Source organism: Conger conger, chromosome 9 (genome assembly GCF_963514075.1).
Source record: "Conger conger chromosome 9, fConCon1.1, whole genome shotgun sequence".
In the NCBI taxonomy this organism is placed as follows: domain Eukaryota; kingdom Metazoa; phylum Chordata; class Actinopteri; order Anguilliformes; family Congridae; genus Conger; species Conger conger.
Genome location: NC_083768.1, coordinates 15,517,786 through 15,589,860, shown reverse-complemented (window position 1 = coordinate 15,589,860; position 72,075 = coordinate 15,517,786). Strand labels below are relative to the sequence as shown.

The 72,075-nt window shown below is 42.6% G+C and overlaps 1 protein-coding gene across 1 annotated transcript; it reads left to right on the top strand.

The window, feature by feature from the left end:
* Window positions 1-15,597: 15,597 nt before the first annotated feature.
* Window positions 15,598-71,133, top strand: LOC133136134 (POU domain, class 2, transcription factor 2-like). The gene is made up of 16 exons (XM_061253379.1): window positions 15,598-15,697; window positions 51,553-51,615; window positions 52,729-52,763; window positions 54,022-54,078; window positions 55,022-55,129; window positions 58,261-58,497; window positions 58,805-58,910; window positions 59,200-59,291; window positions 59,439-59,576; window positions 61,366-61,507; window positions 61,867-62,015; window positions 62,505-62,696; window positions 63,224-63,290; window positions 64,496-64,640; window positions 66,074-66,147; window positions 68,504-71,133. The coding sequence occupies exons 1-16, from the start codon at window positions 15,598-15,600 to the stop codon at window positions 68,836-68,838; spliced, it is 2,040 nt and encodes a 679-aa protein (XP_061109363.1). The 3' UTR covers window positions 68,839-71,133.
* The last annotated feature ends 942 nt before the right edge of the window (window positions 71,134-72,075 follow it).

Below are 72,075 nucleotides of genomic sequence, written 5' to 3'. Positions count from 1 at the left end.
TTAAAAAATTAGGAGCCAAGGTCAATATGATGCATAATATTTAAAAGTGGTCCTTTTCAATTATACTGAAAATCTGAAAATTATCTGGAAATTGTAGCCAACATCTTACTTTAAATTCATTCTGAAATATGGTACACGACTAAGAAATATTCTAACCCAAACATTAAAATATTGATCCCAAATGTAAAAATAAAAACCAATAGACAAATAAAGAATCTGAGGTTAAACCAACCCAGATGTGGCATGTTCCATTGATACACACCGTAAATACAGGCTACTGTAACTAAAATAGCCTATTGTCCATAAAGCTAGTGTTGCAATAACATGTCCCCTCAACTTTCAACATAAACCTCCAGAATACACTCCCCAAAAAGGCAATGTAGTCTATTAAACATACCCTGGAGATAGGTCTATAGGTAATATAGCCCTGTATAGGTGGCCAAACACTTCCCACTGACTTCCCTCACAACCAAAATCTAATGCAAGGAAACTTAAATCTGGCCCTCAATGCCAGTAGTAGCCTACTGCTGGCTTCCATTCCTCCCCTTCCATTCCTCCCCCTAGGGCACCAGGTGTGTTCAATCTCTGGCCAGTTGCCATTAATCGATCAATTAACTATCGGGCAAGAAAACCAGCAGTACTACTGGCCTGGAGGGCCCGATTTGAGTATCCCTGATCTAAGGTATATTCCCAATGGACTATATGTGAACACACACCTGTGCAAAAAAAGTAAATTGCAATCACGTCAGTTCTGTTGGATTGCTGTCATACTAGCTCATAGGTCAAATTAGGGGTCATATTATACACATAGTGAGCAGGATGTCAAACACACGTGACCCTCTTTCCACATAACTGCACTCAAGTCCTTTATTAAATGTGCACATTCGATTAGATTATTTTGCAGTCATATGTTTAAAGTTTAGACCTGCGGTAAAAGTAGCAATGTTTTAGGCTATGTTGGAATGGCAAGATATCAATACGAAGCTCAGTAGCTACTGTTCAGAGTGGACCATTTTACTTTTGTGAGGAAGGTCCGGCCGTTGATGCTTATATAGACGCCATAGGTCCTTGAGCCAGTATGAAATTGATACTGCTTCTGCAGCAGACTCAGACTGCCCTTTATCCTCTCATGTGCACGCGCATTTTAGCGACTGCTCGTCTACACGTCGTCATGGAAACAACCGAGACACATGGATACGGAGAGATGGAGGGCCAAGGTGATGGGTAAGGGGATTTAAGAGCATTGGAAGATTTAAAAAGTGCGAACGTTACTAAATTGCACGCCGTCTCCTGGCTGTAACCAAACTTCTTTACTGCTCCCCTTCCGTGTATAATTCAACACATTTGATATGGATGGTCGTTTGAAGTCAGCACGTCTTCACTATCGTGCTGGGCACACGCTGACGACTGACACTTAGCCACCTGTGATATCCGACTAATATTTGAAGATTATTATTTTTTTTAGTTCACACGCATTTCTTCCAAAATTGAATCATTACATAGGCTATAATATTACCTGTATGTCTGGCTCTTGTTTAACATTGCTCACTGATGGTATCATCAAGGCTACGTTTGGATAGCCTACATGAAAAAAATGTTGTGGGCCTAATTGATTAGGTTACCTTTTCGGTTAAATGTAAGACAAAATTACGCAAATATTGTTTTTATATATGTTTTCGCTATATGCCTATAGGTACTATTGCATTTTTATGATCAGAGAAAATGCTGTCTATAAAATAGGCCTACTGCCAAACCAATACGTGGCAATCAATTAGTCTAAAATATCGAACATGCGGTCTACCTTATGTCTTAGTAGGGGGAAACATTTATGAAGTATAGCGCTGTGATTGTCGAATGTGGTCAATATTTGTTTGGCAGCAGCCCGAACAACCGCAGTTAATCCTATAATAATACGGCTTTACGCGGGCGGAACGGATGTTAGATGCATTCAAGGCTGATACGCCGCCGAAGGGAAATCGATGGACAGGCTGAGTTAATTATGAGAAAATCAATTAAAAGGAGGGAGAAGGTTTAAAAGACCGGTTGTCCTGTTAAAACGGGCAGAGGAAGAGCGCGGACGTGGGGGATATGTCTGCGGGTGCACACTCAGGCCTCTACTATATTTTTACTTTATTTGCAATAGGCAAGAACAGTGCGTGAGCACTAAACCGCGAGTGAAAGCAATAGGCTAAACGTTGCGTTCCTTATTCTATGTAGCTTGTTTATTATGTTACTATAATGTCTATCTTCCTTGCTTATATAGTAGCCCATACTGTGATTTACACAGAGCATGCCATAATTCTACATTTTGATTTCCGGATTTACATGCATTTACATGCATGTAATCGAACAGAAATAGGTGTATATATTACCTATATTACGGCCAGCATCTTTGTTTTATCGCAGTAAATTAGGAGAAAAGAATAGCTGGTTTTTATGCAATAACCTGGTTTCGATGCCGATCGTGGCGTGTGTGCGGGTGTATGTGAGTGTGTTTACGCGTGTGCGTGCCAATAGCTATGATTTGTTTCATTAATGCAGTCCTCGGAAAAAAAAGGGAAAAAAATCTAATTTTTCCCCAATCCAAATGAATGAAATACACTATGATCTGTCAAACTGAAGGCGTATTAATTACAGCTCTTAGTGATAAATACTTCAGCCATAGGACTGTTTAGTAGGCCAGATGTGTTGCATCCACATCTTGCGCCATGCCACTCCGTGACCGACACCTAGCGTAAATTATGTATAATATACTGATTAGAATGTATTTATTTGTGTATCCTGTTCACATAATTTTGTATTGTATGAATATATTGAATTCACTCAGTCCGTAATTGCGTAACATGCCTTTATTTGCTTGTTGTAGACTTGTTTCTTGAGAGACCAAGGTCTTGATCAAACAGTTTAGAATTTAGTCAGTGTCTCAGGCTCAATATTCTAACATAAGAAACATTTGTTCAGTTAAAAGTTAAAAGTTCTTCTCTTTTTCAGCGAACCATGGTTATCATGAATACTGATAATGTTTATTTGTTAAAAAAATAAACATTAACTTCATACTTTCAAGCACCCTGATTTCATAAGCTGAACTCGACAAAATATTTCTACACATTTCCTTGGCATTAATGTGTCTAATGGCAAAACGAGATATTTCTTTTTCATTAGGCATATCCATTTTTATCTACGCCTATCTAAATGAATTGTGATTGTAAGGCACAATCAACTATTCAATTAGTATTACTGCGACTAATAGTAGTAGTAGTAGTAGTAGAAATAATAATAATATTAATAATAATAATAATAATAATAATAATAATAATAATATATGTATGTATGTATGTATGTATGTATGTATGTATGCATGTAATTTCAAAGGGTAAAGATGATTATTAGTATCTGTTTTAGCCTTAACATTTTTTTTCTCGCAGCTTACATATAATTAAAGATATGCCCTCCACCCAAAGAAGGTTTAATTTGGCTTAAAATCTTTAAACCTTTAAATCTTTTTTAAAAATCCCAATGTAATGTGACCCAACTTATAGCCTATTCCTTCCAGTTACCTACTTATTATTATTATTATTATTATTATTATTATTATTATTATTATTATTATTATTATTATATTTGTTTGCGATGTTGGGGTAAAAATATCAAACATTTAGCCTACATGTATAGGCAGCCTATGTTTAGGCATTCAAGTGTACGATTACATTTAGCCTAATTACTGATGGGCATCTTTGCATAGTGAAATTATTTCAAACATGAGTTTATGGAATACCGGTTTTCCCATTCACATTCCACGTGGAAATATGAATAGTCTTTCTGTCTATTTAATTTGCATATATGCATTACATTGGAATTTTTTGCAATGCATCCGTCAAGTCTGTATCAGCAAGCATTTGGGCAAAGACACAGACGAGAAACACCGTATTGAGGCAAGTGTGACAACGCTGACACATGACTTAGTTTATAGGTTTAAGAAAGAACGGTTTATTTATTCATTTTTTTATATTAAAATCACCTGTTGTTTGCTTAGATTTAAGATTTGTTCATTATTTTTCTCCGTTAGCGTAATTGCGTTCGCGACAAGTGTAATATGAAGAGTGCCTCCATTTTACAGGTATATTGGCATATGTAGTAAAATATGCATATGCGCGCATAAACTATACAATGTATGTGCAAAAGGTGGTAGGCTACAGCTGACCCCTGAACCTGCATTTCCTGATAAAATTACAAACCGAAAATGTACGCGCTTATCAACTTATTTAAGTGAGAATTTTTTTTAGGAAGATAATATCTTAAACTGGATGAGACAGAAGCCTCATACTCTTTAACAACATTTTTATTTTTATATTTTGTGAAAGTACGATTTTCCCACTTCTCTCTCGTGCTGATATAAGACCACTGGGCATTATAAATAACTGAATAATTAAATATAAATGAAAGGAGTATAGAATGAACGAATTCAACTAGAGTGATATAAAATGTGTGCGTATGGTAATATTTGCAGAACATATTTTATGATTATTATAAGCTATTATAAATAATATTTCAGGAATTTAACTTGCATCGTTCAATAGTCTGTAGGCTCTTTTGGATTATTGTTATTACAGCTAGCAGTCCACTCTACTAGTGTCACGCAGCCGTTATAAGTTTTGGAGGCCTAACAACCATTTTATCACACATTTGTTCGTAAAACCCGAATATACTTTCCGTGAAAGCACTACGACGCCACAACAATACATGAAAAAGTAAAAGTAATGTTTTTTGTTATTATTATTATTATTATTATTATTATTATTATTATTATTATTAATCCTGTTCAGTAGACAAGCGTCATTCTTGCCCTGATAATGTCAAGATATTAGGCTACATTTATGTGCCAATCCAGACAAGAACTGAGCCCAGATAATAAGCATGCTGTTTTAAGTTCTGTGTGACCAGGTGTGGTTCAGGCTCCTGGGAATAGTGAGCTATATCAGTTAAAATGTTTCCAACCGAATTTATTTTCGTTCATTTATATATCTTTTCAGATATATCAAAATATATATTTTGCTTTATTTTGGAAAAAGTATTATGCTTAAAGCCGATGGATGAATGTGCAAGTAATGCAAGGCATAAAATGTTTCATCACAACTATCGAAACTATCCATCGTATATTTTTTTGTCCCGCAAGTATCGATTCACTAATTTAAGAAAATGCTTAACGTCCACCTACGGCGCGCGGCAGAGCACTCATTAAAACGATTCTGTGTCAGTGTATGGGTGGCCACTACCGCAATTAGAGCAGCGTTCGGCTGATTTGCTGCTGCCTGTCATAGCCCCTTGCTTGTTAACGTGCTGCTACGCCGTCATTTCATTTTCCTGGTAGACTGTCCCTTTTTTTCATAAAACTTCTGAATTGAAGCTGCTATTTACATGCTCTTATTTTATCTTCACGTATTACGAGATTGTTATATTATGCCATTGCATATTATTGTGCTCACATACAGATGGATTAATTTACAAAGGTTACAGTACCGCACAAAGTAAAAGCAATAACCATAGTGACACCTGGATCAACAGCTTCTTTGTGGTAACTTCAACAATATATTCGCAGTTTTCTTAAAAACTGACTCAGAGAAAGAGAGATTGCGCAATATGGGTCGATTGTTCGTCCTTTCTCCGGATGTGGAGGTCAAGGTCGAACCTAGTCTGTCTGCTCATAATGGAAAATCGTACATGTAGGTGGATAGAATGTGTGTTCAATAAGGAAATACTACAATTGCAGACATACTGACTTGAGCTTTCCATCAATTCAACAGCTTGTGAATGATTTTCCTCTTGTGTTGTAGGCTATTAATGTCTTTAATGAAACTGTTACTGCCAACATTGACGTTGGATATTGATTAGTAGTCATCTTCAATACGATGGTTGACAAAGCAATAGTTCCTTAACTAGTTGGATCGATCCCTTCCTTCAAATTAGCATCTTCTTTTTTATGTAGCCGTAAATTCAGAATGGTTAAACACACAGGTACACAGATAAACGATAGGGTCCCATGTGACAAATGCATGAAATGGATTAACAATCAGCACAATGAAACACACAGATGCTCTCTCTCTCTCTCCTTCACTCACACACGCACACACACACACACACACACACACACACACACACACACACACACAGGACATTCTCTCTGCATGGGCTTTGCGATCCATGGATTTAGTGGGTGATCAAGCGGAGGGCTTTGAGTTCAAATTCATCCCAGACAGATGACCCCATTGGACTGATTGACCTTTGTGGTCAAACCACTGTGGGGGGAGGGGCTACACTGGAGAAAGCAAGGGACAGAAAGAGAGGGAGAGAGAGGGAGGAAAATGGAGAAAAGGAGCAAGAGAAAATAGAGTGAGAAAAGAGAGTAACAAGAGAGACAGGTAGGCGTCTGGTTTTTCCCTTCTCTAAGTATCAACCAGTCTTTTTTCTTTTTTCCCCCATGATGCCATCCCACTCTCTCTTTCTCCCCAGTCTCCTCTGATCTCTTTCCATCCATCCCTCCCCCCCCCCTCGCTGACCCTGACCTCTGACCCCTCCCCACCCCCCAGCAGCCACCAGATTAGCACCTCCCATCCAAAGGTTTGGAAATGGCATTCAGGTGCTTGTGAGAAGCAACGCATTACATCCTCTGTTAATATGCAGTGTCTTACTGTACCACTGCCAATGTGTGGCGGAAGGGAGCAGTCGTCTGGCTAAGTCTCGTATAATATCACGTCGAAACATGGATGAACGGATCAAGAGGAAACTTGGTCTTTCCCCGCCCCCCCACAAAAGCATCTCTGTCTTCTGCACTCACCCTTATTCCCTAATCCCTCTCTCCTCCCTGCATATGTTCTTTAATCCCAAATATCTCTCCCTCCCCATCCCTCCTTTGTCCACATAATTCTCACCCCCTCTCCTCTCTCGTCTTCCTCTGCCTCTCCTCTTATCACTCACGAACAGTCCTTCCATCTTGCCCCGGTTTCGTTCACTCCACCCTTCTTTTTCTCTTTCTCACTCTCTCGTTTTTTCCTTCTCTCTCACACACACGTCCACACACACGCACGAACGCGTGTGCGCGCGCACACACACATCATCATCACTCTCTCTACTTCCATTTTGATCCCTTTTTGTCTTTAGATTTTTGCCTTTGACCTGGCTTTCTTTTCATTTTGCCCATGGAGTTTTCAATGGTTCTTCCATATTCACTCATGCAAATACAACCATGAAAAACTGGCCACAGGATAATCATTTATAAATCTTAACAAAAGAAGAAAAGTTATATTTGTTATATTATATTTTGTTATCTTATTTTTCCAGTCTCCAAAATACATTTTGCTGCCACTGGTCCACCTCCGAAAATGTGTGTAATTCTCTCAACATATATGTCTGTGATATTGCACAAACATTACCACACAATAAAATAATTGAACAATGTGTTTAAAAACAGTGTTCCCTGGGATTTCAGATAGAAGTACCTTTTATATAGTAATATATCAGCTTTAAAATATTTCTGTTGATCATGCATGAAATTGAATGACCTATTCACTACCTATATTTCACAGAGGGATCCAGAATATATCAAAATAAGTTATTTGATTTCAGGGATAAAATGTGTCTTACTGCATTGCCAAAATATTACATAATTCAGACATGTACAGCACTGTTTACAATTTGTTTACCAGTGTTCACAATGTATAAGCAATCTGATTTGAAGAAGGAAACAGGTTGATTTACCATAGAAGTAGAGGATTGCTGCAGGAATGGTTTGGAATATCTGGCTAGCAGTCCGAGGAAGTGGTTGCACCTGGCCATTAATTCCAAGGTTGCTGACCCTGCTGTGAATGTTACAGAGCAGACAACTGAGGAGCAGAGACAAGAGGAGCGGAGAGGAGTGGAGCAGAGAGGAGCGGAGAGGAGAGAAGCAGAGAGGAAAGGAGCAGAGAGGAGAGGAGAGGAGCAGAGAGGAGCGGAGCAGAGAGGAGCAGAGAGGAGCAGAGAGGAGAGGAGCCGAGAGGAGCAGAGAGGAGCGGAGAGGAGCAGAGAGGAGAGGAGCAGAGAGGAGCAGAGAGAAGAGGAGCGGAGAGGAGCAGAGAGAAGAGGAGCGGAGAGGAGCAGAGAGGAGAGGAGCAGAGAGGAGCAGAGAGGAGCAGAGAGAAGAGGAGCGGAGAGGAGCAGAGAGGAGAGGAGCAGAGAGGAGATGGAGTGGAAAAGTGATGCTGCAAACAGCAAGAAGCAGAATATGGAGGCATGGCGGAAAAACTGCTCTTGCTGCTTTAGGTGATGGCATGGCTTCCCCTAGAAACTCCTCTCCTGAGTCTGTGTACAGTTCAAATATCCATTATCCGTTAGTCACATTTAGACAGGCAGTCAGGCTTGAAGTTAAAGCAAATGTACAAATGTTCTCATAAAATTCACTCCAGCACCAAATCAGAAGCATTCATCATTTATTATTGCAGAGCCTCAGTTCTGAATCCCATGTCATTTAAACAAATGCTCATTCTAATGTGAAATAAACATAAAAATTACCTGTAATATTGTTGAAACACTCAATAACTCTGAAGACACCACATAACTATTCTGTTGGCACAAATCAATCTGCTTTGGTTGATCTATTTCTAGAATTCCTAGAATGTGCTGTAAGTGTACTGTATGTGTACGAGGGTGCATGAGTGTGTGTGTGTGTGTGTGTGTGTGTGTGTGTGTGTATGTGTGTGTATGCCCGCATTTCTTATATCAATAGGTTAATAGGTGCAGTGTCATTTTCAGTGACTGTCTGATTAGTTGTCAGTTCACTAATCCACACACGACTGGGGATCTATTGCCTTTGCCATTGATTTTAGCTCCACAAGCAAGGGGGGTTTTGGGTGGGGGGGGCAGATATCGATCGACCCCAAATTAACCCCCTCACCAGTTTCTTCTCACTCAGTGCCTGTCTTTCCATTGGACGTTTCAGCAGAAAGCTCATCATCTGATTGGATGCCCCCCTGCATGAGTACGAAAAGCGGCTAAACTGACTGATGGACAGACAGACTGGCAAAGTAAAATGCAGGTTGACTGACACCGAATAACTGGCTAATACACTGACTAACAGGCACACCAGCACAGACTAATTAACTGACACACTGCAGGACATCTGGTGCACTCTAAAATAGTGAATAAAAAAACTGCCAACTGAACCTCCGATATTCCCCTGCTTCTCTCTTTCATCAGTCCACCTCTTCTTCTTCACATATTTCCCCCTCCAATCTTAATACCTGTCCCCCAGAATCAAACAGTCCTTGCTGACTCCATCAGTCTCCACGTAGCCTGCACCAACCACTTCCCTCTCCTGTAGCGCTTTCATATTTCCTCTGCCTCTCTTTCTCTCTCGTTCTCTAGTTCTCTCTCTCTCTCTCTCTCTCTCTCTCTCTCTCTTGCTCCCTCCCCTATGTAAGCAGAGCGAGAAGGTTGTTAAACATTTTTCTTCCCTCTTAATTGTTTTGACTTGTGCGATTGGCATCCCGATTAGACCCTATTGATTTCCTGGCGCTAAGTTCATTGATTTTTAAATTTCTTATTGATCCCGGCTTTAAATCTCCCCACACACAGTCTCGCTGTATAGACACACTGGGAAAGAGAGAGAGAGGGAGTAAGGAAAGGAAAGGGGTTAGGTAAATACACTAGCTGGTAAATACTGTACTATACCTTAATACTGTACTGGTAGAGACAAGGAAGTGTGGTTAATATACACTGCCAGAGAGAGGGAGAGAGAGGGGTTAGGTAAATACAGTGATGAGGTGAATAGCAGAATACAGTCGGTTGACACAGCTCTGCCTTACATGTGACGTATGGACAGCACACTGCAGTGTTAACGTTGAGAAAATAGTGTAGACCTCTGTCTCAATGCACTCTCTATCCGAGTTAAGGTCAGCCCTGTTTCGTGTGTACTCCGGCAGCTTGCTTTAAGCGTCTGCGTTGGGGTGCACGTGTGTCTGAGTGCGCTTTTGTGTAGTTAACGTGTGTGCGCAAACACAGTGCCCAATTGCAAATGGCAAAATCATACACAAAGGCGAAATTCCAGGAAGGGGGGGGGGGGCTCCCCAGAGCCCTGGCTGATGTTTACACTGTGGTGGGGGAAAGGAAGAAGACCATACACGGTGTGGCTTGCCTGGTCTGAGGTCAACATGGAGAGAGCCTGGAAGACCCAGACATGCAAATATGTACTCGTGTATGTGTTCTCCCTCAGACTATATATACTGTAATACGGTACGAATATTTACCACATTCACCTCTATAAAATGGACTCCAGGCATGGTTACCTGTCTGTGTGAAGCATTCCCAGGCAGACCTCAGGTGAAGTTTGGGCCTCCTCGTTTCCCTGCTCACCCCTGTAATGAAACTACCCGAGCTCTTTGGAGCCATTTGTCCACGCGTCGAAACTTAATGACCGCAGTTTCAGAAATGCTGAATTACTCTGATCAACATTGGCTGTCATTGCAGATAGTACAACACCTCACACAGCCTGCTAATCCTCCTTGATGTGTAATGATGGCTAAGAAGCTAGGCTATTCACCCGAAGGTTGCAGGTAAAATTCTCTGCTTGGGCTATAATAGAGTATCCCTGGGGAATTTGATCGATACATGTACACTATATACCCAGCTGTGCTTTTTGAGACTCGGATGGAATTTAAAAAATACCAGTCTTGTAAATTACCGTAGAGTATGGTGTCTCCTAGTCAAAACAATGCCACATGAATGCAACAGTATAGATTATCTGTACTGTTGCATTCACGTGACATTTTTTTTGGGGCTTACATGCCTAACTAGAAGGTTGGACCTTTACAATTAACCAGTGTGCTGTTCTATCTGGCCTGGATACCTTGAAATTAGGCTCCATCCAGGAACTTGTAAATTGGTCAGAACCTGACTTTTCAGTGCGCCTTGAAGTCAATGGAATACATTGAATTAATAACACGAATAAGAAGTTGGTTTTATTATTGCAGTTCAGCAGCTGCCAATACTTGTGGGGACCTTCAAATGCAAAAGTCTGGTGTGTCCAAAGTAGATTACAGATAGTGCAAGGTGGGGGATGACCTTTCTGTGACAACACAGATAAATATCTATAATAAATACCATTGCTATTGGCTCCCTCTGCTACCATAAAGAGTACCTCTGTGAGAGGTGTCACAGAGGGGCAAGACTGGATATTACCAGTATATCAGTATTGATTATTTAGACCAGTGGCAGAGAGAGAGAGGGAGAAAGAGAGAGAGAGAGAGTGAGCGAGAGACACAGAGAGAGAGAGGTCAAGTTAATAAAAAGTTGTTTTCTTAAGTGGAGTGGGGAAAGGCTACGGGTGTTGGATGGAGAGGCTGCAGATACAGAACTGAAGAAACAGAGGAATTGGAGAATGATAGAAAGTGAAAAAAGTCAATGAAAAGATATAGCGGCCTCCATGTTTGGCTGTCTGTCTTCCCCCATCCCTCTCTCTCCCCCTCACACACACACACACACACACGCACACACACGCACACACACGCACACACAGCTCCAGTACTGCATATTTTAGATTTTGCTCTGTGCTTTTGGCTGTTAAAAAATAGATGTATCTCAACCTAATCCTTGAGTAAACACATACAGAGCTTTTCTAACTTATGTTTCTGTGTATATAGTGTTTAGTTTGTGTGTGTATGCATGTGTATGTGTATGTGTATGTGTGTGTGTGTGTGTGTGTGTGTGTGTGTGTGTGTGTGTGTGTGTGAGAGAGAGAGAAAGAGAGAGAGTGAGAGCATATGTGTCTAAGTACAAATGCTTGTGCAATGAGTGAGTTTGTGAATCAGTGGGAGAGTTCTCCGCAGTAATAGGTGCTTGTTACAGCAGTGAGGGAGGCAGTAATATAATTGTTAGCTGGTATTGATTGGGGCACAGTGTTATTGATGAGAGAGAATTTAATTCAACCAGCTCGTTTGTCAAGATGACATTGCTGTTTAACAATAACCATAGGGATGCACACATGCACACACACACACAGAGACACACACACTGAAGCGCAGACATTTTAGGATCGGAGAATAACTGTGTGAACTCAGGGCACCACGGCTGTTTTCAGTATGCTCATTAAGTCTGTAATAATACAGTAATAATATGGTAATAATAAAGTAAATGTATTAATTCATAATTGTATAAATACAGTGCTTCCATACTCCCAACAGAAGCACTGCATTATTATAATAATTATTTTATCTAATAATACAACTTAATATAGGCTACTGATAATTTACAGTGTTTGCATATTAATATCTTCTGAGCTCCTTGTTGTTGGTCTCATGGTCATGAAATGCATGTTTCTATTTCACAAATAGTAAATGCAGAAAGCTGAGCTCATGGTGTTGGAATAGTGCTGTAATAAAAATGATCTTGTACAGTGGGTCGCCGTAAACCCTAAATAATTGAAAAGGAGCAAGCGATCTACCGTATTCTCTTGTAGATTCTGTTTAACAACACCGAGGAATAACTTCAGATATCCCTACCGAAAGGCAGTAGGCCTATCCGGTCTTTCTGACAGATTGCTGCGCGAATACGGATCTGAGAACTTTGGACAGCACGTGCCAACGAGAGGAAGTGTTCAGGGATGGGCAGGTGTACATAACCGTACATGTGGAAGTATTGGTCGAATATGTCAACAACACTCGGTTGTGTGCAGTCGCCTATCGTTGGCTTTTGTAAGCCTATAGGCCAGGCCTACTTGACTTAATTCTGCATCTCACAGAAGTGTAGTTTTCTTTACGTATGATTACATAAATGGTGTGCTTGTCCATGTATAGCACACGAACACAAATTAATATTGCGCACGTGTTATTCGGTCTGGATATGAGCGGTTTTATCTTCTTTTGTATCCTGCTTCCATGGATAAAATAGTGCACATGGTTTCCACCTGTGTACTACCGGTGCGTGAAACCTGTATGATATAAAATGTCCTAAGAAGAAAGGGTAGTGGTGAGGCGCGAAATCCACCCTGCCTTCCAACACTATTTCATTTTCCTCTCCCTCAATCTCACACACCCTCCCTCTATCCCCCTCTCCCACAGACGCACACAACCACACTATATTCTACAAGAAATAATTGCTTTTGTCTGGAAGGAATATCGGGGGGTGCTGAGCACCCTCTCCCGGCGAGGGGGGTTCGTGAAGGACAACTAGTCGCTTCTTTTTTTTTTTTTCTTCCTCGTTCGACTTGCAGATGTCATCTGTCAAACGGTAGAAGGAGGAAAAGCGACAATAAACCTCGTGCTACAATTGTGTTGTCTTTTAGGGGAAATGTGAAGGCTAATATAATTCCCTGATCTTAGGCAAAGCTACGATGACAATGCTAATTATTATTGATTATTATATGCTGTTATAGTCATGTTATATATGCAATAATAACAATAAAGATAATAACAATACTACTACTACTACTACTACTACTACTAAATAATAATAATAATACCAATAACAAAAATGTGGCATCATTGCTGGCAGTATTTTCTTACATATATTTAATTGACATTCTTATTTCTGCATGTGTCCGTGTTGCTATTATGCGTAGGTTTACAGTTGATCAGTAACTTAAACCACAGTACCAAGAGAGGTGCAGAGGGAGAGAGAAATCTAGCGCGGCGATTTCGATTTTTCCCGTATTCACTGCGATGCTTAGCGTATAGATTTTTCTATTTAAAAAATCTATACTGGCAATAATCTTGTGTGTAAGAGCTCAGCACAGATTGTGGCTTTATAATTGACAGCATGTAACGTATCGGTGGAAGAAGGAGGAAATACTGAGGGACCGGAGAGAAGGCCAGCGCACACTGTACCCTGGAATGCATATAATCTACGCTGAATTGATTAATATCTCCTGCCGTTTAAAGACCTATACCACATTAATCTAAAGATCAAATCCTGTAAAATGAACGAATCACCCTACGAACAACACACATATCATATGTGATAAGCTAATTGCATTAGGCCATTTCTCATTCAAGTAGACCTAATTTAGGGAATAATTATACCATTATAATGTTAAAGTACAAATATACGACTGCATGGTGTTTGAAATTATATGCAAATACATGAAACACATTCCCATTCTACAGTCTTGGTGAAAGGGCTATTACTGTGAATACTCTGGTCATTAAATAGAAGAAAATCATGTAATCAATAGAGAGGTCTTTCGTACGATTAGAAACGAAGAGAGAGAGAGAGAGAGAGAGAGAGAGAGGGGGGGGGGGGAGGGGGGGGGGGGAGGAGAGAGGCGGATGGGGATGGGGGTGGGGGTGGGGGGCGGGGGGCGAGTGTGTGAGTAGTAGCGGGTCCTCTCCTGCTTCAATGTTGCGGACAACATAGTGCCAGAGCGATTTAATACGGGAGGGAGTCGAGTCGAATGAGCTATTGAGGTTCCCAAATAACGGGAACAAACAGACAGACACACAGACGGATGGACGGACAGATAGGCAAGTGATCCTAAAAACGATACAACGTAGCAGGTTCAGGTTTTTTCTGTTTTATTTTCATTTTTGTGTACGCTTCTTTTATTTATTTATTTATCGATTGATTGCGTTTTAATTACTAGCCTACCCCGTGACAGAAAGAGAGAGAGAGCGAGAGACGGAGAGAGAGGAGAGGGTAGAGCGAAGGCCAACCGAGCACGTGTAGTATTACTTATTATTTATTTATTTAAATTACTGTAATTATTCAATTGATTTTTAAAAGACGTGCGCTTTCTACGTAGGCTACGTTATGTGGTGAACTGCAAAAAGCTAGAAACCAAATAAACCAACCAAAAAAAACCAAAAAAAAACCGATGCAAACACTTACGGATGCCAGTACTAAGAAATCTCTGTTGTGTCGAAATAATTAATCCTAATAGTTCTATTTACAAGCTAAAACCAAAGCAAATCCAAGAGAAGGACACGAGGCCATCGACTATTAAGCCGAATGTTCTCATATTCATCTCTGCAGGGAATACAGAGTCAGAGGAAAGAATGAACACGAAAGAAAATGAGCATATGTATGAAAACATATCGAACGGGTCTTCTCTGGACTGTTACAGCTACAGCAACCCATGAGAAACGACGACAGAAACGCCAAATAGGAAAAACGAGCACTATTAGGCCATACTACTACTAATAATAATAGCCTGATAATAATAATAATAATAATAATAATAATAATAATAATAATAATAATAATAATAATAATAACAAAGACAATAAGCCTAAGAAATGTATCATCGTATTATATAGCAAAGAAAAATAAAAACAGTCCTATCCGTCTGTTGTGTTAGTTTGGGCTAACAACTGTTCTTTTTTATTGCAACACGACCACGGAATTATTGAAAAGACAGTCTGTACCTATACATAGATAATTACTCAAGACAAGGCACAAAATGTAATTTGAATTTAAGATAACTACATTTATAGGCTTTTTCAGCTTACGCGTAAAGTACCAAATACATTTTTAAGTGTCTACCTGGAAAAGAGGCGAAGATAAAGAGAAGAAAAGACCACGATTAGTGCCGTTACAACTGTAGCATAACTATTTAAATTAAGAAGACGGAGGATCATGTTTGTTCCCTTGCCGGTGCCGTTCGTCTTTCAGAGAACTGCTCCCGACCTCAACGCCTGGTGTCTCAAGTCCCCGCTGGCTCTGCGATCCAACTCCGGTAAGACATTTTAACTTTTAGTGTTATCTCTGTAATTCTGTCACCATACCTGTGTTTTCAGCGAATTTCATTGAAACTAAACGGTGCCTACCCGCCCCCGCAATCCATGTAGGCTACAACGTGGCTCGCTAAAATCCACAACGGAAGGAAACATTTTACGCGTTTTCCGATTTATTATCTTGTATTCTCCTCGCATGTCTTGAAACTATTAGGCTAAACGAATGACAACCTGCATTAAAAGCGAAAAATAATAGAGCGTTTTAGAAATACGAGGTTCCATCTTAGAGTTTATTTTCGTCTCTTTATAGCCTAAATATACTCTGTCTCTTTATATGCCTTTTCTCCCATCTCCGTCTCCATCTGTCTCCTCTCTTCCTCTCCCTCACCCTCTGCCTCTGCTTCCGTCTCTCCCGCGCTAGTCTCACCGCCGGCAGGGAATATTCATGGCAATTTATCGATCTTGTAGAGATCGATTCTAGGACCGTCGGATGGAGGGAGAGAGGGGGAGAGAAACTGACAGAGGACGAAGGAGAGGAAAGGATGCAGGGAAGAGGGGAATACGATGCGCTTTCTTTCAAACAGATTCTCTCGTGACCCGCGCGGTTTTAAAGTAGCCTACCAATACGTAATATTCGTTAATTCATTTTTTTCAGTTGACTATATGTGGGATTCTGCTGGTTCGGATAATATACGTTTGGAATACGGTTCAATAGCCTCCAAAACGGCAGAATTTCTGCCGTCAGAGATAGTGACCAACTCCCTCCATCCCAACGATGGTAGTTTTGCCGGTTGATTAAAGAGAGCAGGAGAGAGAGAGAGCGAAACCAGGAGGATATGCCGTCCACTGAAGCGGATTTCATAGAAGACGAATTTGACAAGATAAACTGTTTGTCAGATTGGGATGATATTCTTTTGCAACACGTTGAACTGAGGAAACGATTAATAGTCCAGTTCCCATGCAACCTTGGTTTCACTGAGTGTGTGCTCCATTGCTCTTGGAATGTAAGTGACTTAATTTGCCTGCCAATGAAGAAAGTGAATGAACGAAATAGGAATTGAATGAAAAGAGAGTAACTGTAGTAGCTACTGTGGATTCTTACGGAATATATAGAGAGCGAGGGAATGGGGGGGGGGGGAGTTTAGAAAAGAAGAGACTGTTGTTCTCATCTCTCATGTTCCCTGGTTCTGTTGGAGACAGGATGAGGAACCGGATTGTATCTCCCATATGAAAATGTCTCAGAGGACTCCATTGTAAGGACTGTTTTTTCAATGCTATACCCTGGAGAATAAAAGTGGGAAGGGGCGCATCATGGGTTTTCTCCCAGATGTTAAAATGGAAATTCTTAGTCAGGATCTGTTGAATAAGTAAATATGTTGGTGTTGAGGAAATTGAAGCACTCTTGTGAATCTGTGCACAAAGTGTATGTGCAATAAACTGTTTGTCCATCAATGTTCAATGACTACTTTTAATTGTGTGCATGAATATTTTCATTTGTGCGCATGCACACACTACTTCCATACATTCAGCATTGGTATATACTGCATGGTATATGGGGTGCTCCATATGTGGTATGTGGGGTTGGTTCACTATTGTAGTCCCCCTGGTGTAGTAGTGGTGTTTCCAGAATGGGGGTAGGGCTCTGGTAATGGCTTGTGTGATTGCGGTGGCCAGGTTGCTTTAGCACAAAAGGTTTCTGATAATAATGGACCTTTCCTTCAGCTTGCAGAACCTGGGCATAGAAAGATCAGCCTGGAGGTGGCAGGGTGGAGAAAGTGTGGCATTGGGAGAGAGGAGGGTTTGTCGGTAGATTATAGTGGTGCAAAGGGGTAGCAAACTGCTCCAGTGAGAGTTACAGCGAGTACAGTCGCAGACTTGATGCCTGTGGAGAGAGGTGACTTGCTGGACCAGTGGGGCGAGGTTGTTGGAGTTCTGCATCTGTTTGGGAGGGGTTAATGGTAATCAGATGGGATAATGCTACAGACTGCTATGACTTGAGCCAGTGAGGAAGAATAGCATTTTCACATTGTTAAAGACATAGATGATAGACACTGTTGTACCAGGTTAAACAATGGGGGGTGTTGTCATGTGGCTCTTCGCTGGTCTGCGGTGTGATGCTTGGTGCAGTTTGGTGGATTCCAAAGAAATGCTGAACCTTTCTCGTGAAGCACAGTGTGGTTTTTTTCTTAGAGGTTCAGCTATGAAAATGGCAAGAACTGAATATCTGTCTGGGTAAAAGATAACCCAGTATTTACCCGTCAGTTATGAATGTGCAATATATAAAAATAATGCAACCAGGGAGCCAAGAACAGAGCCATGGTGTACACCTGTCCAAAGAATGGGGAACATGCCATGGATGATCCTTTTCAGGAATGTGGTCAGTCTGTGTAAGGGGAAGTTATCTGTGCCTGAGATCTCCAGCTTGGTGAAGGAGGTCATATGAACCACAGTGTCCAATGTTAGAGCTCCGAAAGGATCTCCACTTGGGAGGTTGCAGGTGCACAAAATGGAAGACAGCCGTCTTTAAGTCTGGTGCAGAAATGAGGCTGGTTTTTACTTGAATAAAATAAAAGTAATATCATCTTGAGCAGGTTATTTGGGTGCTACATTTGCAGTGCATTTCTTAGTCATTTCTGAGACAGATTTACTGTGGGCATGTGCCGCTCCGGCCACAAAACAGGCTTCTCAGTTGACGCTTACCACCCATTACAACCAAGAATTGCACTGCTGTCATGTGGTGCAATTTGTAGGGCAGTGGACCGTATGTTATACCCGGCTTGGGCAGGGGTTTGATTCCTGTCGTAGCTCTTCCTCAGCTTTGATCCTTTCTCTATATCTGTTACCCTCTTTACTTTCTACCTGTCCGAATGAAGTAACAATATGAAAGGATGGACCGTCCTGCTCTGCTTTGGGGGGGGGCTGGGGGATGCAGTGCTTTAGTTGTCACCCCCGTGTGTTCGGTACAATGGCAGCTAAGGTAGTTAAGGGTAAGGCATATCAGGAAATGCCATACACGTGACACGGCCGGGACGTAGCAAGTTAACATGGTGCACTTTCCGTGCGGCTTGCTCCAAGGCACTGCGTTATGGATTGCATTTTTCATAACGTTGTGTCTGCAGGCTTGCCAAGGCTGCCTGTCCCAAGTGGCTTTCAGAGGGGTCGCCATTAACAGATCGATTAAACGTTATGTGTATTTTTAATGACTGCCAGGTTCAACAGACAAACAGAGCAGGGGTTGTATTGACAGACAGACAGTGCCGATTTTAGGTCAGCGGTGTTGTGTACTGCTGGTCAGGGACTTGTTGACAGACAGCTGCAGGTGCTAATCTACTGTAGTTTACTAGAGTGAGGTATTTTGAATGATACATTTTGCATCCAGCTGTACAGTATGTTAATGATTATGCATAGCAATGAGTTGAAATCATTCTGTGTTATCTGCCATGAAAATGATGATGTGTGATAAAACATACACCCACAATCCTTTCATGAAAATAACAGAATTATCCTGAGTGCACTATGACAATATAACATATGAAATGTTTATACTGGGAATTTTTTACTTAGTGTACCTTAATTTCACTAGATTTTTTGTTGCTTGATGTTTATTGCCTTTTTACACCTTAATTAAATGTTGCAGTGATTTCTGTTGTGTGTGTTACTTCGCCACTGGCATCTCAGTGGGAATGAGTGCATGTAAGTTAGTGGATGTGTGTGAATATAGCTCTTGTGTGCATGTGTGTGTGTAGATCGGTGTCAGAGGGACTGTGTGTAGGTCCCAGTGCTAACATGATTGCAAATGACAAAATGTCAACCAGGCTTTGTTAGTAGCATAATGGGGAATCAATAGACACAATAAAGATGTCAATACAAAATGGTTTATTGCATTAAGCAACCAAAGATGTCGTTACAGCATGTTTTATTGGATTTAGTGAGCTCTCCTCTCTTATTCCCTACCATCACCTATTCCTTCCCTACCGCTGACCCACTTGCACGCTCTCTTTTTTGGTCTTTCTCCCTCAGTTGCTTATCGATCATTTTATAGAAACCTTGAGAGTGAATGTATGCCAATTGGAAGAGGGACAGCTGGAGGGGAAGGCAGAGGGAATCGCTATAGAAATAACAAAACAACAACAATAGTAATTATACAATTATTATTATTGTTATTATTATTATTATTATTAATAATAATAATAATAATAATAATAATAATAATAATAATATAGTAGCTATTTAACAGATCCAAGCAGTAGGAAGCATGGATACAGCATATTGTCTGTCAAAATGAAATCTACTGAACAGGTAAAAAGATTACATACAGTACCTAATATAAGCCATTAATAACTGTACTGTCAAGTTTCATCCAAACTGAGCAAAATGGAACGGCGTGGGATTTGAAGCATTTCTGTTTTCATAATGAGAAGAAAAGAGAATCAGCAGTAGCAGAAAAAGAATGAATTTTATTGATTTTGTACCTTTCGTGGCACGTAAAGCATTTAACAATGAGAGACACACCTCAACCACCACTTCTGCAGCCTCCAGCTGGGTGATGCACAGCAGCCATTTTGTGCCAGAGTGCTTGCCTCATATCAGCTGAGGTTGAAAGAGAACATGTGATAATTAAGATTTATATGGCAAGCGTGTTCTAGTTCATCTGCTAAGACATAAATGTGGATGATCATGGTCTCAAAGCGTCGTGGGATTTAAACTGGCTTGTTCAAGCCATGATATTACAGGAACCTTGGCTAATGTAATACCACCTCACCCCCAGTGGGACAAAGCCAACCGGGTGCCATCACTATGGACTCAAGGTCATAGCCAATCGCACAGCCCCTCCTTGAACCAGTGAACCTGAGATTTCAACGGTAAAGGACCCAGCACCTTTACTGATTAAGCCACTCTGCTGTCAAACGCGAGGACATTTTTAAGGCACTTTGAGTGGTCATCTGAGCTAAAAGTACATATGGGCTGAACATCGAAGCAGGTAACACTTCCCAAAGCCATGTCATTGGCGATCGCTGCAATTGCTTCAAAAAGGCATGTTTCGAAGCCTGTATTTAGAGTCAGCCACAAAGTGCAGCAATGCCCTAATCACGGTTGGGCTTCCTGTGATGTACATAACAGTGCATATGTGTTGATGCAGTTGAATGGTGTATTCATGTAGATGGAGTCCCAATGGTTAATTAACAGCAGTACATGGTATTGAGCACACTGCAGACACGTGGACACGCACACATACACGCACACGCATACATTACATTACATTAATGCCATTTGGCAGACGCTCTTATCCAGAGCAACGTACAACAAAGTGCATACCCATAACCAGGGATAAGTGCACTGAAAGACCCTAGAGGGAAGTACAATTTCAACTGCATACATGCACACACACACACACACACACATGCACACACACCAGCACATACAAACACACGCACACACACATATACAAACACACACACACACACACACACGTACAAACACACGCACACACACACACACACACACACACACACACATGCACACACACCCGCACACACACACACGCACACACACACATACATACAAACACACATACAAACACACGCACACACATGCACACACACACGCACATACAAACACACACACACATGCACACACACACGCACATACAAACACACATACACACATGCACACACACGCACATACAAACACACACACACACACACACATACACACAGACACACACATACATGCACACACACCCGCACATACAAACACACGCACACACACACACGCACACACACACATACAAACACACACACGCAAATACAAACACACACACACACATGCACACGCACATACAAACACACACACACACACACACACACACACATGCACCCACATACAAACACACACACACACACACACTCACACACATACAAACAAACCCATTCGTACCACACTCGCTTTGTCACCTTTGTTGCAGCATTTTTCTTCATCCTTATAATTCCTCTCTTCCTTTTCCCTGTTATTGTCCGACTGCACCTTCTCTGCTGTATGTCAGTTTTATATCTTCTGTTCCTTGCACTTTCCATGTTTTATCATGGCACTGATTTGCATTAAATATACAGGAGGTATCATTTACACTTAAAATCTGAATTCAATTAAACCTATATGTTTATTTTCGGACTTTGGCAAAATCATCTTTTTTTTTTTCCCAAGATTGTCTTTCAGAACCAGCCAAACTGAAAATATGGTTTAAATAACATTTATGTGTATTACTGATTTATTCAACTGAAAGATTAAATGTATTGCATATGCCTTAATTTAAATCATGCAGGTCATTTGTTCATACCATAAAAACATATCGAAAATTTAGCGCACTTTTATCCATACACTATATGCATATATTTAGCAAACTATGAATAGGCTTTTTTACAAACAATCTATGAATGCAGCTGTATATTTTTTAAATTGCTGTAAAGCAGTGCCCTGGCTTGGAATAAAACTCACAACCTTGTTACCGGTTTAGTTATTTTACCGCAATAGCCTACTACACCACTACCCCTGTAATTTGTTTACATAATGTATTATGTATTTAACATAACCAGCCAATTCAATTTAGCAACTTCCCAACTAGCAACGTAATTAGCAATAAGTATTGCATAGTGTGTACATAAGATAGCTTAATAATATGAAACTATTCATTAGGGTTTTTCTTAAAATGAAAAATTTAGAAAACTCCCTGAATTCATGTAGAATTCTTATATTTTTGAGACTAGCCTTTAATTGAAACTCCCCTACCCATGAACAGCACTGTTTAAAAGATTAGCATTAAAGTGATGTAAGCTGAGGTCCTTGACTGTTTCCGAAACATGTGACCTTAGAAAATCATGTAATACTATAGACCAATCATTTTATTTTGCTGTGGAAAGTTATTAATTTTGATTGGTTCAAACAAGGCATTTATTATTAGCTCTCTGTGTTCCCACCTATTATAGGGTCCATGAAACATCATTCATTCATCACTGCTTTTGGGCCTCATTTAGTTAAGATGAACTTGTCCATTTCAGATGGTACTTTACCTTGAAATAAGCCATCGGTGAAACAAAGATATGTGGTGTTACTGTTAAAGTCAGTTCTGACATGAGCTTCTGTAATTACAATTATAATTATATAATTTATTTTCAGTTCATTCCTGGCAACAGAAATCATTCTAATGCGTTTCTACCAGTGCAAACATACCGCAGTGCTGTATTAATAGCCAGCGGGTGAATTGCTGATTAAACTCATATCAAGGTCAAGGTTTCTACCTGATTTTAATTAAGGAGAATAATGAGATTTCACTTTTCAAAATACCGCGGTTCAGGGGTCGGGGAGTGCTGGTGCATGAGCCACTTGGCTCCTGCCTCATGATTTATTGCGTCCGCTTGGAGTTTTTGTATGAATTTATTAAAAATGTAACTTTGCCTAATAAAAGCAGTGGTTTCACCACTGTTTTGATTCAATTTAATGTTAGGGAGCCAGTTATTGGCCTGTGCTCCCGGACAGATGTCCTGCCATTGGTGAATTTCTGATACGTATATAAAATAAAACATGACGCACGAGGCCTGAAATGTGGCATCATTTATACTATGACAACTATATAAAAAATTGTGGCAGCATAAAAAATAAATTCAACAAGTAAAGGTGTTGTATGAATATATTTTTATATAATGTACGTAATGTAAATATTGTGCAGGTGCACATAATTATTATTATTAGGAGGTAATTTGTATATTTTATGTCTGATGTACATGTCTATGGTGGGTAGCTCCTTGTTTAATTGTATTAGTTCCAGGCCTCTGCTATGGTTCAATATTCTTATGGGTCCTGGCTTTGTAAGCATATGTTAAGTGTGCATTTAAATAACAGTGTCAGGACTTAACCAGTGGCATTGGGTTCCTCCCTCCTTTGTGGAGGTGGTTTAGCAGGAGCCAAAATGTCTCCATTTCATTTAGTGGACAAAGGTTATGATAATGAAGCTGCCCTACTTACCCCTGGATGTTTTGTCCACGCTTCATCCGGTCTTCGGTAATGTATGGGTGATTGTGTATTTGAGTGCAGCTTTGGAAAAATGTAATATAATGCAGTGTACTTGCGCACACACACACACACACACACACAAACACACATGCACATGCACACATATACAGTCTAAAATAGATAGATTAATCGATAGATAGATAGACAGTTAGAATTTCAAATGTAAAAAAATCTGAAGTTTCTTCTTTAATAAATCTGATTGCTATGGCTTTATTAACCTCCTCCTCCATGAACACACACACACACATGCACGCACGCACACACATACACACACTCACGCACGCACACATGAATACACGCACGCACACACGCACACATACACGCACGCACACACACACACACACACACGCACACATAAACACACACACACACGCACGCGTACACACACACACACACACACACACACACACTCCCATTGAATTGAATGCGATTTTTTCTAGGTCTGTAACCTCCATCTCATTGCTTTCCCCTTGCACTAAAATCCCCCCTCCTCCCTTTCTTTCTAACCCCAGTTCGGTCTTCCTCTCTACATTACGTGTAAAATGGAAGTCAGACTTTAACCTCTGCACTGGAAATGACTCTGAATACCCATCCCCGCCACAAACATCAAAAATGCACAGACACTCTGAGTTCTGTCAGTGTCTCCCATATCTTCCACAGGATTTATAATTGAAATTGTAAAAGTAAATACAGGTCCGTTTCTGAAGCCTCAATGCCAGTCATGTGTCAAACATTCTGTTCACAAATGTTAATGTATATACTGTCTAACCAGTGTTATTCATGTTCCTATAATTATATAAATATACTGTATAATGTATTAAGCATTGTAAAATGCATGCTTGAAATTCTGTATTTCAAACTAGCCAAAAATTAAGCACAGTTTATTGACACAAGCATAAACAAGCAAACCAAATGTGAAGAAAGAAAGGGTTTCGGTTAAGATAAAGCAACACAGAGATGTCAAAAGCTTAAGCAAATAGGCTTCAGCCACTATTGACTGGGTTGGAAGCTGCACGTGTCTATTCACCAGTGGTTTGCACAGAGAGAGAAAGACTCTCGCCTCTTACACAAAGGTTTAAACCCTAAGTCCCTTTGTCTCACTAGAAGCCCCTTTGACTCTCTGACCTCCCTCTCCCCTTTCCCTCCCTCTTTCTATTTCTGTCCATTTTGTTGCATGCCCTGTCTGTCGCTTTTCATCCCTCCCTCCGACATACACACTCTCTCTCTTTTTCTCCCTTCTTTTCAGGACTATTAAGACTTGGGTCTATTGTCATGCCTGGTGGCCGCATTGTTGCCAAAGTGATTATGGAATGTGTTCAACTGCACATAAAGAGCTGCCATTTTGAAAAGATAATAGAGGACCTTGTACCAAAGTCCAAGATAATAAGTGAATAAGTTTGCAGAACACGGGAGACATGAAGTGGAATAATTATCTTAAATCTTTTTTTTTTTGGGGAGGGGGGATTAATGAAATGGACAAAAATGAAGACTCCACCTCTTTTTGTGCCTCCTGTTGACCACATGCTTCCCTGAGTGACAGGTCTAATCATCAGTCAAATTATAATGAAAGAACAGAGCTAAAAGAAATTTTGCTAGAGAAAATGTGAAAAAAGGTTGAATAGAAAAGTAATACTCTTACCATGGGTGTCTTTTTTTGCCCCAGATATAGTATCTCAATGTTGCAGAAATCACATCCATCTTGGTTCTGTTGACCAGGTAGAATGAATCTGTCCAAATTCTACTGGGGAGAAATAGGTTTGAAAATGTGAAAGAATTTGTGTGAAGCATTGCTTGCCTGGCATAGACAACAAATGCAAATGCCCTCCACACCTTGTTTTTCTATTCTTATTTCCTTCAATCTTATATGGATGATTAATTTAAAGGAAGGATTCTGTACTTTTTGTTTAGCCAGCAACATGTTTGTTATTGCTGGAGACTCCTTTTGAGTATGGAGTATTTTGAGTATGTAATATTTTTGTCTGTCCTTTCCTTCTTGGGTATCATGTAATAGAGCACTTTTAAGGATTTCTTTCTCTTTCCTTGAACAGATTAGGAAGTCCTACCATTGCTTGTCTGCACTATTCTGTATTTGCCAGAGAGCAAGTTAAAGAACCTCGGCCTTATTCTTTGTGACACAAAAGTCAAATCCCTACTCTGCACAGATGATCTGGGTCTGTAGCGACTCTCTGAGCTGGGGCTACAGCAAATCCTGGCTCTGTTGGAACATTATTGTCAGAACTGGGCCCAGGTGGTAAACCTTAAAAAGATCTCAGAGAAGAAAAAAAAAAGATACAGATACCATTCTGGGCAACATCATCTTTGAAAACCCTGTTGAATAATGTCCATTTTGTTTTGACAGTTCATGTCAGAGAGCTTTAGCGTGGCACCGGATGCTTTCAAAGATCAAAGATGGACTTGGACTCATTATTAAGGGACCTTTCACATATGCCACGAGAATGTAAAGTGTCTAGGCTGTCTTCTCCTCCAGAACAGTTACAATGCTAGTAGGAACACCAGTGGTATATAAGTAGTATGGATTTTTTTACACGTGAATGAGGATAGCCCCTGTCCCTTGGGAAAAATGCTAGTTAAGAGGGCGTTGGGAGGAACCAAGCTGAGAAATTACCCCCCCCCCCCCCCCCCATCACTTTATCCTTCCCTCAGGAAGAATGAGAGGCAGAAAGAGAAGGATGGGGGAGAGAGGGATTGGTAAAAAAAAGAAGGGGACAGATAGAAGCATTAAAATTCATGGCATTTTTTATTTCCTATGCTGAAAATCAATAGTGTTTACTATGAATGAGGTGAACAGTGGACAACAGCATAGCTGGGAGGGAGAAAGAGAGGAGAAGGGGGAGGGTGAAGGGGTTGAGGGGGTTAGGGTGTGAGAGGGGGTACGGTTTTACGGCCAGGACACCGGGGGCCAAGGTTAAATATGAGATATAGGGGTGGGGGCCAGGGTAAGGCTGCTCATTAATTTAGAGAATCACAGTACACAAAGCTTGGGGTGTCAGACTGCTTAGCTAATGCTAAGTAAATGGAATAGGCTGCTCCCACACACTAACCCAAAGAGCTAATCCAAAACTGCTTTTACTTACGGATGGACTGAACCATTTTTGTTTCAGGCTTCACTTTGAGCTAGATTTTCTATATGAAAGGTAACAAATAAAGCATATTCACTGCTTTATTATTATAGAATAATAAATAAATGTGTTCACCCAAGCACAGAGAGAGTTGAACAAGTCTTAAGGGGAACCTACAAAGAGAGACATTAAGAGACTCAATATTGCTTTTGAGATATTACATAAAATGCGCACAAGCCCATGTACAGCTATGCCTTGTGAAAACATTCAGCATATCTTCCTAAGCTTGTGTTTGTGTGTACAGGGGTAGAGGTGTGTGGTGACTCATGTGCATTTTATGTAATAACTATGTCACACATTCAAAATGTGCTACAGAGTGCAAACTGTTGGTGAGTAAATATTACAGTATATCTGGTGCAACCACAAACAAATATTTTATTTTGCTGAATAATTTAAAGAAGGACTCAAATGAATACACAGGTTCAATTACAGGCTGAAAAAACAGGTTTAAACCCATACGTGCTCAGCTGCAGGAGTTGGAATCCTGTGTGTTAATCTGATTCGCTCTTTGGACAATTCAAACAAAGAATTTTGGGTTGTATTAGCACTGTTTTTGCTTGAAATGTCAAACTGACAACATTTCACACTTCCAAATATTCGTGTGTTTTTGTAAGTCACAGACTAAGTAGCTTGACTGATATTAATGGATGGCAGTTGCAGAAATATCTTGGTTTTTGATCAATGCATGTGTCGTGAGATGATTCATGTGAATTGCAAGAGAAAAGTACTGTTGTGTTTGAATTTGTTTGTCAGCATGAATGTTTTTTACATGAATGTGAGTGATTTGTGTCGCATGAACGTGTGCATTTGTACATATAACCTAGTTGTAAGCACATGCCAGTCCAGAGCATGTGTGTATGACTGCAGGGAAGCAACGTTGTAAGTGTATGTGAACATAAAGAAATGAACAAAAATGGGTGTTGTGCGCAGGTACATGGTGTGTGTAGGAATCAATAGGGTGTTGGAAAGTGTGAGTAAGCATGTGTCTGTGGGGTGGTAGGAAAAAGTGTGTGTGTGTGTGTGTGTGTGTGTGTGCACGTGTGTGCATGTGAGTGTGTGTGTGTGTTGGGATAGAGTGGGTGTGTAAGAAGTGCAGTTAATGGTAGAATGAGGACTCGGAGTAGAAAGGTGTCTGGCAGTAGGCCAGAACATCAATAAACCAAACTAGCGTTTGAAAGCTGGGGTGCTATTTAAGGCTCATTTCTTTTGAGACCCAACAGCACTTTAAAGGACCTACGGGGGCTAAGTGCCATGACGCATACTGTCCAATTACTGCCAAAAGTGTAACTTTAAATAATTAGTATGTACACAAGGTAGACATTCCATTCTGAAGAAATACCATTGAGTCTGTGGGGAGGCGGGAATAATTATGATCCATTGCGACAAAATCTCATTTCCTTTCACAGCTTTACTCTCACATCCTCTATCTTTCTCGCTGTTTTTTTTACTATCAATCTCCTTTTTCATCCTCCATTACTCTCACCCTCTTTGGGTCGTCTGTTCCCTTAGCGACTGTTTCCAAGGTGCCCATTCCTAAAGACGGGATAGGAATTTGTTATGTCAGACATGTGTAACGATATACCGGTAACGTTCCTTTGTTTTTATGACTTTCTATCTAGCCTTCCCTTCCTGCCTAGTCTGTGCTTTCTTTCAGTAACACATATAAATTGAACTTGCCAGTCAAATTGGGCAGCCTGTAGCCCAGTGGCTGAAGTACATGACTGGGCTGGTGGTTGAAGCCTTGGTGTAGCCATGGTAAAAATCCATGCAGCCGTTGGGCCCTTGAGCAAGGCACATAACCCCGCATTGGGGGGATTGTCCCCTGCTTAGTCTAATCAACTGTGAGTCTCCTTGGATAAAAGCGTTAGCTAAATAACAAATTATAATATTTATGAATTGGTAAATGGAAAATACAGCTAGTATGCTTAATTAAATAATGTTTCACGCTGCTTATTTCTCCATATGTGAGTTCCAACTCCTCGTCCCTGCCGTAATCCAGCTTTTTAGCACAAATCCCTTTTTATTTTCATGGGAAGTGCTTTTAATTGGCCTGACCAAGATTTAGGCTACTTTTTTTTTGTTGCCATTTTTGGTCTCTGTAGTTTTTTTTAACAAATTGCTTCAGCGTTTAAATCTCCTGATGTTAATTTCGAATGCCAGTGTTTCCTGACTCATTAGGGGCCTGGCGTGGGGATCGGCCGGGTCCGTGAGCATTGAGGCGCGGGTCAGCTGTTAGACCCCGGGCCCTCAGACGGCACCGCACACTGCGCTCCTCTCCGCGGGCCGCCGCTCCTTTCCGGAATGTTCCGGCACCGCTTGGACTCGTGCACTTCTGTTTGCCTTCTGTCCCACTTCCTGTTGCGAGGCTGGCCACTGTTCCTTTCTCTCGTACGGAGCGACTGTACTCTACCACCTCTGGCCTTCTTTCTCCTTTCCTTTTTTACCCAGACTGCTTTTTTTTTTCCTGTGGCTTTCCTATTTGGAGGGCAGCCTCTTTGTCTGTTTCCCTTTTGTCCAGTAGCTTTTTCTCCTCTTCTTCCTAATCCTCTTCTTCCTCTCTCCCTTTTGCATGTGCAGTACTTTCTTCTTTTGCCTCCTTCTCTCTGCCTGTACTTGGTTTTTGGGTTACTCTCCTGTCCTCTCCATCCCCCTTCCCTCAGTCTTTCACCCACTCCTGTGTTCTTGCGTCTTTTTTCCTCCCCTCCCTGCCTTCTTACAAACATTTCCCTCACTCTTTTACACACTCTTGACCTCCATTTCCCTCCTTTGTTTCCCTCCTACTCCCCCCCCTTCCTCTCTATTGATCTAGTCATAGTTTTCTCAGACTTCACAGTCCTGGCTTGCTTTAATCAATACAGATAATTGTCTGCTTTCTCCTGATGCCAAACAGTCTCTGTTTTTCTCAATGAATCCAGGTCTTCCCCCACCCCCCCGCTCCCCACGCCCTGTCTCTAACCCCCCCTCCCACCCCCCGGCTGGGATTCCCTCCATTAATGACAGGAGATAACCTGCTTTTCTTACCGATCTCTCCCTCCATACCCTCCCTCCATCTCTCTCCTCATCGATCGCCGTGAGACTCTGCCCCGCGTGCTGTTCCTCGCCTCCTGCCGAATGTAAACACAGTGGGCCTGACCGCAGAGCCCCGCCTGCACACGCCCGCTTAACCCTGACCCAACGGGTCGGCTCAGTACTGTGCACACGCCCGCTTAACCCTGACCCAACGGGTCGGCTCAGTACTGTGCACACGCCCGCTTAACCCTGACCCAACGGGTCGGCTCAGTACTGTGCACACGCCCGCTTAACCCTGACCCAACGGGTCGGCTCAGTACTGTGCACACGCCCGCTTAACCCTGACCCAACGGGTCGGCTCAGTACTGTAAACACGCCCGCTTAACCCTGACCCAACGGGTCGGCTCAGTACTGTGCACACGCCCGCTTAACCCTGACCCAACGGGTCGGCTCAGTACTGTGCACACGCCCGCTTAACCCTGACCCAACGGGTCGGCTCAGTACTGTGCACACGCCCGCTTAACCCTGACCCAACGGGTCGGCTCAGTACTGTGCACACGCCGCTTAACCCAGACCCAACGGGTCGGCTCAGTACTGTACACACGCCCGCTTAACCCTGACCCAACGGGTCAGCTCAGTACTGTGCACACGCCCGCTTAACCCTGACCCAACGGGTCAGCTCAGTACTGTGCACACGCCTCCTTACTCTCACCAAACCGGCAGTGCAGTACTTTAAACACTCCCACCTCACCTGCAGTCTGACGGCGGTTCAGGACTGTGTGCACACACCCTTTCACGCTTGGCACATCCATGCGCCACTGGGTCCAAGGCCCCTGCTGATAACCTGCAGTGTAGAGCTTCTCCTGCCTGAACTCTTCCATTTTGTTCCAGGACACAGAGCTCTAAACTCTGCTTTTGTTGCTAGGGCTGACCAGCCTTGGTCCTGGAGAGAGGTCTCCAGATGTTTCTTTTCCTCCTAAAATTGCAATTTCACACCTAAGAAGCTAGGGGAAGGGAGAATACTGTGATCAACTGTAATTGATAAATAAGTTACAGCAAAGGCCAGTAGACACTGGTTCACTTTTGTAGTGAATTACTAGTACTACTATTACAACATGTTACTACTACGAGCTGGAGTGTGTTTGTTGGACAAACATCACTCAAGTGGGTGCTATTCATTCCTGGCTTGCTTCCCTTCCACCGTAAAGTGCTTTGCAGGTACTCCATAAATGCTGCCTTCAGTTTGTTCTCAAGTACAAAATGGAGGAGGCCTCCAAGAGTCAGCCAACAACAGCATGAGCTGTTCTGTAAATATTTCTTTTAGTTTTTGGCTCCGTCAGCGATGGAAGGTCCGACATGCGATTACATGTTCATTTGGATGTTCCAAATAAGGGAGGAAAGCCGTGAGTGAAAAGGTCTTGTTGAGTAAGAGCTCTGTGGGGAGGATGTGTGGTCCAGTCTCAGGCCACCGATAAATCCTCTGGTGCAGTCAGGGGGTCGATTCCCTGCCACAGTACTTCCTGCGTCGTGATCCCATCTCTATCTATAACGCTCTCTGCTTTCCCTGTCTGAGTTACATGAACAAATATGCAAAGAGGGCAGAGCGTTTGATGAAAAAAGAGACCTGATCTTCATTTTCAACACGTCGGCAGTCTGTCGGTTTGAAATAAATGTATTTAGAGTGGCGTGTGGGAGTACCCTTTCTAAACCTGATTGCTACTTAGAGGATTGAAGGTGAGACAAAATATCGCAAGTTTGTTTTGATGAAACCATTTTTGATCAAATTATTTTTGCAAAGCTTATGCTTTAAATCAAGAGCCACTCTTGACTTGTTTACGGCTGTCTTTACCCTTGAAATCATTATTAGCTAGTCCTTAAAATTAAATAATTTCAATTTCAAGTGTGAATCAATATAATGTGCAAAGGAAATTTTAAAGCAATTTTTTTAATAGAGAAATGAGACACTTTAGGACACTCTACATTTGATTCATACAGCCCATTTATTCAGCTAGATATTCTACTGAAGCAATTCAGCTTAAGTACCTTGTTTAAGTGCACAACGATTGTAGCTCACCTGGGAATCGATAACATCAGAGCTACAAGTCCAGTTCTTTTGACCATTATCCTACACTGCCACCGGGGTAAAACCAGTTGTGGAAACTCTACCATTTTTGACATGTGGGCAGCTGGTTACATAACTGAATACATGAGCAAGCAGAAAGCGCTGTGGAACTTATCTTCTTTCTCTTTTGTTCATCATTCCTTTTCACAAAAGCAACAGTTGACTGTTTTCCTGATCAGATGCATTTCCTTCAAGGGACAGTTGAGGAGCGTTGTGATTTTGGGAGATTTAATTCATTATTCATCAAACCGGTGCCTTCTGTGGCGTGTACTTGTGGTCCCCTGTTGAGATTTGTTTCTTAAGAACATTGTATTTGCTTCTTGTCTGGAGATTTGGCAGATAAGGTACTGATCTCAACCACAAAGACTCTTCTGAAGTATACAGATCTCATGGGGCACACACAGTACTCGTGTACTAGGGACACATAAGAGAGTCTGTGTTTGGTACCATCAAAAACTACTACCAGGCTGCTATTTTCCTATGCCCTTGAAGGATGGGCTGTTTTTGTTGTAAGCCCAACTAATCAACATCTACTCAGTATATATACTTTGTGTACACAATGGTATATCTAGTCTTGGAATTGATACTCGGTTTAAAAATGGTTTAACCCCCCCAGATTTTAAATGTGGTCTCAGACTTTTGGACGCCACTGTACCTCAAAGGAAGTGTCACTTCACTTTTGAAGTGGCATTGATATTTTAAGATTTCAAATAAATTGATAGGTGGATAAAATAACTTAATTTACGTAAATCGTACTAGAGCTGGTAAAGATGAGAAAGTGGGGAAATGAGAGAACCAGGGCTGGCTGGCTGTGACAGGACTGTCTGGCAGGAACAAGCTCAGAACATTTCATTCAGTGAAAGACCGCGTGAGGGCACCCACAACATCAGGACTGCTCAGGGCATTTCAGCTGTGTTTCATACCAATAATCACTGAAACATGTAAAATAGCTTATTTTGCATTAGCGCATGCCTTAAAAAAATGCAAAAATGCTCTGAATTAAATTCTGATGGATAATAATGGAGTTACACTGTCTATTCCAGCTTCTTTGTGAATTACTGTGTTTGAACTTTAGCATTGATACATTTTCCCTTCTGCTCTCCTTTCTTTTTTCTGTGGCTTCCCAAATCTGCAGGAGGGCATTGCTTATTTTTAAAAGCTATACATATTTATTGGCCAATAGCATTAAGCTTAAGGTAGAAAAGGTAGCATGAAGCAAGATCTTCTGTGTGTTTTTCCACAAAGGGAAGTGAAGGAGTTGCTACCATATTTGCTCACTTCAGTTCAGCTATTCCAGTCATACTGATAGCAAGCATAACCAGCAAAATATACCTAGCGCCTTGTTAGCCTAGCGTCTTGTCAGCTTAATGACTGGAAATGAAATGAGAATCAAGAAGCAGAAGGTATGACAGCACGGCACCACTGCGGTTTCCTAGATACTATTACACCTTCATTTTCATTCCATGTACTCACATGTCTGTACAACATGCTTACATGTTTAAATGTTACATGTGTACTTTTGAAAATATGAATATAGCAAAAGCAATTGTCCATGGTTCAGAAGATTTTAGCCATTTGGACCACGGAGATACTGTATACTGTATGTTTTGCACAGAAACTGTGTTGCGCTTGCTAGTTGCAGTTGAAAGCATATTACCAAACATTCAGACACTAACATCTAAGATGCTTATTTCTAAACAACACTTTATATCTAAGTGGCAGTGAGCCAGAACACTTAGATTCATGAACACTACAAATAACCCAGGAATTCAATGAAATGAATCTTAAGGGAACACACTATCTGGTCATTGCAAACAATAAAAATACCCTTTTCCATTTGACGGCTTAATTGTTTTATTGAAAAAAAGTAATTTTTTATTGTGATGATAGATTATTTTTTGTATTATAATCACATAGCTTTTCCCTGAAGAGACTCAAGAGATTATACTGAAACGGATTCCAGTCTTCCCTTATTTCGTATGTTATAATTCGGTGGTGAAATACCCTCTCTGCCAATCCTCATTAAATGTGGAGCCTGGAGAAACAATTCCTCAACAAAGCCTGGAAAATATGTATGCAACTCGCGCATTGATTCATCTCCTAAGGTTTTAATCGACAAAAGGATTGTGGAAGAGAGTCTGTATCCTTTCTGATCTGTGTCATTAAGCGAAGAGAGATGCCCAGGAGCATAAAATGCTCTCTTTTCAGCAAAACTTTACTTCACCGGCTCCCTGGCAGTGTGGAACGTAAGCTGCAAGATGCAGCAGACATGGAAGCCAGGTTCTGTAGCGTGTTGTGTGATGAAATACACCTCTCTCTGCCATGGTATTATGGCCATGGGACTGTCTTCTATTGAAGCGAGCACTGTACATGCCCTAACTCTGAATGAACATGTCCAGCACAATGGTGTCTGTGTATATGCACTCATGGGCTTGCATCGTGCGCACACAGCTATGCTTAGAGCACATATTCGGGCTGCGGGGTTTCGCCGGCTGGCCCGTTTGTGGTGTGAGCTTGTGGGCGATACAGCCTCTCCTGTAGCGCACTCTGGCATCACGGTGTCTTTGTGCGCTGCCTTCAGCGAGATATCAAATATTTGCTGTTTTGCAAAACAAACTGCAAAAAAAACTGACAAAAAACATGACCTATAAAATGCGTAACTGTATTCAAATGAATGTGTAATAGCGCTGTGATCTTTGAAGCAGCTAACATTGTTATTCAATGACAAAAACTATATTAAGACACAGTGACATTTTACATAAAAAATGTAATGCATAGTTGTAGTTGTGAAATGAAAAGGTGCCAAGCTTTAATGTGTACACACCATGCTGATACTCTTTGAAAGGCTGCCAGTCTGAAAGTGAAGGCATCGGCTGATTACAGTGTTACAGTGGCAGGCAAAACATGAAGTATCCTCAACACCCGATTTGTGAGACTGAGAATCTTATAATGTAAGTATAATCCAGAAATACTCTAATGGACTAATGTGAAGTGTAAAAGCAAAAAAAAAAAAAAAAAAAAAACATATTGTTGCTAACTGCAGTCATTTCATGCCAAGTTCATTTCTACTCGAGAATTTTAAATTATTTTTATAAGAATTTCCATGGTGAATTCTTGACATTTGGCAGCATAACGAAAATGTGGTCTGGTATATCCCTTTACAATTAAGAAAGATGTGATAAAACATTGCGATTTCTTTCTCGTCTTACAAAAATAGATTCATATGGAGCAGTGGAATGATTAGAAATGTAATTTTCTCATATTTGGTGCCGTTGCTTTGGCTAATATCCCAACCAGCTTAACGTAGTAGCCTGGCAATGATTTTAAGTGGGATTGTCTGAGATTTGTAATAAAATACAGGACATATGAGCAGCTTTGTCAGTGCCTGGTGCCGGGGCAGAGACAAAATGAGAACACGCGCACGTCCATAAATCTTCGCAAGAAAATCCAGCGTATTATAGAGAAGAATGGATTCCCGCAAATTGCTTTAATGCCCCCAAGTGATTCTTCATCAAATTTTGTGACAACGCGTTACCCATAAAGGTCATTCCCAGGTCACTGTTGCTCACACATCTTTAGAGGCACATCAGCATAAATATGCAAGGGCAATTATTAAATTAGTCAATAATGGAATTCGGGTTGTGTGCGATATTGCACATTTGGCAGGCAGTGGCAGAGTTGCAGATGAATGATGTCAGCGCTCTGGCTCGAGCAGATTGTTCTCACACAGCCAAAGTGTAATTGGGGAAAAGGTGTAGAATTGTTTTATCCCGTTGTTATTTTTCTTAGTGTCAGGTGCGCTGCATTTAACATCTATTCTGCACTGTGTAGAGCACGATGGGGCAAAATTTGCCAATATTCTTGTTATTTGTGGCTTTGTTACAAATTTCTGTTTTTGTGGTTTATGTTTTAGAAATATAGGGAATGTCTATGTGCACATACGCCCATGCTTACACAAACAAGTATATATATCGCACATTACAAACATATGCATTTAATATTTTGCACATTATTTCATGATTTTAGTTAATATTGAATAAATGCCAATAGAATTCCAGTTTTTCTGTTACTATTTCAAAAGAAACTGGTACCTGAGAGCATTGGCACATCCAAAGCTTTCCTCTCAGATTTGAGGCACCTCATAAAACTGCTAGATGATTCGGCTGGAAATGGTGCACTTGATAACTGGTTCACACGGCAACCAGAGGCAGTGAGTGAGACTGTCATCCAGTGAGTGGACATTAGTGGCTGTGTGGTTAAAGATAGAACTAAAAAGAACAGGCTTATTTCTTCTTCTGCAAAACGCATAGGGAACATGGAGTGTTGGCACTGAATTTGGGGCCAGGGGATTTTGGGTTCTCAGTATTAAACAGGGAGTCCGTAGGCTGGTCTAAAGGACAGACGGAGGTCAGATTTGTTCTTCTGCTAAGATGGGTGTAGGCTACGTGAACCATGTTCAAGGGCACATCAACAAAGACATCATGTTGTGTTTAAGACTGCATCCTCCTGATAATATACCATATCATTTTCTTTGGCCTGTGTTACTTGCCTCTGACCCACTATTCAATGGTAAACTCCCCATGATTTTACTGCTTGAAGAAAGACCCTTTCATCTGAGTGTGTGTGTACATGCCTGTGTGTGTGTGTGTGTGCGTGTGTGTGCGTGTGCGTGTGTCTGTTCGTATGTGAGTGTGTGCGCGCATGCTTGTCTGTGTGGGTCTGTGTCTGTGTTTGTGTGTGCGTGTGTGTCTGTGTGTCTGTTTTCTGTGTGTGCATGTGTGTGTGCACCTGCATGGTGTGTGTGCACGCGTGTGTACGAGTGCACGTGTGCGTGTGCGTATGTGCACGTGTGTGTGTGTGTGTGTGTGCATGTGTGTGTATGTGTGCGTGTGTGTGCGGGTGTGTAAAATCATTCTCACCTGCTGTAATAAAAAGCCCCACTGAACTGAGATGGAGGAATATAAAGGAGGAAGGAGAGGAGGCAGAGGGGGAGGGGAGGGGAGATAGAGAGGGAACAGTTCATATATTTATATTTATGTACTTTCTTTCAGTTTATGTATATAATTCATCTTCCATTCAAAGTGCACAGTGGAAGATGAAAAGCCGCCATCTCTTTCCTTAACCTTTAAGAAGAAGAGCTGTGAATTTATTTAAGTCTCCGAGCGAGAGAGTGCAAGGCTGGAGAGGAGAAAGAGGAGGGGAGAGGGAGGGGGGCGCAATGTTGGCTGGGCAGAACCTATGGTCATTGTGGAAGGGCTTCCAGCATACGTGTGTCTGTTCACCCCCTGTGAGGGGCCCCGATCGATACAAACTCGGAGCAATAAAGCTTTCTCCCTGTCATCTCTACAGAATACAAAGCAGAGTGGAGAGAGGGAGGGGGGGCAAGGGGTGAAAAGCTGTTCCGCTAGCCAGACCAATCCCCCCAACCCCCCAATCTCCCCCCCCCCACCCCCTAATCAACGCACACCGCCAGCACCTCTTTCCCCTTTCACATTTGCTCTCTCTCTCCCCTCTCTCTCTCTCATAACTGCTCCCTGCTCTCGCTGTGTGTCGGCCATGTTGCTGACCCTCCTTGTAAAAACAGCACGTAAATAATTAATCCAATCATTATTCTGATTATCAGCGATGTTGCAACAGACAAGAGAAAGAGAGAAACAGCGAAGGGGCAAAGTGGGAAGAAAGGTAGAGAGGTGGGATCCAACAAGATAGATAGAGAGAGAGAGAGAGAGAGAGAGAGAGAGAGAGAGAGAGAGAGAGAGAGAGAGAGAGAATAGGTACAGGGAGGGAGAGTTAGAGGAAAAATGGTGGAAATGGAAAGAAAAGAAATATCCTGACGAAAACTGTGGATAATGTGTTAATAGACGGAGGGTGGATGTATTTGTAGAGAGAAAGAGAACGAGCAGGCAGAGGCATTGACAGACGACGGATGTATCGGCAGAGAGAAAGGGGAATTATGGGATATTGAAAGGTGAAGGTAAAAGAAGGTAAAAGAAGGTAATTCTGACAGACAGAGAGAGAGAGAGGAGGTATCAGGGATCAAACAGCACTCTTCTTTGCAATCCTATTACTGTACTTAGAATCTACCGGCAATCCAGGTGGACCAACGTAGCCGTCCCACACAGACCTCAGTAGCCCAACGTGCACGGGAGGAGATAGATGAGACGGGAATATTTTGTCACTTTATCCTCAATATTCTGAAGGGCAGCACTTGAACAGGCCGCGGTTTGTGTCAGTCAGCCTTTAGTGACAGGCTTTTCATCCCCAATCCCGTCTCACTTTCTCTCGCTCCTTTCCTCTCTCCCCTCCCCCTTTCCCCCTTTCCCTCTTTCTCTACATTTCTCCACCGCCGTGGCTTGCTCATACCTTCACGAGGCTTTTAAACGTTGCGTAAAAATATATAATATTAATGAGACGGCCGCGTTCAGCGTTTTTATGAGCGGCTGTACTTGTTGCCGCAGATTTGTGGTTTCAATTCTTTTGGTTTACACTCATCTGCGTTACGTGTTTGTGTTGTTTGTCCTTTTTTTTGGTTATTATCGCGCTCTTGACACCTGTTAAATATCTCTATAAAACGGAGGAGCTCACTCGTGCCACTCTTCCTGCTCCGTTTTATCGGTGGACTGTTACGCGACCGGTCCTGTTTATAAGGCTGGCTTTAATTACTTTCATCCTCTTCATGCACTGACACTGTCAGCACGCCTCTCCATCACCGCTTTGTCCTTTCACCCCTTCTCCATCCCTCCATCCCGCCCGTTTCTACGCCTCATTTTTCTCTTCCTCCTCCGACTCCCCCTCATTGTTCACATTCCTCTCCTCCATCCGTCTTTATTTTATTTTTAGTTTATTTATCCCTTTCTCCTCGCCGTGCCTCATCCTCTCTGAACCTCTGACACCACGGTTCTCTCAATCTCTGTCCGGGCTCCGGCCACCATTTCTCTTCCCAGCCTCCCTCGCTCCCTACCGCTCTCCACCAGTTCCTGCAGGGGTTCCCTCTACACCTCTACCGTCTCTCTCCCCCCCCCCCCCCACCTCTTCCTCCATCTCTCTCTTCATCCTCTAACTTCCTTTATCTTCCCCCCACTCGCTCTTTCTCCCTCCTCAACTTCCTTTCTCTTTCTCTCCCCCCCTCCCTGTACTTCTTCTTCCATCTCTTCCTCCTCAGCTTCCTCTCTTTCTCTCTCTCTCTCTCTCTCTCTTGCCTGTCGTTATGTTCTCTGGGGAGGGCAGTAATAATGGCTGTGATAGAGTCGGGGAGGGAGGTGCGATTATTGTCTTGTCGGGAGTCAGAGGAATCGATCGGCCCAGAAATATGAGGCGTAAGAAAGAGGCCTTGTGTCAGATACAATAACCACCTCCTTCCCATGAGACACACACACACACTCTCTCTCACACACACACACGCGCGCACACACACACGCTCATTTATTAGATACCTTTATTAGATAGTGTAGATAGATATCCTACCATCAGTCAGTCACTTAGCTACAAAAGCATTTTGCTCGCCATAGTGAAGTTCTCCCTTTATAAACATCGTATTTCTTCAGTGCTGCACATTAGTGGGAACAGATTGTTGAACATAGTCATGGATGCTATGAGATATACTCACAGAAAGACAGACAGACCGACAGACGGGCACACACACACACACACACACACACACACACAAATAAATACACTTTCACTCTCACACATACAGACCCTCCGGTGCTGTTGCCTGGCAACACGGCCAAGTGTCCTATCGGAGTGCAGCGCTGTGTCCAGTGATGTCACGGCTGCTGCTGACCTGCACTACTGCGCTCTGCATGGAGAGGAAGGAGGCAGAGGTTGGGGTAGAGATTAATGGAAAGAGGGAGTGAGACAGAGGAAGGGACGAGTGTGCGGTGGGGTGGGTTGTGAGTTTTCACATGCACAATGTGACAGCGAGGGTGAAAAGCATTACGTTTCGTTCTCCAGGCAAGAAAGATTTTCATTTCCAATAGGGGAAAAAATGATTTAAGGCCATTGAAAGAGGCTCTGTTGGTGCTATTGCTGTAACTAAGCAGGGGTTACAGAGACCACACGTCTCAAATACAGTTCTGAGATCATTTCAGGCACACAGCGGCGTACGAACCAAAGCGCAGAAGCTAATGGCTCTATGAATGGTGACTGATCTGGGGTCAGTTTATGGTACAGTGTGGAGCAGAGACGGTCACACAGGCCGTGCCTCTCGTCTAACCTCCTCCCCAGATAAACTCTGCAGCCTCACTCTCCCCTCCACTTTACCCTCTCCTGCACATCCAATCTCCTCTCTTCAAGCGGGTCAAAGCACAGTCTATTTGCTCGGGCCTTATTTTTAATTTTCCGCTGGGCTCCTGAGCTCCGGCCCTCTGTGCAGCCGTCTGCTCCTGTTTGCGAAGCTGTCTTCTGAAGGCGCGGCTGGAAATCAGGTCCCGGCCGAAAACATTTAACCCAACGCCACTCGCCTCGCGGGTCCAAAGCAATACGCTACACCAGCTTGTTAATGCAAATATTTAATCAGCCAATCACGCGGCAGCTACTAAATGCGTGAAAGCATGCAGACGTGGTCAAGAGGTTCAGCTGTTTTTCAGACCAAATGTCAGAATGGGGAAGAGATGTCATTTAAGTGACTTTGACCATGGAATGATTGTTGGTGCCAGACAGGGTGGTTTGAGTAACTGCTGATATCCTGGGATTTTCACGCATAGTAGCCTCTAGACTTTGCCGAGAATGGGGTGAAAGAAAATCCAGTGAGCAGCAGTTCTGCAGGCAGAAACGCGTTGTTAATGAGAGACGTCAGAGGAGAATGACCAACAGCAAATAAGTCCAACAGTGGTATGCAGAAGAGAATCTCTGAATACACGACACATCATAACTCTAAATGGATAGGCTACAGTAACAGAAGATAAATCTAAAAAATAAGTCCTAATATATACTACCTAATAAAATGCTCACTGAGTGTGTGTATAAATGACGTTACATTCAGGCCCTTATAATGCATTTCATAAAAGTGGACCTAAATAAAGAATGAAAAACGTGACTGTGGGCGTGTCTGTGAATGTGAGCAGAGCAGTGTCTGTGAATGTAATCAGAGTCCCCTTTTGAAGCGACGTGTCTGTCACTGCTAGCGCCGCCCATCTGGCTCTTGTCTGTTGGAGGGGTCTGTTGGCCTGTCTCACCCCGTCCACCTCTTAGCCCCTCCCTGTCTGCAGTGACAGCCCCGTGATTGATCACCCCAGACGCGGTGGCTCCGCCTCCCCGCAGGTCAGGGTGTCGGGGGCGGAGTGGACAGGGGGCTCTCCGCTGCCCCTCTGACGGGGAATATGGCCGCTCTCGGTGCTGTGTGGGGCTCGGAGCGTCCTCCCAGGGTTAGGAATCGGCGGCGGTGTAGGGCGTACACGCGGTCTCCTCGCTCGCTGAAGGAGCCGCTGTGATACTGCCCTTTCTGGCCTTCGCCGCCGAACAGGACACAGCGCGCGCAGGGAAGAGCGCGGCCTGATGGGAATAGAGGCCTCCCCGACCTCCCCTCCCCCTCCGGACAGCGCTCCGTGCGGCGGGGTGGGGAGGGGGAGGGGCAGGTCCGGGGCCGTCGCCGGGGGCGATGCGGCGACCTCTGACCCCGCGACACACATCCACCCGCCCCTCCCCGACCCCCCGGCGCACCCCACGCGCAGTCTGTCACCGTCCCCTGACAGGCGTGACCGAGGGGCTGCAGCGTCCTGCTGCCAAACCCAACCCCCCCCCCGCACCCCCCAGAGTCCTTGATTGTCACAACGCGTGTCCCCTCCGAGATTCGGCCACCAGAAACACCCGACGGAGGCCGGCCGACTCAACAAACGAACATCGTTCAGTGAGAGAACTGCAGTGCAACGGCAGTAAGAGTGGCATAACGGGCTGAACTGACATTAGGCTTGTCTGGACCGGGGCTTGATATCGGCCATTTCTGATAATCAATATGGTTCCAGTCCGGTTTACGGGGGACATGCGCAGTGGTTATTTATTTTCCTGCATGTAAGACTGTCCTGTCTGTGAGTGTAATGGTTGTTGATGGACCTCCATCTCCTCATGAAAAGTGCACTGGGTGGACCATCCCCCCACCACCACCACCCCACCCCCCCACCCTCCCAACAGAGAAAACGGTCCTGCTTTCTTGAGGGGAAAAAGTGAGAGGCAACACTGCCATCATGTGGTGATAATGTGCTACTGTTAGTTCTGTGACTTCGGTTACGCGTTCGAGGGACTAAAAGTTGGTAAAGTAGACATGCCAAACATTTTCTAATTGTCATATTAATAAATGATTATATTCGTATGAAACACATTTGGCTGAAAATGTTTTTAAATTACTATTCAAAATCAGCCACCACTCAAGCGTCTATGAAAATTTACATAAAGTTCATTAAATGAAAGTTAATTAAGTTGACATAAATACTTTTTTACTAGTTAATTTGCTTAAAATGCTAGCATCAGCAAATTTTCTATGAAACACATGTTGGAATCAGTTTTATGTTACATGAATGGAAAGGCAGCGATTGATGTGAAATTCACTCGAATGAGTAGCAGAACCAGGTGCTAGAAATATAGTAAGCCTGTGGGGTAAAATACAAAACCACAATAAGAGAGAGGTAAATAAAGAGAGGGAGAGAGACAGAAAGAGAGAGAGGGAGAGAAAGATAAAGAAAGAGAGAGAGGGAGAGAGAGATAAAGAAAGAGACAGGGATGTTTTTCACAGAGTCGTGATCAACAGTTTCCAGCCACCCCAGCACTTTCCAGTGGCAAAGCTTTCACTCCGTTGCCCTCTCCTTTCTTCCTCCTTGTCTCTTTAATCTTGCCTCCTCCCTTCTGTCCTCTCCCACTCTCACTCTCTCCTCCTGACCCCCACATCCACACCTCAAGCTTCCTGTCGCTCTCTTTATCTCTCTCTCTTTCTCTCTCTCTTGCTCTTTCTCAGTCCCACGCAGACTCCCACAGGTACTGTGGTCAGCCTGCGTTCGAGGTGATAATCTAGAATATTCTGACCCTTCGAAAAGTTCTGCAGTGGAGTAGTTCCATCTTGTGCCAGTCAATCGAAGACAATTCTCACATCTGACATCTGCCTCCTGTCCTAATCTCTCTTCTTTCTTTCTTTCTTTCTTTCTCTCTCTGCCTCTCTCTCTATGTCTGTCTTTATCTCTCTCCCTCTCTCTTCCTCTCTCTATGTCTGTCTCTCTCTCTCCCTCTCTCTTCCTCTCTCTCTATGTCTGTATGTCTGTCTCTCTCTCCCTCTATGTCTCTCTCTCTGTCTCTCTCTCTCTATGACTCTCTCTCTCTCTCTAACTCTCTCTCTCTCTCTCTCTCTCTCTCTCTCTCTCTCTCTCTCTCTCTCTCTCTCTCTCTCTATGTCTCTCTCTCTCTCATTTACCCCTCAGCGCAGACTCGGGGCAGCTCCCTCTCTCTCGGGCATCTTTCTGTCGACACAAATTCTTTCTCTTTCCACCATGCGCTCGGGTACAGGATATGAGGGGGAGGGGCGGTGGTGTGGTGTCGGTGGGACGGGGGCGGGGTCGGCAGTGGAAGGAGGGAAAGAGCGAGGGGGCGGGAGGGCGGCTGAGACGTCTATCCTCACGTTTGCTCTGCTCTCCCTCATTCGCTGAGAGACCGAGAGTGAGAGGCTGAGTGGCAGAGAGACAGGCTGAGCCAGCAGGTAATGCAGTGAGGGAGAGCGCTTATACAGGGTGTGAGTAGAAGAGAGAGACAGACAGACAGACAGGCAGGCAGACACACAAACAGACAGTAATGGTGCACTCAGATGCTTGGTTGCCAGGTAAGAATTTCCTCTTTCTGTCCTTGGGCTCTCTATCAGCTGCTGACAGTGATTGGCCTCTCTTGAGGTGGGACTGCGGGGTTAATTAGCACTCTTGGGTCTAACGAGCTCTGGTAATGAGTGGACATCAAAGGGGGTCAGCCAGCTGCGGTTGTAATGAAATGTCAAGGCCCTCGCTGCCAGGGAAAGAAATGAGACAAACATTCTGTGTGTGTGTGTGTGTGTGTGTGTGTGTGTGAAAGAGGGAGCCTGTGTGTGTGTGTGTGAGGGAGAGAGAGAGAGTGTGCGTGTGTGTGTGTATGTGAGAGAGAGACCGAGAGAGAGTGTATGTGTGTATGTGTGCATTAAAGTTGCTCTCTGTGGTTCTTTTTGAGCTCTTAGCCAGGTAAGAGTATGTTGTGGGCCTCCATATGCAATGAGCTTCACAGAATTGCTCTGCCATGCACTTTACTGTGCTGTGTCAACACTTCCACACAGAAAAAGTAATATATACCAGAATACATAAGAAATATGCCACAGTACACACATATGTTTAAAAACCTATATACTATCAATCACTCTTGCATTCATCTGTAATTGTACAAAATATTTTTGATTGTTATGAATAATGTACTGTGATGCATGCTGACATTGCATGTCATAACTGATATTGTAAAAATATCCGACTCATATATTGATATAAATTGACATATATTTAGTGTATTCCTGCATATATCCTTGAAGAAGGGCTATAATAGTGTCCTTGTAGCGGTGCTCTGTACTAATACTGGGCAGTATGGTCAGAAGGCATCAGTGACATTGGCGTACATTCTTTGGCATCACTGTAAATAATAATTGAGATGAGTGAAAATGAGTGTGTAAAAGAATATTGGGACTGATATAGAGAAGTCTAATCAGAGTGCAGTCTGCAGTATAGGCGGCCTGGACAGTGTGCTCTCAGAAAAACAGCATTTCTTGCTCTTCATCGAAACAGATTGTCCCTATCTGATCTCACACATTTGTGCCCACACCCCACTGCACATCCACAGTGGTCCCGGTTGTGCTATTGCTGTCTTTTCAGTTTTCATGTATGGGCGTGTCTGTGTATGTGTGTGTGTGTGTGTGAGAGTGCATGTGTGTGTGTGTGTATGTCTGTGTGCAAGTGTGTGCATATGTGTGTATGTGTGTGTGAAAGTGTATGTGTGTGTGCAAGTGTGTGCATATGTGTGTTTGTGTGTGAGAGTGCGTGTGTGTGTGTGTGTGTGTGTGCAACTGTGTGCATATGTGTGTATGTGTGTGTGACAGTGCATGTGTGTATATGTGTGCGTGTGTGTGTATGTGTGTGTGCATATGTGTGTGTATGTGTGTGCATACATGTGTGTATGTATGTATGTTTATGTGTGTGTGTGTGAGTGTATGTGTGTACGTGTGTGTGTTTGTGTGTGTGTGTGAGTGTATGTGTGTACTTGTATGTTTATGTGTGTGTGTATATGTGTGTGTATGTGTTTGTGTGTGTGTGTATGTGTGTGTGTTTGTGTGTGTGCGACCAGCAGCGGGTGTTGTACTGTGTATTAATAGCTAATGGACTGTACGTGTCATGTTTAGCACCAAGTAAACCCCAGTATGAGTATGAGGGGAAGTGCAGAGGGGAAGTGAGACAGAAAAAGAGAGGGAAAGAGAGAGAAAAAGACCGCTTAACATTATCCAGACACTTACACACTTACTCTAACCATGTACTAACCAGCGAGTATTCATACCCACACTCACACCAACCTACAGAACACACTAAACTGATATAGCATAGTAACTGTAGCTAGAACTAATCATGGTCATCAAAGTAATGCATTTATGATTGATGAGCTGCAGCTTGTGTATTAATAATTAAGGTGTATATACCTCTTTGATTTTTACCAGTTCCTTATTATTATCATTATATATAATGGTATAGCATTGTACGTACGTCTGTAGTTAGGTATAAAAATAATCATTAACTTTTGTGGGGACATGTCATTTAGGCCTACATTTAATTTCGACCAAACAACTTCACTCCCAGTAGCTGAACTGAGTTATGGATATTGTTTTTCACATATGTAAAATCCAGGCATACATTTATCTGAAATAATCCCAAAAATATTTTGTCCAAAAAATAGTTTTAACTTATCAGCAGTACAACAACAAAAGAAGAGTCTTGGTAATATTTTAGGTAAGATTTGTCCTCAACAGAAAATAAGCTCATTAGAGTTCTTTCTTCTTGTGTAGAGTGTGCATTTGAGTCCTGGTAAGAAAGTATTGAATAAAATGTTCTTGCCTGTTAATACTGTGAAGAAATTATAAATGTTCATACACAAACATTGTGATTCTCTTGTAACTCACTGGTTCCCCCTAGTGGCAGTTGTGATGAGCTCTTCAGTGATGCCAATATTCAATAGCTCACTTGTCAACAATCCCTACCTATTACCTTTATGCAAAAGTGAAATTTGAAATATTACCGTGCGCATGTCATAATTAGTGTGGTGTGCTAATGTGAAAAATACAGTGAGGTGAAGATGGTAACGATGCTATTGTTCACAGTGAACACATTTTGCAGAAACAGCAGAGCAGACAGAGAGAGAGAGAAGGAGGAAGAGACACAGAAGGCGGAGCTTGACGGGTGTTTATTTTTTGCAGGTGGCCATTATAATTAGTTTTTTAGTTATGGACGTTTGCAATATTTTAAAGGAAGTTATATTTTCTGTGCGTGTGTCAGCAAGTGCATTTTCATTGTGTGCGTGCATGTGTGTGGGTGTGTGGGTGGGTGCGTGTGTGTGTGTTGAAGTGTGTCCATATGCTCATATGGTTCTGTTTAATAATTAGTTTTTAAGTTATTGAATTAGTAATTCTTACAGACAAGTTCAAGTTCAATGTGCAGCTTATGCAAATAACACATTTGAAAAAGAAAAAAGAAAGAAAGAAAAAACCAGATTACCAGGGTGAACGTACTGCCACATGCCTGCATATTTCATCTACAGTCTGTGCACACCTGCTGCTGCTGGTAATTTTCCAACACTAAAAGACTGTAGCTATGACTGCATCATGAGAACATGTGTGGCTCAGTATGCTAATAGACTCGCTGCTCAGTGTTCCCATGATGCTTTGAGGTCACCGATACTGATACCACGGATACCACCGAAGCCATCATACATCAATTGTTTTTGTAACTTTGTGTGTTCGGACCATAATCAAGGTCACATACAGTGACACCTCAGCTACAGACCAAGTCAATAAAATTTGTATTAATTGCAAACCATTATTATTATTATTATTATTATTATTATATCAAGCCATTAATGATGAATTAATGTGAGCTGAAAGATAATGATAAGTAAGCACCGGTTTTATGTTGTTCTTTAAACGCTTCCAGAATTTATTTTTATTTTTGTAAAAGGTATAAATACGAAAAATAAACATTAAGTGAAATTGATACATTTGCATCTGCATGCATTTCCGTTATGTAATCTAAGGTCTAATATAAAAACCCTTTGTGTAGAAATGTAGGAAGAAACCCTTTTGATTAGTGACAAAAAGATAAGAGAACTCGCTGTACTCGATATTTAAACAGATTTGTGATCAGCTCAACTAACTTTACATGTGTATGAAAAGAATTTCCAAACTTCCACATTAATGAATGGATGAGGTTTGTGTTTGCTGTTTTTCCATGCTGAACCCCACACTTCAGAACCATGCCGAGTAAATTTGAATTTGAATGTTTGCAAGTCCATGCCCTGAGATCACCACACCAATACACAAGAGGCCTATGTTGACAAGATTGACTTCTAAGAAATCAAAGATTTTTGCTGCAGGTTAAGCTCCTGTATGTTTTGCAATGTTACTGTTGTTATTCTTTTTTATAAAAGGAAAATAATTAGAAAAGAAAATGTTGTTCATTATTAATAATCACAGCATGGATAATTATAATAATAATTAGTATTATTGTTTTTGTTATTGTAAAATGTCTTGTATGCTTTCTGTGTCTCTTCAATTTACTGCGTGGTTTAAATTTCTGGGTCAGCTATTTTTAGATGAGTAAGTAACCTACAACACACTACTATTTCTTCGTAATCTGATTTTTTAGCTATTTCTGCAAGATCTTAATATTTTTCGGAAATTAATTAGGGTTACGCGAGTTTATCAGTCCTTCATTCCAGGAAAATTCAATGGCAGCCATTTCAGATTTGGCAAATTTTGAAGCAGTGAATCCTTCTCTCTGGGGATGGGGGCAGTCCCTATGCTTAACAGGGGGCTGAAAAGGAAACGGTTCTGGGCTGAAAATGTGATGTAATAATGAGTCACCGGATGGTGTTGTCCACGGCCCGGCTCTGTCCCACCACGCGACACATGCTATGCACATCACACGTGTGAGTGCGGTGTACAGTACGTTTACAGTGTGCAGCGAGTACGTACAGGGAATCAATGGCTGCTATTTCAAGTTCATCATCGATTTGTCTTTTATTTTGGAATATTCAAATGTTGCTAATTATAATAATAATAATGACAGTGATTCAGCTGTACAACAATGTACAAATTACCCTGAAGTTCTCCCTCCAACATCTAGCCTCTAACATACAGTGTGTGTGTGTGTGTGTGTGTGTGTGTGTGTGTGTGTGTGTGTGTGTTTGTGTGTGCATGTCCATGTGCATGTGTGTATACTTTAAATTACTTTGACATACATTTTGCTAGTGGAATTGCTTGTTATTTTGAATTTTGAATTATGAATAAGGAAGAATTATTAAACTAGTAAAATATACCTTGCTTTAACTTCTGTATATACCTCGATTTAAATACACCTTAATTTACTATTTTCTTCATTAGATAATTAGCATGGCACTACCATAAAAAAGGATGATGCAGGAGAATGTTGCTCTGACAACCTTTGATGACCTGACCTTAGGTTATTAATTATTAAATAATATGTATTTCTTGCCTAAATTTTCCTACATTTATTTTGTGACTTTAAAGCAGGTAAATTAAAATCATTTCGAGCGAGTGCTATAGTGCGATACTCGTAAATTGACCTAAGGATATAGATTAAATATGATGTGCTATTTTTGTTTGTGTGTTTGGGGGGGCGGGGGTTCGCCACTAACCCCCTATCTTTACCTGCCTACTCATTTCTACCTGCGCCGACGGCCTTGCCGATGTTATTATGTTTTCTTTTATCTCTCGTGTGGGGGCTTAGCTGTGAGTTCATTATTTCCTTTTCCTTTTAACCTCATGACTGCGTATTTCAAGTTAAAGCTTTGTCATTCAATCTATTGGAAATGAACCAAAGCAGTCTCAGTGCACGTGCCGATTTGTGGAGCAATTAAAATTCTTTAACTTTAGTTATGTTTATCGTAGCCTACGTGTAGATTAATGCCGTAGATTAAAGCGTGAAAGTGAGAGTCCGTGTAAATGTCATCGAGAGAAACCCGCCCGTGAGTCACGAGCGGTCGTCTGGCTTGGCAGTATATATTCTATAGTGGTTTCTAATATTTGATCTCACCTCTCATTTTGTGACGGGATATTACACAGACTAAAATCTATACTTATTCTCTCAAATACGTGAACATCTCTGTCCATATTATTTATTCTGATAGTGGTATTGTAAATATTTAAATATCGGGGGTACCGCGCCTTGTATTTAGTAGGCTGTATGAAGGGTGAATCTATTTTTAAGTGAAAAGTTGGAAGGAAGAGAAAATTTTTCGAAATGACTCAGTGTCGTCACGGCGAGCGACGCAGCCACCTGCCTTAAACCTATATAGGCTAATCCACGATAATATTGGTTCCAGTGAGATATTCAATATGCCGAAATTACGTTTCATTTTAAAAAATCGTATACTGTACGACTTTACTAAATATGAAAAAGATACAATAACGTCTTTCACATATTGCAGTAGGCTATCCTCTTATGCTTTTTACTGTAGATGTACAGGATATTTTTTCTGTCTGCTTGGATGTTTTACAATATTTGAAGCTAACAAAATAATAGAATTGTACTATTCAATAATACATTTAATCCGTAATAAAAAGTAAACGCATCCTGCGATATGTTACTTAATGAACTTATTTTTGATGATGAACTCATTATTAATATATTTATTTACAGAAAGTTCTAACAAACCCACGGCGATCATGAAAGCTCTTTGATTTACATTTAGGAGAATATATGGTTGTGAAAGTTGATGGATTTGCAAGTGATTGAATGCGCCTGAATGTTCGTTGTTAAAGCCGACGCGATTCCTATACGCTGTTGAATGAAAGTACGACATCGAACTGAGATTCCAGTGGCATCGATATTCTTCTTTAAAATCATTTTCATATAAATAAAATGGTTACATTAAGACCGGTTATTTCTTAAGTCCTGTAACGTCTTGCTATTGTCTAAAACAAGATAATTATTCATTTGCAAAAACAGCAGGCCTACTGGAATTTTAAGAGTCGTTTTAAATCCTTTAAAAAGTAGATAGAATGTATGTATTCAAAGCATATCATTCATATCATTATCAGTCATTTTGCCACAGCGACCTGACTAACTGCTGAATTCACACAAACATCATTCATCTGTGTCAAGTGTCAAAAATCAAAGAATCAAGCCATGACTATACCAAAATATATTTGCACATTATTTAGCCATTTTTAGTGTAGATGAATATCCACACATTTGTGAGAACAATCACTTAAGTGGAAGAAAATTCATTTCTCTTACTCTTACTCTTACTTACTCTTATAGCAGATTTTATTATAGGGCAAATTATGATCTCTTATCCTTGATTATCCTTGATGCCAATCTGGGAAAGTAATAACAACTATTAACTGTTACTAAAACCCATTACTTAGAACCATGTATCCTAAATTAGTTTTTAATCCCCCTCAGCACGAATGAAAATAATAAAAACAAAATCCTACAAAACAACTGTGATATTGCTTTGGATTTATTTGTGCTGGCCAGTTTGGTTTGGGACACTTTTGACATTTATTTGAAATGATTGCAAATGCCAAGTGTGTTTGGGGGGGAAACAGACAACTGCAGCACAGCACACAGTGACACTGCGGATAAGGAAACGACTCTCATAGAACAAAGAACGAAAAGGTCATATTTTAAAACAGTGGCGGCCCTTTACAAACAAGGCTGATTCATCTTTGTTAAGTAGTGGTAAAATACAGGCTGCATTACACTTATGAAATATAGTATAATGTTTGTGTCATGTTGAGGTAGGATGCCAATGGATGCCTTCTCATTTTTATTAAGTAGTGTCTTTTGCACAGTCTACTTGCAGTGAATGTGTTGGTTAAGGTACATGACTGGGACCCACAAGGTCGGTGGTTCTAATCCCGGTGTATCCACAATAAGATCCGCACAGCCGTTGGGCCCTTGAGCAAGGCCCTTAACCCTGCATTGCTCCAGGGGAGGATCGTCTCCTGCTTAGTCTAATCAACTGTACGTCACTCTGGATAAGAGCGTCTGCCAAATGCCACTGATGTAATGTAATGTAACTGTGTTGAAGAACAGTATCTCAGCTCTGCTGATTGATTGGAAAAAACTGTACCTGAAACTATTTTGAAATATCTTAAATTCAAGAGAAAAACTGCAACTTGAAAAGAAACGGTAATAAAGACAATAAAATATTTCCATACTTTCCCCTCCCTCCCCCTTTTTCCATGTCCTCTGCTTGCTGCTGTAGCCGAGTTAAATTGTTGATCAACCTTCTTTTTTCTCTCTTGAAGATATCAGAATGTCAAAGCCAGTCGAGGAGAAACCTGGTGTTGACTTTCCAATGGAGAGCGCAGGCAAGTTTGTGTGTGTGTGTGTTTGTGTGTGTGTGTTTGCGAGAGAGACAGAGAAAGAGAGATACTGTCAATACGTGCATCTGAGTTCTTCTCGTTGTCATATGTGACTGTGTATTCATCTGTTAGTCTGTGCGGACACATGCAGTAGTGTGTGTGATTGTGTGCAGTCGTATTTGTATATGTATATTGTTTGTGTGTATTTTTGTGTGTCCATCTGTGTTCTAGAGCGCATGTGCATCAGTGTTTATCCATGTGTGTGTGTGTATGTGTGTGCGCTTGGTTGCATATATGTGTGTGCGTGTCTGTGTGGGCGCTTGGTTGCATGTGTGTGTATCACCGTGCGTGACTGCAATTATGTATATTTCAGCACGTTCAGTCTCGATTTCTCATTGTTTCCAATCCTCTGTCAAAGAGAGAGCAGGAGTTCTAGTCAGCTAGTATGGGTGACACACATTCACCATAGTTAATATCATTGCTAGTCCAGGCACACACCACATTCAGTTCAGCTTTAGCGCAGGTCTGTCAGCATTTTGCAAAGTTTAAGCACTAATTATGTAAAAATAAAAACCCTACATGGCATAGTTATTACGGTGTTACATCACATTAGATTATGTTTCTAATGCGTGCCGTGATGTGCCTGGGTCATTTGTAGTCATAGTTTTGCCGTTAATTGGTTGGGGGGGTGGACTGACTCATGGCACGTTTCCCACAGACAGCAGACTCTTCTCCCACTCACTGAAGCAGCCATGGGCCAACAGCGCCCTCTAGAGGGCCAGTATTACAATTTTGGAACGATTCAGAGGTCTCAAACTAAGTACCATGGATGGCTGTGTGTATGCTGGTTCTTATGTATGGCTGAATGAGTAAATGGAATCAATTAAGGCTGCATTCATTGGTTGGAATGAAAACCATCGGAGAATGAAGGCTGATTGATCAAATGAATGCTAATTGATCGAACCCTTGTGCATTCTCCCCATAACATTCCCTGTCCCCCAAAAATGAAATTAATTTATTGCACTTTACTGTTCTTTTTCTTTAGTGCAATTTTGAATAGCTTATACAAGAGGACCCAATGCATTAAACATTTCTTATCTCTCTTCCTTCTCTACTCAGACTCAGATAGAAATGGCCCAAACTTCAACAATCAGGTTTGTCATTATATAAATATTTTCAAAATGATCACAATTCTGTTTATATAAGCATGTGTTTGTTTTAGATTAATGTGCATCACATTCATACCTTCATTTTGATGGTGATGCGTAAAATCAATAGTTCAAATACTTCAGGGATCTGTATTCAAATGAATTAGGCTGCGGCTTACTCTCAGGTACCATGCATAATGTCAGTGTGTTTTGATTGCACCCTTAATAATAGTGAGAAACAGAGGCAACAATCCTCAGTTGCTGCTGTTTAGTATGGAACATAAAAAAGCAAAAGATTTTTCATTCAAATTCGGATTATCATGTCATCCGTAAATAGAACACTGATGACAGCCCTTCATGCGTATTTTACTAGTTATGGATTTGATGCTTTAACCTGTGGAAGAACCTAAGCACTTGTAAATCGCTTTGGATTAAAAGCGTCTGCCAAATTAATAAATCTAAACGTAAATGTAAAATGTAGAAGCATTTTAATACCAGTCTACTTCCTCGGGTGTCCAATCTTATCCGATGATGTGGGTGCAGATTTTCATTTTGGCCCAGCACTACAACCGATTCAACCAATTAAGTAATCATGGGCCAAGTCTGAACTAGCCCACTTGCCTACTATTGCATTGGTACATTTAGTACACTGGATGAGAAAGCCGTTAAGTAGGCAAAAAGTTTCGCTGAATGAAGTTCTGTAAATATGTTGATGATATACGTGTTTCCAGGGCTCCGTTGAGTGTGGGCGTCCCCGAAACTACTGTGTCGTCAAAATACGTACTGTCTACTAAACAAACTGCATATCCAACATATCCAACGCACTATTTTCCAACGGTACGGCGGATGTGTCGTAAGATGTCCGCCCTTGTAATAAAGCCCACACCTCCTCCTCCGTGATCTATTGGACTCAAAGATGGCTCCATCATCTTCCTCTCTGTGGGACCTATGGTCTGAAAAGTCCTGAAAAATCTGCAGAAATATATATTGTAAAGTACACTACATGGAGAGAAAATTTTGCCTACTCATCCAGTGTATTCATGGTCTGCGTTTGGGAGCACGTTGCACACTAATATAAGTAGTCAGTATGTTTAGTAGATAGTAGATAGTAGATATTTTTATGACACAGTTGTTATCAGCCTGTTCCGCTCATGGCCTTATTCATCAGTCAAGGCCTTGGCGAGTAGAATCAGGAGCCTAAGTGTAAAACATGGTTCAGGACTGAGATTGAAGCCTCTGCTTTGTATTCGTTCCTCGCTAACAGGTTCAGCAAATGAAAATGCCCCCATTCTGCCTCTCTTCCTCTCTGGGAAACAGCAAGGTGAGTATGTGCTTGTCCAGGCAGAGGTCCGAGCACAGTGGCCTCCAACCCTGGTCCTTCAGCAGCACTGAAGAAGCCTTCACTTGCATAGATCAGTGGTCACAGGGAGAGGCTGAGAGAGAAGAGCAGAGGCTGTGAAGGAGAAGGTGTGAAAGAGAGAGGATAGAGTGAGTGGGTTGAGGATGCAGGGAGACGGACAGGCGATCGGGAAGACTCCATTTTGAATGGTACTCACAGCGAGGGCAGCTGCGGTGTCTCGGAGACTGGGGTGGGTGAATTCAGCCCCTCATTACAGCCACTGGATCTCACCATGGCAACAATGGCTTCCGAATCCCAGGAGCAGGCCCTGCTGCTGGAGCACTGCGACAGCACTAAGAACTGAGAGAGGCAGCAGGGGGGAGTCTCATTGGCTGAAGGGGAAGGGTGGGGGGGGCTGTGATTATTCCAGGGTGAAGGGGCCAGCGCAGACCTGGGGGGCTGCAGTGTATTCTGTCATTTCCTTTCACACAGCAGGCCATTTACTGTAGGTCTTGAGAACCAGGTATGCTGGTTTTTATTCCAGCCTCAGATCCTGACTACATAATTGGTTCAATTATTTCCTGAATGAGGGTTTGCACATAATGTATATACAATGAAATGTGTTATTTGTGTTGTCTAAATAAAAACTGTTGCTTATAGTCCATGCTCTAATGCAGTTAACTGCGTATGGCTGAATGAGTCATTGGAATCATGGCAGCATTAACCGGTTGGAATGAAAACCTGCAGACACGTGGCCTTGCGTGGCAACCAGTTTGAGACTACTGCTTTAGCCAATAGAACGCACCAGAAAAACAGCATAGACACTGTCCTTCAGGACTGGAGTTGCAAACCCCTGAGGTAGAACAGAAGGTGTGTGTCCTGCCTGGCTCTCGTGGGGCTGAGTGTTTGTCTCTTTGACTCTCAGGGCAAGATGGAGGAGTGTGGTGAGATGTCCCCTGCCCACGGCCCCACCCCCTCACAGGCTCCCCTCCCCCACACGCAGCTCATGCTGGCGGGGAGTCAGCTGGCCGGGGTGAGACTCTTATTCCTTCCATCCACACCGAGTACCCACACCTATTTCCCACAATGCCCTGCTTCACTCAGACTCTTCTCCTCCTCTGCCGCGCTCTGACAATGTTCCGTCAGGCAGGAATTACACCGAGTGTGTAGTGTTTGCATAGCGGTCGTGAAGCAAAAGCGAAGCGTGCCAGTCAAGACTTGTCAGTTTCACCTGACGCAGTGCGCCAGTGTATTGGTGTGGGCAGATCTGAAACTACCTGAAGAAACGTGGTTAACAGTCCATTGCACATTAATGTTAATGAAACTTTCGTTAATGTCACATCATTAGTCACGTTTTTTAAAAGTCTACTTGCATTTTTTTAAAAGCTCAAAGTAGGCTAATTTACTCTTATTTGCTGTAGTTGAGTGTTTTTTTCAAGGTGAGTTATTGTGAAACCACTCTCTCAGCCCTATTGACACAATTCAGTTCTGGCCTCTGTTCACTCGGCGGTGATAAAGTGATAAAGGATAAACTCATACAGTATATAAATGGCAATGTCTATATTGGCAAGTACATGTGATTTTAATGTAGCTTTGCCTGAAATTAATTAAATAGGCTACATGTAGCAACATAGCAACTTCATCCCAAGCCTTTTATTTTTTAAGGCTGTCACTATAAAAGGGTGCGCTGGGAGTTATACAGCTTTTTCACCTCAATGATTCACTTTATTCTATCATCTATAATTATATTTTCTAAAATCTTTCTCAAAAGACTCTCATATGTATTTTGACTTGTGATTGGTTAATCTTTTTGGTTCATTTAACTTGTTCTTGGTTAAGTGTTGAGGCCCTTCCCATCCCTTTACTTAGGCTATAGCTGCCTTAATATTTTATTTTATTTTGGTGACAGTTAAGTGACACACCCAGTGTTCATTTGGAAAAGTTTAAATAGCAGATCCGACCTTTATTATCTCTGTGATGACGGTTGCTTTTATCATTTGCATCGCTGAGTTCATTAACATATAGCAATAAACACATGACTATAGGTTGCATATCAAATACAGTGGGTCTCTATTATTAGAGAATTATTGGCAACCCCTCACTGGCAATGCACAAAAAATACTTCAAAAAATAAACAATATGATTACTGAGATAAACTCAAAATGCAGAACAGATATAGAAATACTGCACTTTATTCATGTTTCAATGGAACGAACCAAAATCAAACATTAATTTCATAAAAAATAGATTTCACCAAAATTAAGGTTCCATAATTATTGGTGCCCAGGTTTAATACTTGCATCCTCCTCTGGCAAGGATAACAGTATGGAGTCTCTTCAGTTCAGCCCACAGGTTTGGATTGAGGTTGACATTTTGTTGTCACAGAACCAGAATTTTAGGTATGTTTTGGGTCATTGTCTTCCCGGAAAGTCCGCCTACAACCAAGTCAGACAGCCAGGTTGTTAGCCAAAATGAAATCCATTATACCATTTTACCCAGTGCCCCTGGACCACTGGAATTAAAACAGCCCAAAAACATCACTGACTCAAAGTACAGTATATTTTTCACACATCAAGATTTTGAGTTTATCTCAGTAATCATATTGTTTATTTTTTGAAGTATTTGATTGAATAAATACACATTAAATATGAACATAGTATACTATATATTTATATAAAGTATAAATAAATATATATGATATTTATGTAAATGTATATTTATTTAATTGATTTTCTATTATATATTAGCCAGTTGTTCATGTTGTGAAACATTTATTTCTCTCTATTTATAAAACAGTAGGGCTCTTCGTGATTTGTAGTCATTGTAAATTACATTTAAAAAATGTGTACTTCCTTGATTTCTTCCCTCAGTACTTATACTTGAGCACAAATATTCTTTCATCCTTATTTGAAGTAGGAATGAAAGATGCAGTTGAACTCAAAGTTACTCTCAGTTCATTCTCTCACTCATTCCATCTCACGACTCCTTTGCTCACCTGTGAAAAGACGAAACTTACTCACTGTATGATAAAAGAGAAGGAGAGAGTGAAAGGGAGAGTGTCAGAGGTAGAGAGAGAGAGACAGAAGAAGACGGGGGAGGTGCACAGTGTTTTTGTTCCCCGTGTCTCGGAGTGCACACGGGTTTGGACGTTCAGTATTCCTGCAGGGTGTGAGGTGCGTGAGATAGACATGCAGACGCCATAGACGCTTGCTGTTTTTCTGCCTTTCCTCCTGCTGCGTGACAGTATTCTCCGCTTTACTCCTCCCTCCCTCCTCTCCTCTACTCTCTCTGGCCTGCCTCACCTCCTCCCTCCCTCCTCCTCCCTCCTCTCCTCTCTCTGGCCTGCCTCTCCTCCTCCCTCCCTCCTCCTCCTCTCCTCTCTGGCCTGGCTCTCCTCCTCCCTCCCTCCTCCTCCCTCCTCTCCTCTCTCTGGCCTGCCTCACCTCCTCCCTCCCTCCTCCTCCCTCCTCTCCTCTCTCTGGCCTGCCTCTCCTCCTCCCTCCCTCCTCCTCCTCTCCTCTCTCTGGCCTGGCTCTCCTCCTCCCTCCCTCCTTCTCCCTCCTCCTCCTCTCCTCTCTTCTCTCTGGCCTGGCTCTTCTCCTCCCTCCTCCTCCTCTCCTCTCTCTGGCCTGGCTCTCCTCCTCCCTCCCTCCTCCTCTCCTCTCTCTGGCCTGGCTCTCCTCCTCTCCTCTCCTCTCTCTGGCCTGGCTCTCCTCCTCCCTCCCTCCTCCTCCCTCCTCTCCTCTCCTCTCTCTGGCCTGGCTCTCCTCCTCCTCTCCTCTCCTCTCCTCTCTCTGGCCTGGCTCTCCTCCTCCCTCCCTCCTCCTCTCCTCTCCTCTCTCTGGCCGGGCTCTCCTCCTCTCCTCTCCTCTCTCTGGCCTGGCTCTCCTCCTCCCTCCCTCCCCCTCCCTCCTCTCCTCTCCTCTCTCTGGCCTGCCTCTCCTCCTCCCTCCCTCCCTCCCTCCTCTCTCTGGCCTGCCTCTCCTCCTCCCTCCTCTCCTCTCCTCTCTCTGGCCTGGCTCTCCCCCTCCCTCCTCTCCTCTCCTCTCCTCTCTCTGGCCTGCCTATCCTCTGCCCTCCCTCCCTCCTCTCCTCTCTCTGGCCTGGCTCTCCTCCTCCCTCCGCTCCTCTCCTCTCTCTGGCCTGCCTCTCCTCCTCCTGCAGCTGACAGCTCTCCTGCCAGCCCAGCAGCAGTTGCTCTTGCAGCAGGCCCAGGCTCAGCTGCTGGCGGCGGCCGTGCAGCAGTCCAGCGCCGCCCACGCGGCCCAGGCAGCCCAGGCGGCCGCCGCCGCCGCGGCCAATCAGGCGGCGCAGGGTCAGCCGCAGCCTGACGGCGCGCAGGAAAAGAGCCCCGCCCCGCCCCAGCTCACCCTATCACAGCCCGTTCAGCTCACAGCGCAGGTACGACTCATGCAGGGAGTCTCACCGGATTTACCATTAGCGCTGCGCTACGCAAAAGAATGAGCGTGTGTTCCATAATTTGTATATACTGTATGTCATTTATATTTATATATATATCATTTCACAAATACAGGTACACACACACATGCCACACACACAAACACAGATGCACAGACACACACATGCACACACAGGCACACACATGCACACACACACACACACGCGCAGACACACAGACACACGCACACACACACACACATATGTTACCTCTCCTCTCCTGTCCTCTGACTTTCTCCCTCTTCCTCAGGACATACAGCAGCTCTTGCAGCTGCAGCAGCTGGTCCTGGTGCCTGGACATCCCCTGCAGTCCCCTGCACAGTTCCTCCTGCCACAGGCACAGCAGGGGCAGCAAGGTGGGGTCCTGAAGCCCTCTCCCATCTGACTGACTGAGTGAACAGTAAAATAATCTCATATTTATAGACAACTTTAGGATAACATGCACAAGCTAATTTACAAATCATAGCACGCACACACAGTGCATATTATCTGCAATTTCATGGATGTTGAAAATCAAAATAGTTATCATCATCCGAGATCATACAAGAAAGATTAGTATCTTGTGTGTAAATGATGTGTGTGATATGCATGAAACAACATGGATGCATTTTTGTGTACTTACAAACACATACGTGTATTTCTTAGGCCTCCTATCGACACCAAATTTAATTCCACTACCTCAGCAAAACCAAGGGGGCCTCCTGTCAACTCCCCCCAGACTGGGCCTCCAAGCACAGGTAGGAGCTGTAGGAAAACCCCTGGCTTTACTTTGAATCTAGGCCCAGATCCTTTCCGTGCATCAGTAAGCATGTCTCAATGTATTAACACACCTCCAGAGAGAGAATATTAGAGGCATGTTTGCTAACAGTGTCTTTGCCCTGCAGAGAGACAAGGGTGTAGATGGTAGTGTGACCTTATCCACTGGTGTGACGGCTCACCCTGAGGAACCGAGCGACCTGGAAGAGCTGGAGCAGTTTGCACGCACCTTTAAACAGAGGAGAATCAAGCTGGGCTTCACACAGGTAGACTATACACCACACACACACACACACACACACACACACACACACATCACTATTAAGCAACACACTCTATAATATACACTAAACACACTATGCAACACTAATAAATAACACACTTTACAGTATACACTACACACACTATATAGTACACAGACTATATGCATTGTATGCACCACATACATTCTACACTATGAAACAACACACACTCTACGCTATACATACTATATACTAAACAAACTATATACCACACCCTGGAGTGGAAGTAATTAACTACTCACATTACAGTATTTATTTATTTATTTTTTGTTAGACTAAAGTAATTTTTTTCATAACAATTTTTACTTGCAGTTCAGCAACTTTCCTGTTTAGTAACAGTATTTCTACCTGAGTATACGTTTTATCCACGACGAGGTGGCCATTAAATTGTTTTAACGCGCAATGCAGGGGCGAATAACCACCCGCCGTGTAGCGGAGATGCGTAATGACCACCTTGGAGTGGATTATTCCACTTTTACCAAAGATAAAAAAATAAGAAGGGGTTGTTAATATTTTGGGGCAATTCACCCTGAAAATAAAACTTTTTTTACTGGCTCTATTTCAAACTGTTAAGGTGGCTACGGTTTCAGCATGTTGCTATGGTTACATTTGTGTTACGTTCTGCTAAAAATAGCTAAGTCCGGTTTTGAGTATTTTTTATCCTAAATTCAAGGTTTTAAACGCGGGTTAAACTGGTTTCTCATTCGCAACTTTTTATTCGCAATTCACAGTCGCAATTCAAGTTGAGCCACACATTACACAAACATCACAGAATTTAACCAACGCAGCCAGCTTCTCTATTTTGTGCTGGTGCTAGCCCAAAAAATAAATTATTATAGCTAATTGAGAGTTGTCTGTTTACAAACAACCACTTCAGGACGCCATATAGCAATCTTCCAAAACATTAGAGAATTTACCGTTAGTATTAGGTTGGCCTACTATATAAATGCAACGTTAGCATTAGATGACATTTCCGATTCAATTTGAAATGCAAATAGGTTTATTAGCATGACAAAGTCGTGCTTAATAATAATAATAAAAAACCTGTATCACACTTCTGGCTTTTGGCCTCTCCTTGCAGCAAACTGCAGGCAGGTTTTTAATTTAGAACGGTGATTAGGGTTGACCTGGACTACCTGCCAAACGTTGAAGGATTATACGAATTTAATCACCATTTAGCATCCAAACACAATCGAGTATTCACCCAGACCTTGGTATAAATACACTCTATACACCTCAACCACAAACATTGTACACTTCGCATCAAAGTTTATAGTGTGGACAACTACACTCAGCGAGCACTTTATTAGGAACATTTTAACTTTATTTGCAATGAATGGTGCAAAAAAACAAGAAAGAAATACAGTGAGCAGCCGTTCTGCAGACAGAAACGCCTTGTCAATGGGAGACGTCAGAGGAGAATTGCCAGAGTGGTCAAAACTGACAGGAAGGTGACAGTAAAGCAAATAACCACACATTACAACAGTGGTATGCAGAAGAGCATCTCTGAACACATAAGTACATTATAGCTGTTACCAACACACTCCTCTGCACCTCTAACCATAGTGTACTGTATGCTTTAGAGCATATGTGACAGTATGTATCAGTCATAAAACTTAGCAAATTCCACTCTCTTTTACTGGAATATGCAAACAAATATTTATTTTTGTGCAATTACATGTATTCTTCCATGCTGCCAGAGCTGTGCACTGCAGAACTGACATGCCACTGTTGTGCTGTTACTGCGCTTCAGGGTGACGTGGGGATGGCTATGGGGAAGCTCTATGGTAATGACTTCAGCCAGACGACCATCTCCCGCTTCGAGGCTCTGAACCTCAGCTTCAAGAACATGTGCAAGCTGAAGCCCCTGCTGGAGAAGTGGCTCAATGACGCAGGTGAGAGCAGATTGCGGTTGTGTGTGTTTGTATGTGTGTTCGTGCATGTGTGTGTGTGTGTGTGTGAGAGAGAGAGAGAAAGAGAAATTGCTGGCTGTGTGTGTGTGCGTGCATGCATGGGTGTATGTTGGGTGCATGCAGTGCGTGTGAGAGAGAGAGCAAGACAGAATTCAACTCCCCCTTCCTCTCTCCCCCTCTCTCCATCTCTCTCTCTGTGTCTCTCTCTCTCTCCCCCTCTCTCCATCTCTCTCTGTCTCTCTCTCTGTCTTTCTCTATCTCTCTCTCTGTCTCTCTCTCTCTCTCTGTCTCTCTCTCTCTGTCTCTTCCCCTCTCTCTCTCTCTGTCTCTCTCTCTCTCAGAGACCATGGCGATGGACTGCACCCTCCCCAGCCCCAGCTCCCTCTCCTCTCCCTCTCTGAGCTTCGAGGGGCTGCCCGGGCGTCGCAGGAAGAAGCGCACCAGCATCGAGACCAACATCCGCGTGGCCTTGGAGCGCAACTTCATCGCGGTGAGACGCCGCCACCACCCACACGCAGCTCACTATTCTTTCTGATTTCCTCGCTTTTATTGTTTGTTGGTGATTTTATATTGCCCATTTCTCATATTTTGTCTATACATCTATTCAGAAATTGCAAAAGGAATAAATAGATAAATTGACAAGCCATGCTGGGCCACTTTTTCTAATGTCCTTATGTCAACAAGCATGAAATAAAAAATATTAAAACTGCAGTGCACTGTATTTTAGATGGAAATAATTGATCTACTTGTAATATGTATTCTGAGAATTCAGAATACTCATCATTGCTTTTGGAGAGACAGGCAGTGGTGAGCACACAAAGCGAAGCAAAAAGAAGTGCAAAAGTTTAAGGTGATTAGGGCACTTTCACATGTAGCCGCAGCTGTTCTGAAACCTGAGAAATGCGGAGGTTTCACATGCAGACTAAACAGATGGCTACCATGTCAGCGGGAGTGACGGCCGTGTAACCGTTCCCCACAGAACCAGAAGCCTACCTCAGAGGAGATCCTGCATATGGCCGAACACCTGAGTATGGAGAAGGAGGTGATCCGGGTCTGGTTCTGCAACCGGCGCCAGAAAGAGAAACGCATCAACCCCTCCAGCGTCACCCCCCCCTTGCCCAGCCAGCCCCCGTCTGTGACGCACAAACCCCCCTGCTACAGCCCACACATGGTATGGCCCGCACTCCCCCGACCTCTCCCCTTCCTTGCCGCCATGTCCAGGCGTGATGAACATGGTAACCAGTGGCTGCTTCTGTGTCACCTGACCTTACTAATTCCACCAACCACAAATCCACCTGGGGAATTCCACGGTAACCAACATTACAACTGCTGGATATTTGGGTGGTGAAGCCCGATACAGCTACATAATCGAGACTAATAAGAGTCATTTCATCCTGACAGTTATAAAAGCATATGTCAGGCTCTTATGTAGCTGTATTGGACTTTACCACTCCTGTAATGTTGGTTACCATGGAATTGCCTACTTCACCAATGAGCATGATGTCACCCCCACCCTGCTCTACTTTAGCCCCAGCAACCCCCAACCCCCTGACCTAAATGCCGCCCCCACTCGCTCCGCTCTCCCACGCATGCTCAGTAATGCCCGTGCAGTAACGTTCAGACCCACAGCACCTATGGGACCTCCTCTCCTCTGCCTTTCTCTCACTCATTCTCTCCGTCTCTCTTTCCCTCCCTCAGATGTCCAGTCAGGGACTGTCCCCAGCAGTCACCAGCCTCAGCTCCACAGGTAGGGGGCGCTCTCCACGTCAGCCTCGGCCGTCTATCAGTTTCTTTATTGGTTGTAAACATTTTTGTTCATGTTTAGAAAACCAATACGATACTTTCATGTATTCCCCATTGCCAAATCATTAATGGAATTATTCATAATTTACACAGAGCAATAAATCATAATGACTGCATAAGCCATGCCTTACACTCTACCATAATCAAGTAATCTTTAGATAAAGAAAGTATAATAATATAACATTGGATTTTGAATAAAATGTAAACCGGTAAGAAATCCAGTTTGGGATACAGTTCCGTAATTGAGATGAGATGATCTTAGTTTTGCATTTTGAAGAAGGAGCCAAAAAAAGCCCCCACTTCTCTCTCTAGTCAGGGTTACCCCCCCCCCCCACTTCTCTTTAGTCAGGGTTTTTTTTAAAAAGCCCCCACTTCTCTCTCTAGTCAGGGTTTTAAAAAAAGCCCCCACTTCTCTCTCTAGTCAGGGTTTAACCCCCCGCCACTTCTCTCTCTAGTCAGGGTTTAAAAAAAAGCCCTCACTTCTCTCTCTAGTCAGGGTTTTGTCCTTGCGCATGTCCACAGATACGGCGTCCTGGAGGAGGTTTTGCATCCTCCTCCGGAGAGTGAGACAGTTGTTTTCTGGTAGACTTTTACGTTCCTCACCTCACACTGGACCTGCCTGCTTGCTCGTTAGTGTGTGTAGGTGCTGGTAAAGTGAGGAGTTGTGTAGAATATTGTGCGTGTGTGTGTGTGCATGTGCGTGTGTGTGTGTGTGGGGGGGGGGGGGTGTAGGCAGTATGTGGGACAGTGGATGGGGGACGTTGATGTGGGAGGGGTTTGACGGAGGTTTTGATATGGAAAGGGTTGCTGACGTCGGGTTTCCGTTGTGGGGACAGGCCTTAGATTCATATCTTGTTTGGTTGTTCTCAAGCGTGTCAGATAAAGGTTATTTTAAGGCTCTTCACTTTTGCAAGGGATTGTGGGAAAGATGGAAATGGCTGACTAAAAGTTAAGGGCCTGTTGTTTTACTCACAGAAAAGCTGGGCCTTCTTGATGGTGACCTCTAAGTTTAGCTTATCTTTAGAAAAGACAAGTGACTTAATTTCTTATCATTGAAAATGGCATTGTCCTCTTTGGGTATAGATGAATAAAGGCCCATGATGATAAAAAACTACACTGATTTAACGGTGTCTTGTCTTCTTGCATTTGTTTTCCCTTCTTTTTCAGTAACCACAACATCTTCAGCAATTTGCCCTCTGACACCAAGCAGCCCGGTGATCATCGGCTCCTCCCCTTCTCCAGTAACCCCGCCCCCCTGCAGCACAGCCAGCCCCGCCCCTCCCAGCCACAGTGCACTGAGCCTCAACCCAAGGTGACCTGTCCCTGAACATTCTCTGTGCCCTCAACACATGCAGAGCACAAGCTGCCTCAATTCTACCAAAACACAAGTTGCCCCAGTTCTACCAGGTTTTTATGTTCTGTCACTTTTATGTTCTGTGCCCATACTCAAATTCAAAAATTGGCTGCAGTGAAATTGTGTAGCATTTGTCATCGGTGTTGTGCAGTTCAAGAGCAGTGGGATAATTTAACAGGCCAGCTTTTCAGTTTGAGTAAATCAAAGCTTTACGTTATACAACGTAATAATAACAACATCGTCATCACCGTGACTGAACGACATTCAGTGACTTTACTGCAAAGTGTTCGGCCTTCCGTGTGTCTCTGGCTTTAACAGAGCAGCAGACCCAGAGCAACAGGGCTGCTCAAGCTGGCGTCTGTCCCTCTGCAGTCCCTCTGCACCAGTAGGCCAGCTTGACCAGCGTGAAGATCCAAATGAACAGCGTGCCGTGCATTTTCATTTGGCCAGAAAAACATCACACAGCAGCCATTATCAAATCCTACTGTTCCCAGAGAGTTTCACCTCCATTTTGGGATGTTCCTCACAGTAATGCAATACATAGAAGAGCAAGTGCTGATGACGTGTCAAGTACTGGCAGTAAATATTGAGGCTTCCAACATGAAAGATATGCTTTTCCTCAGGTTTGGGATGATGGCTGTGACACCAGTTGAAAAAACCGACAACATAATTACTTTTTTTGCTGTTCCTTTCACCCTGAGCAAACCCGACTGTACGGATAGCCCACCTCTCCCCGTCCCCCGTCCCCCCGTCCCCCCACCCTGTTTCCAGTGACTGCTCACCTCTGAATGTGTTTTTTGTTCACAGCTTGTGGTGTACTGGTAAAAAGAACGGTGACATGTCTAACTACATCACCAACATGGCTGCCAATCTGAGGTAAATAAGAGAGGGAGACGCGTCTGCTTCACGCGTGTGCATGCACACACACACACACACACAAACATACTTCTGCAGTAGTTATTATTGAAATGCATTTTGGCCTGAGCAACATTGCTGCTTCTCAAAACACTTCCAAGTAAATATGCTCTTTGGAGTTCCGTATGTGGTGAAACAGTCAATATATTACAGGACGCTACTACTGATATATTCAAGAGTGACTTGTTAATTATGTGACGTAAAGCTTAATGCCTGTATTTTGTGGACCTATTACACCTGAGAGCTGTCTCTATCTGCAGCTGAGTGCCTGCTGACATTACGCGTGAGCTTCAGCTGCAGCTTTGGGCGCACCGCAGAGCGATCGATTGGATTGAACTGTGCCCGGTGAATCGAGAAGGCTTGAGCAGTGCTTCTAAACTTGCTTGCATCTGTCTGTCTGTCCGTCTCTCCCTGTCCGTCTGTCTGTCTCTGTCTGTCTGTTTCTTGCGGCTTCGCTTGCCCTGCGCGCTCTCCAGGAACACAGCGCTGGGGGTAAACGCAGGGAGGAGCCAAGCTCTCATCAGCAGCAACCCCCTGGCTACTCTGCAAGGTGTGTGGCGAGAGCCAGAGAGCCGCAGTCTGCATGGAGGGTATAGAGAGATATAGAGTTAGCCCTGCTGTGAAATCCAGCTATGCCGACTTGAGCGGCTTGACAATTGAGCTGGTCAAGCTAGACATACGCTGCTCTACCTGGGTATGAGCTGGTCAACCAGGATGGCCAAACTGGTCATAATGGTCTACCTGGGTATGAGCTGGTCAACCAGCATGGCCAAACTGGTCATAATGGTCTACCTGGGTGTGAGCTGGTCAACCAACATGCCCAAACTGGTCATAATGGTTTACCTGGGTGTGAGCTGGTCAACCAGCATGCCCAAACTGGTCATAATGGTCTACCTGGGTATGAGCTGGTCAACTAGCATGGCCAAACTGGTCATAATGGTTTACCTGGGTATGAGCTGGTCAACCAGCATGGCCAAACTGGTCATAATGGTCTACCTGGGTATGAGCTGGTCAACCAGCTAGTGCCGGTAACTTTTCTGGTAGTTAATCGGGTGTTTCAAAACATAGCTTGAGCTGGTGAAACCATGTCAAGCTGGGAGTTGGTTTGAACAGGTCAACCTGCTACCTCCAAAACCTAGCTTGAGCTGTTTTTTTCAGCAGGGACATTTTCCGATAGAAGAGCAGAGGGGGAGTAAGAGATTTACCTTATCATTTAGCAGCAGCTAAGACGTGTTTTATCTAAGGTTTGAATCAATGTGACTTGAATATATTGACTGAGGTAGGGTTGCTTCCGGCCTGAAAGTCAAGTCTTTATCTCATGCCAGATCTATTCAAAGATTTAAAAAAATAAGTTAACAGATCCTTTGGATCGCTTGACACACTGCCTTGACTTCCCTGTTGCACAAAGTCACATATGCCATCAGTCATATTTTAATCTCTGCTCTACCTAAACACTTTTCTTTGATTTGACTAACCTACAGTGGGTTCCAAAACTCTGAGAATACGAGTGAAAATGCTTCTGTTTTCTATTATTTTCTAATTTAATACAGACTTTTTCATTACTAATGATATTTTCAGCATAACAATTTGCGTGAAAAGTTGAATCTTTGAAAAAATTACATTAATTATATTATTTCTTAGTATTCGGTATGTCCACAAATTATTGCAAAACCTGATGATCCATGTTATCCCAGCATTACTTGACAATGTTCCATAGACGATCTTGTGATATTACTGAATGCTTGGCTTTTGTCAGTCTTCAAGCAAATGTTCAATGGGGTTGAGGTCAGGCGATTGTGGATTGTCCAGCATTTCCTGCTCTTCTTTGGTCTTCGAGTAGTTCTTGCAAAGTTTTGAAGTAACTTTCATGCGTTTAAATTTTTTCAAAAGCCGGAAACATTCCAGGATTGAATAAAACCATGATTTTCAAGTGGTCTCAGACTTTTAGATCCCACTGTACATGGCATCAACACAAAGAGTTGCTTGTTGATTAGTTGGAAACCTTTTTACTGTCCATCAATACCTTAATTGAAAATGTAAGCTAATAAAAGATGTTCACAATATACAAGTGCATGTGAGTGTGCACACGTGCTGCTCTGAAATTCTCTCCCGGCAGTTTACCAATGTTGGCATGGCAACCCTGCTGAGAGGCTATTATCACAAAAGAGGGTGTGGATTTGGAGTGGCCAGCAATGGAGGGAGGACAGGACAGTGTGGGGGGAGAAGAAACATGGGGAGATAATACCCAGGTTTGGGAAAGGAGAGAGAGGAGGAGGAGGAGGAGGAAGAAAGAAGGATAGAAATTGTCTGAGGGAACAGAGATGAAAATATTTTTTTCAAGCCATCCCCATTTAAGCCTTACCTGTATGTTGGTCCTGTTAGCCCTCCCTTTTGCATCCTTGCAACCAGCAGAGTCGTTTTCTTTTTCTCCTGTTCTTTTGTCAGATTTATTTTATTCTTCCTTTATTGCTTGTGGTCACATCGTCGTTTCGTTGAATTTCATCTGCCATGTTACAACGCTGAAGTGTTGTTTGAGGTGAAATGGTTTACCATACACCATTGCCTCTCTTCTAAGGCCCATGCACATCAAGAACTATAACTATAACAATAGCTATAACGATAACGATGTGAGCATCCACACTGCTGAATGATAACGCTCTGTAAATAGCCTCTCGGCTACGTCATCTGTCTGTTTACACAAGATTTAGATTTGGTCGAAATTTTTGTTCAGGCAGCTGGAAATAATTGCTCTGAAAGTGATCCCACTGTCATTGTCATTACAGTAACGGTGTGGCCCCGCCATCCACTTGAGTCAGAGCGTTTATCAAAAGGACATGTTTGTCGTTATGGCTATAGTCATGGTTCATGGTGTGGATGGGCCTTTACTCTGCCTCCCTCTGTCTCAGCTCTGGCAGCCAGTGGTGGTCAGCTGCCCATTTCCAGTCTTGAAGGGGCCAGTGCCATGATGCTGGGCGGCACCGGGGGCTCTGGAGGGGGCCTACCATCCTCGCTGTTCCTCAACCACTCCTCCATACTGCCCCTGACGCCGGGGTCCGGCATGGGATTGGTGGGAGCCTCCATGGCCAAAGCCATCCCGGCGACCTCACTTCCTGCCATCGGCAGCGTGAGCGTGAGCCCCGGCTCCTGCTCCCCCACTTCCTGCCTGAGCCCCGCCTCTTCCTGCTCCTTCAGCGAACCGGGACACAGCCCGCTGGATCTGGGAGGGCCCCAGGCCGAGTGACGCACCCAGAAAGGCCAATCACACGAGGAGGAGGAGGAGGAGTGAACAGAGGGAACGGAAAACCTCACCTTTCAACCAAAGCCGTCTCTCTCTCTCTCCCTGCCTCCCTCCTGCCGTCTCTCGCTTCCTTTCTTTCTCCCTCTCTCCGAGTCTTTCAAAGCCAAAAATACACAGAATGAAAGAGAGGAGAGGGGAGAAGGATTGGGGCATAGGAGGGAAAAGGAGAATGGGAGAGATTTAAACCAAAAATGATCTAACATTACCTATACAGATGGAGAGGAGGCATTGTGGGAATTTTTTTGTCAGTCATGAGTGGCTTGTGAAGACCGCACCTTGTCTGTTTCCTGTTAGTGGAAAAAAAACAGGGATGAAAAGAGAGGTCAGGGAAGCGTGACGATTCTCCAGAATGAAAAACTGTTCCTGTGTCTGAAAGGACCACAGAGGAAAAAAGCAGAAGGACTTTGGGAAAGTCAGTAAAGGGAAAAGAAAATAAAGGAATTTAAGCCAAAAAGAAAAGAAATGGAAGGAAAAGGAGAGAATGACAAAAAAATGACAACCTTGCCAAAATCCCCTAAACCAAAATACCAAAAACCGAAACCAAAAAAACGGATGGAAAAGCTTTAAAAGACCTGTAAAATACTGACCGTCCAGGACCAGACAACAAACACAAAAAACACAACAAACACCAAATCATAAATTGTTTCATTGCATTTTCTTCCTATTTTGTTCATTTTTGTATTGCACTTATTTTACTTTGACATCAATTATTAATACAAATCATTTGTTTTTATAAATATTTTATGCTTGAATGAGCTGAGCTCAGATGTGTATATTGTGTAGTTATGTCTGTGTCTCTGTACCTACCTCTTGCCTTTAGCTCCGTAAACATCTGTTAGATTAGATTCCACATGTGTAAGAGTAGGTGCCTTTTCCTTTCAAAAGATTTAATTTTAGAAGAGTTACAAAGAATAATTATTCTTTATTTATTCATTTTTTGTTTTCTTTTTATTTGCAGTTGTCAGTTCTTGTTGTTGTCATCATTGTCATTGCCATTTTTATAATATAATTTTCCAGTTTCAAGAAAAAGGCATGTTTTTTTAAAAGAAAAAAATCCAAACCTGCTATTTAAATATAGTGCCTGTCATTTCAGTAGTATGCAGCAGAGGTATTCACATGCACGAACGTATGTACACACACACACACACACACACATCCATGAAATATAAACCATGCCATGGTCAGTGGACTCCACTTCCCGTAATTCCAGTGTAGCACATCTTCTTTCTCAGACAATTCCACACTGACTGGACACACAGCTGACTGTCCTAACTGACTGTTGTGCACACATTTCTTCACTTGCAGGCAGGCACATGCACATACACACTGCAGGCCCAACCGGGTCATTAAGAGCAGCGTAGGCTGTTCATGTGCAGTTCTGTGGTTCTAATAATCTGTGAGGGACCCTCCCTCTGGTTCTCTTAGTCAAACTTTGTGTACAAACAGAACATTTCTGCGGCAGTGAATGTGTGTCAGTACAGAACATTATTCTGTTGCCTTTTTTCATCCGTGTTAGACAGCCTTAATATCGTACCGTCAGCGTGGGTGGATGGGCACATGTAGGCTTTTAGTCATCATCTACTTTGTTTTGGTCATTGTTTGCTTCATTCCAGAAAGTGTTCTTGTCTATAAAAAATTAACTCCAGAATGCCAAAGCGTTTATCCTACAGCTATTTTTTTGCAGAACTGTAGGATAGCTGTTCATACAAAGAATTCAGAGAAGATGTCAGCCATGACCAAAAAGAAAAACACATAAAAGAGAAGGACCAAAAAGCAACACCTTTCCCCCCACCCCTGTGTCATTGGCATTTTCGCTGCTTAAAAAAAGCTCAACTGCAGCCAGTGGGAAGCACAGGTCGGGGGTATCGGTGGACCGCATGGCGTGAAGCTAAGAGACATTAGCCTTATGAGCAATGCTTCAAACCAAAAACAAAGAATGACCCAAAATGAACAACAGCCAAACCAAAACCTAATCAAGCCAAATATGGATGGAGGTCTCGCAGAGACCGAAGCAGTTATGTTTGTCTGTCTGTCTGTCTTGGCCAGGCTGGAATAGACAGACACACAGAGGCATGGACTGACTCCCCTCTCTCTTTCTCTCTTTCTCTCTCTCTCTCTTTCTCTGTCTCTCTCTCTCCAAACTCATTTATTCTGGTCCTGGACGGGGAAATAATGAATGACCTCACTGAACTTATAAATACTACTTTGATTCTTCGCCTTTACGGTCGATCCATTGAAGCCGTTTGATTTTTGTCGTTTTTGATGTTTCTCCTCTTTGGGATAACATGTTGCTTACTTTCACATTTCTCTATTTTTTGTTGTGCTAGAAATTTTCATAAGGTGGTTGCAAAAATACTGTGAAAACGTAGCTTCCAAATTTTTATTAGACTGAAAAAAAAAAAGAAAAAGGAAATCTGTCATAAAATAAGCCAAAACTTAAAACCAAAAGCAAAACTTTTGGGACAAACCAAAAAGTATAGACACCAAACAAAAAGAAAGCTTTATTACACCTGCCCTGTAACTGCCCTCCCCATCCCTCTCGAGTGGAAGGGCTGAAGAAGTCATCGTGACTGTGTGTGAGTGCCAATGGTGGAAGTGTACAGGGACGATTCATTTTACTACACACACACACACACACACACACACACACACACACACGTTTTCACATATACATATACACTATCCATGAACAAATGCACATGCACACGCGTATCTATACACACAGGTACGCTCGCATGCACACCCACATGAACATGTTAGCAGCCACACACATGCTCTCAACACATAAACAGTTACATAGATACATATCTGTCCCCTGTCTTTCTACACAAGAAACATTTGGCGAAAGCATGTGTGTGTAAGAATGCACATGCACAAAAATACTGAAATGTTTCAATAGAAATGGGAAAACAAAGATGAAAGGAAATACGTGAAAAACACGTTCTCAACATTAACTTTTAGATGGAATGTAACTCTGTTTGTGCTTCTATAGATTTGTAGAAAAAAGATCTACTGCTTCTCCTTGTTCTACTGTTTACTTATTGCTAATGTATAAAAAAAATGAAGAAGACTTTGTGAAGAAGATAATGACTTGATTTCCAGACCAAAAACTTCAGCTATCTCTCGGGGGTTTTTGTTGGAAGATTTTTATTATCTATTCTGGGAGGCTGGGTGTTGCTG

What these genes read in the sequence shown, in the direction of transcription:
- LOC133136134 (XM_061253379.1), top strand. Translation starts at nt 15,598, where the DNA reads ATGTTTGTTCCCTTGCCGGTGCCGTTCGTCTTTCAGAGAACTGCTCCC. An exon ending in GGCTCTGCGATCCAACTCCG is followed by an intron (nt 15,698 to 51,552) that starts GTAAGACATTTT and finishes TCTCTCTTGAAG; the next exon opens with ATATCAGAATGTCAAAGCCA. An exon ending in GCACTGAGCCTCAACCCAAG is followed by an intron (nt 64,641 to 66,073) that starts GTGACCTGTCCC and finishes CGCGCTCTCCAG; the next exon opens with GAACACAGCGCTGGGGGTAA.